We start from the raw sequence: 70,822 nt of genomic DNA on the forward strand, positions 1-70,822 counted from the left end.
CAAAAACTTGATTTTTTTTGGCCAGGGTTGATTTTTCTGCACTATTTATTTTTATTTATTTAAATTAATTTTTAGAAATTTGGTGATTTTCTTTTTAAGATAATTTTTCTGTTTTATTATTACGGGTATTTTTGCAATCTAAATTTCAAATATGGTTAGGAAATAAAAAAGGAAAGTAAAGTAAACTTAGGATTTATCGGAGACAAAAAGGGGTGGGGCCTTCTTTCTTTATTTTTATGGAAAGCTGAAGTCACTCAGTTCTGTTGAAAATAGAGGGAGAGCGTTGTGACACTATCAAATAGAGTGGTGAGTAGGTGACAATCCTCTCTGGTTCTTAGGGTTCCTGCTCTGCTTTTACCCTTCAAAATCTTTCAGGTATTTTTTAGAGCAAAACCCATGTTTCTCAGATGTCCACTGTTCTCATTTTTCTTTGTTTTAAGTGGATTCTTAACAAAGCAAGTGAGGAGTTATTTTTTTCCAGGTGGTCTTGTGGTTGACTCTTCGCAATGTTGCACTGTTTCGTTAAATATTTTGGGTTTCTTTTTTGTTCTGTGGGCGTGAACTTGTTCTTGAGCAGTTTATTGCTATTTTTTTTAAAGCCTAGTTTTCCATTTGTATAGAAAACCCATTTCTCCAGTGTTTGAGTGGGTTTTGGTTTTATTTTTGCAATTTTTTCTATATTTTTGGTTTATTTTTGAAGGGTTTATCTTATCTTCTGTTTCATCTTAAAAGGTTCAATCTTTGCAATGCTGCTCTGTTTCTTCTTTTATTATGTTTTTTTTTTTGTCACTTATTTTTTAATCATATCCGGTTCAAATTTTTCTTTCTTTTTGAGTTTGCTTTCATTCTTCTTTTATAAAGAAAAACACAACTTCTTGTTTTTATTCAAATCTCTTCAGGGTTTTATTTATTTATTATTTTTATGCTTATCTGTTCTATTTCTGTTTGCAGAATTTCATAGATTTGCCGAGTTTCTGTAATTGGAGGTAATATTTTCTCCAATAATGGACATTTATGCTTGTTATGATACATGCATGTAGGTTTTCTTGCATTTTCGATGATTTTTCTGTGTTTTCTCTAGTCATTTTGGTTTATTTTAGTGGTTTTGTGTTTCTTTGTGAAAATACTTCAATGAATTACCTTACTGTAAAGTTTAATTATTTTTTCTTTGTTTGATTTTAAGAAACAGTCTCCTTCTGTTTTAGTAATTTTAATCAAGTAATAAAGGGTTTCAAAGTGCCATTTTGACTTTTATCATATACTGCTAATGTTTTAATAAATATTTTTTTTCCTTATGTTTGTTGTCCGAGTTGGTTCTATTGTGTAACTACAATAATGTTTTAAATTAATTCTTTTCGTTAATTTTTCTTGGTATTTTTTAAAGTCTGAATTTTTCCTAGTATGCTAATCCTGGACTTTGGGGTGTTTTCTTTGGTGCTTGTGAATCTAAGCAGTAGTAATGCTTTAAATGGATGGCATTTTTCTTTCAATGACTTTGAGGGATTCTCCCTGATGTTCTGTAGTGCCATGGTTTCCTGTTTTGTGAGACTTATTAATACGCGCTGTGCTTTGTAATTGCTTTTAATTTTCTCCTTTTTTTTGGTATCGGGTTTATGTATGCTTTTCTGTTCCTATCACCACTAAGTTTTCTTCTTAAAATTTCATTGATAGCTGTCAAGTTGGACACAAGCAATTTCTCTGGAATGTAATAAGATTTGAATGCCCAGATTCTTCTTACACAAGTTTGGTTTGGGAGTCTACAACAATGCCCCTTGCATGATTTGTTCACCAAATTGTTTCCCTCAACTTGGATTCCTGCATCCTTACTTAGTGGTGTTTCCATGACAATGATCATGTTGTCTTAATCTCTTCAGGTTTATTGGTACATAGATTCATTATTCTTGTCATCAAGATTCTGTCTAGTTTCTAATGAAGCTAGCATCCAGTCAAACCAAATTTTAAGTTTCCAGTTCTATCATCCATTTGCTTTTAGTTGTTCTAACCTGCTTTTGTTTTGAACTTGTATCATCTCACTGTTGCATTTCAGCATGTAATGCCTGTTAATGCAATGGTCATTGTTGTGTGATGTCTGCTGGAACTTTGTTCTTGGGTTTGCTTTGTTGTTATGTTCCTATAAATTCAGAAATTGTTGACTAGAAATAACTTCTTGTACAGGCTATGATTCTTGTGCCTGCCCCTTTCCTGTATTGTTGCTGTTGCTGTCGCTGTCAGTCTTATTTTTATTAGTGGTTTCATCTTGTTTTCATTTCAGGATATGGAGTCAGCTGATGAACAAAATGGAAATGGGTCACAGGAAGCCCTCCCACCTCCCCCTCCTGATGTTCCACCAAATGTTGTTCCAGTTAAAGCTGAACCTGAGCCAGTCAAGAAAAAACCTCTGCGGGTTCCAATAGCCAGGCGTGGCCTTGGATCCAAAGGCCAAAAGATGCCTCTATTGACCAATCACTTTAAAGTCAATGTTACTAATACTGAGGGTTACTTCTTTCACTACTGTGTACGGGCCTATATTTCTGTCCTGTGTTTTTTAGATTTCATCTCAATCTTATTCTGCATATATTTCAACTTACCTGATGTTATACAATCAGGTTTCCCTTGCTTATGAAGATGGCCGCCCTGTTGATGGTAAGGGTGTTGGAAGAAAGGTGATTGATAGGGTGCATGAAACTTATGATACCGAGTTTGGAAAGGATTTTGCTTATGACGGTGAAAAGAGCTTGTTCACTGTTGGTCCCCTTCCTCGCAACAAGCTTGAGTTCACGGTTGTGCTTGAGGATGTAGTATCTAACAGGTTTGTATACATTCTTCTTATGTATTCAGGCTGCTGCTGCTGCTTTGTTTAACCTGGCCTGCTCCCTCCATTCTTTTTCTGTCAATTTAGCTCTATCACTTAATCAGTGCTTTCTTGTTTTGTTTACAGAAATAATGGAAATGCAAGCCCTGATGGTCATGGAAGTCCAAATGAGGGTGACCGAAAGAGGTTGCGCCGTCCCTATCACTCCAAGACATTCAAAGTGGAGATCAGTTTTGCTGCAAAAATCCCCATGCAAGCCATTGCAAATGCCTTGCGTGGTCAGGAATCAGAGAATTCCCAAGAAGCCTTTAGAGTGCTGGATATTATATTGCGACAGCATGCCGCCAAGCAGTAAGTGAAACACATTATTGTCATTTTTTCTTTTGATTTTGGTCCTATTTTATCCTTAAAATCTTTGATGCTGGCCTATGCAGGGGCTGCCTCCTTGTGCGCCAATCCTTCTTCCATAATGATCCAAAAAATTTTGTGGATTTGGGAGGCGGTGTTCTTGGCTGCAGAGGTTTCCACTCAAGTTTTAGAACATCTCAGGGAGGCTTGTCTCTTAATATTGGTAAAGAACATACAATTGTTGCTGTCTGAGTTTCTTGCTAAAATCATCTCCTTTTGTTGTTTTTCCTTACTTGTCATGTTACTCTTATCAGATGTGTCTACGACCATGATAATACAGCCAGGTCCTGTGGTAGATTTTCTAATTGCCAACCAAAATGTGAGAGATCCATTTTCACTTGACTGGGCGAAGGTAACCCATGTTTCTGCATGCTTCTTTCTCTGCTTTTCTTCTTTTTTGCACTTCTGAAGTTCTGTTGATTATTTCTGCCAACAGGCGAAACGAATGCTCAAAAATCTGAGGGTTAAGGCAAGTCCTTCCAATCAAGAGTACAAGATAACTGGGTTGAGTGAGAAGACTTGTAAAGAACAAATGTACGCTTTTCTGGTGCTGTTATATTATTAAAATTGTTCTTAGATACACCCTGTATATCCTTGATTTCCCCCTTGTTTCTATAGGTTTCAGTTGAAACAAAAAAATGGAGGGGATGGTGGGATCGAGGCTGTTGAAATAACTGTTTATGATTATTTTGTCAATCACCGCAAAATCGATTTACGATATTCTGGTGATCTGCCATGCATTAATGTTGGGAAGCCAAAGCGCCCTACTTATATTCCTCTTGAGGCGAGTTGATATTTTATTGATCTGTTTGAATGCATAAAGAACAAACTTTTGTTTATCATGCATTAATTTTATATTTCATTTTTCAGCTTTGTTCCCTGGTGTCCCTACAACGCTATACCAAAGCACTGTCCACACTTCAAAGGTCTTCACTGGTGGAGAAATCACGGCAGAAGCCGCAAGAAAGGATGACTGTTTTATCTAGTGTAGGTGTCATCCCTCATCTCATGGCTAGCACGGTTCTTGAATTTTTCACATGTGCTGTCTTTAAACCATTCTTCTTGCAGGCTCTGAAGAGCAGCAAGTATGATGCTGAACCTATGCTACGCTCGTGTGGCATTTCAATCAACCCTAGTTTCACACAAGTGGAAGGCCGTGTTCTGCCTGCTCCGAAGGTATATATATATATTTTTATTTCGATATTTCCAATTTGAAAGGGCAATGAATGTAGAACATGAAAAGACTTCCCCAGCACAGTAGCTTTAATTTTTTTTTTTAAATTGATGTATTCATAGGATATAATCATGATGGTGTTTGTTGCCATAATGTGGTGGAGCTCTATTAAAATATCCTTTTATTGTTTACAGCTGAAAGTTGGCAACGGGGAAGATTTCTTCCCAAGAAATGGACGTTGGAATTTCAATAACAAGGTGATTATTTGCTTTTCCTCCCAATTATGATTCTAAATTCTCTTTCTCACAAGATTACAAAATTCTTCTGAAGAAACTTGTGGAGCCATCTAGGATCGAGAAGTGGGCTGTCGTGAACTTCTCAGCTCGCTGTGATATACGCAACCTTGTACAAAATCTCACAAAATGTGCAGAGATGAAAGGAATTGTAAGTTCCATAATTTTGCATTAATTAATAACCTTCATAATTTTGCACTTCATTGGAAATCGTTTCTTTTTTCTCCGGATATGTAGCCCATAGAAGATCCTTTTGATGTATTTGAGGAGAATCCACAATCAAGACGTGCCCCACCAGTGGTTAGAGTGGAGAAAATGTTTGAGCAAATTCAGTCTAGACTTCCTGGGCAACCAAAGTTCTTACTGTGCTTGCTTCCTGAGAGAAAGAATTCTGATATATATGGTTTGTTATGAGATCAAGTCTTTGATTTGCAATGATGCTCTACTTAGTTCTTCTTGATTAATAGATGTCATTGATTTTCAAGGCCCATGGAAGCGCAAAAATCTTGCTGAATATGGAATTGTCACTCAGTGCATTGCGCCTCAAAGAGTTAACGACCAATATATTACCAATGTTCTCCTGAAGATCAATGCAAAGGTGAGCTAATACATTAATTTGTGTCTTCTCAAGACTTTGTGTGCCCTTGTCTTTCTTCTTGTTTTGATTGCTCTTTTGTTTAATTTTTAGTAACTTTTGAGGTATAACATGTAGTTAGTGTTTGGTAATCTGATGGTGCACCATATCTACTCACTTCCATGCAGCTTGGTGGGTTGAACTCTATGTTGGCTGTGGAACACGCCCCCTCATTACCTCTTGTGTCGAAGGTTCCCACGCTTATCCTTGGGATGGACGTGTCCCATGGCTCTCCTGGGCAGTCTGATGTCCCTTCAATTGCTGCGGTACTGCTTTTTTGCTTTTATTGGTTTCCTGCTGTGAATGAATATCATTTTTGCTGGTCATTGTAATTCTGTAAATTAAACGTATGCTATTAAAAAAACTGCTTCCACAATTTCATTTCAACTCGTTCTCCTGATCTTGGCATTCTTTGTTGGAATCCGTAGGTAGTCAGCTCCAGGCAGTGGCCTTTGATTTCTCGCTATCGGGCATGTGTGCGAACACAATCCCCAAAGCTTGAGATGATTGATTCATTATTTAAGCGAGTGTCTGAGACTGAGGATGAAGGAATAATTAGGTGGGCCTTTCTATTTAGAAGCTGTTTGATTGAAGTATATGGAGTTATGTATTATTTCAATGAGGTCAGAGGGATTTTAGGTGGTTTAACCACCTCAATAGCCTGTTGGAAGTAAAAAGGCTGAGCAATTCTCTAATGTCATTCACGTGAAATTAAAGATATTGAGTAATATATGTATTTCCTTTCCATTACAGGGAGCTTCTGTTAGACTTTTATGTGACTTCAGGAAAAAGGAAACCCGATCAGATCATCATATTTAGGTATACCTTATGCCACTTATCTAAACTTGGCTGTAATGAAGCATATCCGATGTGTTGTCTTTTCCTTTCATTGGTAAAACTAGTACTATTTTATTAGTTTAAGGTAAAATTCTGAGAGGAAAATATCATTGGAGACTGTGCTTTGGGTCTTTTGGTACCTATATATATGTTTTAGAACTTTGTGCATATGTTCTCTCTATGAATTCTATGTCTGACTTGTATTTGTATTTGCAGCTACATATGCTTTGCTTTTGAGCTAACTGGTCATAGTTGACACTCATTCCTATACTCATGTCAGCAAAAGTTAATCTTCATTTGGGAACTGTTGTTCAACAATTTGACATGTATTTGTTTGTTTTGGTGGAGATGAAGATGTGAAGTTGAGGTTGTTTGAATGTCCAAAGTCTTTTTCGAAAATGGCATTTGTTGGGAAATAATGTTTCGTACACATCTTGTCTCATTTGTTGTGTATTTCTTGTTTTTCATTTGCATGATATGCTGCCCGGTGAATTTTATGAGATTTATGGAAGTGTCATTCATTATAATTGTAGCTTTACGCTCCTGCAATGTTTGATTGAATCTTGGATGTAGATTTATTTTTTCATACATGTGAATAGGTCTCATGAAGATGTTTCATGTGGATGTGTTTAAGGTGGATTTTAGGTAGTTTTGTACATGCTTAAACACTCCTAATCAATGTGATTTTTTGTTTTAGAGACGGGGTCAGTGAATCACAATTCAATCAGGTCTTGAATATCGAATTGGATCAGATAATTGAGGTATAATCCATTGCTCTTCTATTTAATTCTATGCTTGACAACCTATATCCTCTGTGGATTGTGATTTATTTTGGGTATAAAAAATCTTGTCATGTTTTTCTTCAGGCGTGCAAGTTTCTTGATGAGAAGTGGTCCCCAACGTTTGTGGTAATTGTAGCTCAGAAAAACCACCACACTAAATTTTTCCAACCTGGATCTCCTGATAATGTACCACCTGGTAAACCTCGAAAATAATTCTGTACTGACTTTGATTTAGGCATAAGCCTAGATATTGACATAACCATGCATGTTTTTTTTTCAGGTACGATCATTGACAACAAAGTCTGCCATCCAAGAAACAATGACTTCTATCTCTGTGCTCATGCTGGGATGATTGTGAGTGTCAACATAAACCATTGGAAATTCTGTTTGAAACTTGCTTGAAATTTTTTGTTGTGCTGTCCTTCGATTTTGAGAGAGACATGTGAGTTTCTCCTTGTTTTCCATGTGCATGTAATTACTGACCTAGTTTGAGGCTGTTAGCAAGCCCTCCCACGTTTCATTGCATAAAATTATCCCTGAATGTTCTTTTTTCTCATGGAATTAATTAACAAAGAAGAAGAGTACCTTCACAATAATGTTTTCATTTTGTTTTCCTTTGTCTTTCAAATCTATCCCCAAATATCTTCTGCTTGTGGCATGGCATCTATCGCCACTGTTGCTGTGTGATATGCTTCAAATTTTCTTTCTATATTTGTTTCTATTTCCAAAACTCATTGGTTTTTGTCTATTTGAGTTGTAATTTAAAAAATTGTATCCGTGAAATGCCAAGCATCGGAAAATTTTTCTTGCAGTGATAGTGGTTATAAAAGTAGGAGAGATTTCAAAAACTCTTGATCATCCTGTGATGTCCTAGAATAGAAACGGTAATATTTGTATCATGGGTTTATTTCTGAGTAGGGAGGTCTTTGAAGAGCAATTCAAATTCAGGGATTCCCCGCCCTCTCTCAATGGGTCATGTATAGGAGTAAAAATTTCCAATACATTTATTTGTTTGAAGGGAGTTCTATTTTAGTTTTTAACTTTAAGTAGTTTGAAAGTTTTGCTCGTGTATTATGAAGTTCTCCTTTTGTTTCTATTTTTTAATTGGAAATTTAGGTTGCATACTTACGAGGCAATTCTTTTGACTGAATCATTGATGCTTTTCTATATTCAACTGTTTTCCATGCGTATGCCTGCAGTACTTATTGTTAATTGTTAATGCGTGTTTAAGTTCTGCTATTCTGGTCATCTTTTGTTGTTCAGGGGACTACAAGGCCTACTCACTACCATGTTTTGTTAGACGAGGTTGGTTTTTCAGCAGATGATCTGCAGGAACTTGTGCATTCCCTCTCATATGTGTAAGTAGAACTTTTAACTCTACTCTGGTTTAATGATATGATTTGACCTTTAGCAACTATTACCATACTTATCTTGTTTGTAATTGACACTGCAGATACCAAAGAAGCACGACTGCCATCTCTGTAGGTAAAACATACTTCTATCTTGGTGTGATGTATGGTAGGATCTGATGTTGGCTTGAGCAGATGTCCCCCTTGTAGCATTATTAGTTTGAACGAAGGCAACATTTGGCTTTGTGGTTTGTGTGCTTTTTTAATTGATTTTTGAAGTGCTTTGCATCAAATTGATGCCTTTTTAGGTGTTTTTTTACGAGGAAGTCAAAATCATGCCTTTCAGATGAAAAGTATTTTCTGTTTGCTGAGTGCTGATCTTAAATTTTTTGAATGGTGTTCATTTAAGTACGTGCTACCCTTTGGAGGTTGTTATTGGATCCAACATTGTTGCATTTAGTAGACTTGTACTGAGATTCAACAACCACTTAAGTTTGATCAGTAAGGGACACTTTTATAGTTTATCCAAATCTAATTGTTCTGTTATTTTGCAGTTGCACCAATCTGCTATGCCCACCTGGCAGCTACTCAAATGGGCCAGTTTATGAAGTTTGAAGATACTTCTGAGACTTCCTCAAGCCATGGTGGGGTGACCTCTGCAGGAGCTGTTCCTGTCCCACAGTTGCCGAGGTTGCAGGAGAAAGTTTGCAATTCCATGTTCTTTTGTTGAGCATGCTAGCCTTTTTACTCTCTATGTAAATAAAACTAGATAGACAGCAGGTGTTTGGGGTTTCTGAATTTGGTGCAGCCTTGCTGTGGTGGAGTTTAGTTGAACACCATGTGCTGGATCCAAGTCAGCAAATATGTGGTACTACACCTAGGCATGGTGATGCCATTTGACACGTTTTGGAATCTTGGATGCAGCCTCTAGGTATGGTCACTTGCTGATGGCTTGTCACAGCTTTGCATTTTGTTCAGTTCATGTTTCTGTACACAACGTCAGCAAGCAAAATCCGGTGCATGCACCATCCTGGGTTATATGGTATTTTGTAAGTGGATGATTTTGCTTTATGCATGCTTGAAATTTGTAATCTGAATGCTCCAGGAACGTCGTTTTCTCAAGTGACTGCTGGACTAGTCTTTACTTTTCACCGACACACTCTTGATTTGCAGAATTCAGAACGAAATTGCAAAAATCTTGTTCTGGTATCGAGTTATGAAAGTTTGAGGACGCATCCGAGGCGTCCTGAAGGCCACCATATACATACGTCATTTAGACACCCTAATTCTCTTCCACTCATCCCTTGCCCAATCTACCAAATTTAAGAAGTCAGGGGGGAGGACAGTGCCATATAATTTCAAGAGGACACTTAACTCAGACATCACATTTTATTCTCAAAGACTCACAGCTAGGATCTCCCAAGCCCTCTATTTCTTAAACTAGCACCAAAACCTACTGAACAAATCATCTTTAACAGGTAGAGGGAGGAGCTAGCCCATCACAGCATAGGAGGTGAACAGAGCAAGAAGCATGGCGAGGCCATGGCTAGCACTCTTCGACGGACAAACATTTCTGACGACTAATGGCGCAGGATCAGGTGGAGGATATTGAGCATGGACTGCAACTTTCATCCCTTTAAAGCAGTACCCACGACCACTAAGAAAGTAATATGGTCTTGCCTCTGTGAGATTGAACACATCCCGGCCACCTCTTGTAATGTTTGCTATGCAGTTTTTGTCATTGCAGTTGTTGTAGTTAATCTTGTTCACCTCCAGAACACTGTAGCGGGTTTTGTCGAATCCAAAGTCTTCAGAAAGCAGAAATCCAAGTAATTATGAAACATTGAAGAACATTAAGGGCTCGAAAGAAAATTGAAACTCAGGGAAACCACTTACAAAGCCAGTCTCCTACGTAGAATTCTTCATGCATAGCCCAAGCAGTGAAGTTCATATTCGGTGCCCATGTGTATTTTCCTCCCCCAACTCTATGGAGAACTGGCTCTCTGCATTCTGCAGTGCTCCCTAATATGTTCACCACAGTAATCAACCACAAAAGCATTTTCTTCAGACTAAAAACCTCCATTTTCGCCAATCTTTTTTCATTCTCACGAGTGCTGGAGCTTCGCGGAAGAGTTAAATGGTACCAGAACATGCAAATCTTGAAGCAGGTACCGGTTGGCAACAATCCATTTAGCATGAACAGGTTGTGATACAAGTAGCTTCATCACCAATATTTCATGGGCCAAAGTATTTTTCTTGAAACAGCAGTATTAATTAACAGGATTAAACTTCCTTGGCAGTTCCTTCTAATCCAATAATCACAAGTTCTAATGGCAGCTACTCATCAAAAGGATAAATTGTGACAATTCACTGTTGATTTTGCTTTTTATCAATGGAGAAAATTCAAAACAAAGAAGTTTTCATATGCCCTGAAGCTTAAAACAATGGCCACCATCAGGCACCAAAAACAAACACAAGCCATAACAATTCCTTTGTGGACAACCTTATACAACATAAAAATAATGTATATCAGCTCCTGGGGAGTTAAAGGATTGCCCAGGCCAAGAGAACATTAGCAAGCACAGCCATTAAGGTAACGACATGGCCACCAAATCTTGATGGAGAACCATTTTTGATACTTTTAACACCAGTTAATTGAGATGGGGAAGGGGCAGGCTGAGGATTTTCAACATTGACAGCAACTTTCATTCCTCCAAAGCAACTGCCACCACCATTAATGAAATAATATGTCTTGGCCTCATTCACTTGGAATACATCTCGACCTCCCCTTGTGATATTCTTTATGAAGCCCACGTCGTGGCAACCTTCATAGCCTGTCTTGTTCACCTCAAGAACATTATAAAGTTTCTTGTCGAATCCAAAATCTTAGAAAGAAAAAGAGAAAAATGTAAGAAGAAAATTAATATACACTAACACACACAAAATATTGAAATTAAATATGTAATTATATCATCAAAATCTTCATTAAGCATACAGTGCATCATTAGCATTTATACAAATGAAATTCTTAACATAACAACGGTTATAGATTAACCTAAAAAAGGAGCAATGGTTATGGATCTTTTCAATTTAAAGAAGAACCCTAGAAGTTGCATGCTAGTTTTTGATCTAAGAATTTGATTTACGTATCCCGATTGAAGGATAGGATAAAAATAAAAATAAAAATCAAGAAAGAACATCTACACGCAAATACACGGAAGGGTTTAGCAAAGCATGATAGTAGAAGAAAATAAAAAATGAAACTTACAGAGCCAGTCTCCCACATAGATGTTTTGACGTGCAGACCATTCAGAGAAGTTAACGTTAGATCTCCATGTTTCTTTCCCTCCTCCTACATAAACAAGTGAAGCATTCACCATACGCACTGTGACAACCATCGTCATCAGCACTACTAACATTTTCCTTAAACTTTCCATTTCCTTGCTTTGTTTTTATTTTTCTGTTTTAGGGTTTTGCAACTATGAAGTTGTAGATGACCTATTGTATCCCATGGATGTGTGTGTACGTGCATGTATCTATTTATGGAGAAATTAATTTGAAGAGGTAATTTGGGCAGAAATGTAGCACTAAAACAAAAGGAAAGTGACAAAAACTAAGGGAATTAAATCTTTGGGACGAGCTAATTAACCATTCGGGTCAAAGGAATCGTGAAAAATATTGATGATTAATGCTGTATCTTTATGGGTTTCCTAAGAAAATATTGATCACCATGACAGAGGTTTGAATCAATTAGTGGTGGTTTGATGCTAAGTTTTCTCTAAGCTACCATCTTGCTTGGCTAACTAATATTTATGGAATATTATTTCATTAAATCACATCAATTAATTAAGTTTTGACTCATGATTTAGATTCACCTATATATTTAGGCACAAAGATCGAAGATTTTCAATTTGATCCTTGATATGAATCTAGAATATTACCCGAGATAGATTAATATAGGCACACTAGTAGAGAAGAGGGATGTTAATTAGAATTGACATGGTCAAAGCACACAAGTGCAAGGACAAACAGAGAGTGGGCTACAAGGCCTCCCAAGAAAACCATAACCATGCATCACAAGAAGCTTTCTTGTTTTTTTTTTTTTTAAAAAGAAGCGTTCTTGTTTGAAGGGAATGGTCTAACAAATAAGAGGCTCAAACGCGAAAGAATATTTGTGAGAGGTGGGATAAGATTTCTTAGGATTAGTTACGGCTCAAATTCTATCTCACACAAATTTGCAGATATCACCCTTTCCATCCCTGCTGTCCATCAGCCAGAATTTTGCTTATATATGTTTCAACTGACATTCAAGGGGAGAAGCTTCGTGGGACATGGCACCCCACAAGTTTTGAAGATTTTCAATTTGATTATTGCGTCTGTGAATTTTTCATAATAGTTAAGCATTTGATCCTTCAAAAACATCACATTTTCTTCTTGATCATTTTTAAGTTTACTCCTTTTAAATCTCATCCTAATACCTGATACCCCTTTCAAGAAATCCCAGTTCCACCCTTGTTGACAGTCATGCATAAATGCCTGTGCAGGGCTTATTTGATTCACATCGAAGGATGTGAATCCGAGCTCCTCATCGTAAAGAAAGAAGGAAAGAAAAACAAAGAGAAACCAACTATACATGTTTATGTCAAAACAGATCAGAGATCATACAGAGCTTCATGTAATCGTGCGATTTATTTGAACCAGATCAACTCCTATTTCCAACTGTACAAATGATGTACTGGAAGCAACTCAGATTAAATTGGACAACAGGTCAGAAATTGCTACATATAGCTAAGAATCCTGTCAGCCATGGTAAAACAAAGCTCGTCAATGTGAAGTTTCACTTCGTTAGAGAAGCCGAATAGCCAAGGCAGTCAGTCCAGTCCACTGCGAGTCAGAAAAACAGCTAGCTGACATCTTCACCAAGGCACAATCCCAAAGGCAGATTTGAAGTTATTAGAGCAACTACTTAAAACTTGTTGCTAGGTATGCTCATCAGGCATATATATCATGTAATCTCTTGTCGATCAGCACATGTATGCGTTGTATGATTTTAAACTTATATCTTTCAGTAGAATATGGTAGGATAGGAAAGAAAGCTACTGAATGGAATTGTTATAATAATACATGTAAACAAAGCTGGCATGAAAATTAACTTGATTTAATGCGAGACCTTTAGAGGCTCATAGCCGATCAGTTTCTAGCTTACATGTTACACACGAAAGGGAGAATTGCCTACAATAAGGTCTTGATGGGTTGGTAAAGTTAAAGGGCAAACAGCAAGAGAGCCTGGTGTTAGACCCAACAGAACAGTAACAACCACAAGTAATTTAATAGACAAGATTAGCAACATGACAATAAGATGAGCATCGAATTCTCCTTATACTTCATGTTTTAACTGGCATTTTGCTGCTTCAAGTAATAGACTTGCTTGTCCATGCATATCATTATCAGGGCATCGCACCATCATTGCAGGCAAGGTGAGAACTAGCAAAAGAAACATCCAGAAATAGTGGATAGGTTGCTCGGGGAAGAATAACACAGCTTCGAGGACTTCCGAGCTGAGATGGTAGATGGAGATCCAGCACAGAAAATCCATAGTTATTCTTGCTGGATATGCATATTCTCAGTCAATGTTAGAGTTTGATATATAACTCATACAACCTTGTTGTGGCACATGCCTCCTCGAATAAAAACAAAAACTAATCCATTCTCTCGAATAATTGGAATAAAACACTCAAATTAACAAACTCTATTCCATTCTTCCATGGAAAGGAATGTTACACTGATAATAATTATAATTAATAATATTACCATCTAGAAAACTAGGCACCAAAATCTTGATAATAACTGGAATCTCCATAGCCATCTCAACTAACACAACTAATTAATTAATACTCTGTACCCATCCATAAGAGGCATTAATTTATGTCGATCGGTTCTGTCGACAAGTCCTTATCATCCGTGAGATTAATGATGCATTTGTACACTAAGAACACAAATACGATGAACACGAGCATAGCTACTACGGCCGCAATATAAAGCACAACGCCTCCCATCCTTCAATCTGCTTGCAAACTACTAAAAAACAAGAGACAGAGAGTTAGTTAGCTGAGCAGGTGATCGAGAGAGAGGAAATAATTCTGAATTGAAGAAAAACTTTTTTTTTCCTGGATGAAAATTAAATATTTAAAGAACCATAGGCCATAGTGATCAAATTGGGCATGCAAAAGAGATACTGATCCTGGATTGCATGTATTCAAGCTTTGCTAGATATTAAAAACAGGAGAGAAGAGCTGAGCCAAAATTATTACCAATGCAGTGGAGAAATCGACTTGATCAACGTAAAAAGTTTGCAAAAGAGTGTAACCCTTAATGCTATATTTATACTTAACCATAACCCACAGGCCTGCTGGTACCATATATATGAAATAGGTTAAAGAGTAATAAATGCAAGTAAACAGGAAAATTTTACTACGTATTATAAATGTATTAATTTTTTTTTCTTAAAAGAGAAAACCACCTCTTCCTGTATAAAAAGGTGGGATTTCCTGTTCTATTCAAATTCTAAGTAAAACTCCCTATTCTACTATATATGTATATGCATGGGCCTCCTGGAGAAATCTTTCCTATATATATATATTGTGGTGAGATTTCGTATATATTATTCATTAATTCTAGTACTTTTTCCTATAAAGAAGTACCGGCCCGGCCTATACATGGATTATGGTTAAGTATAGATATAGCATTGATCGAGGGTCACAATTTTTGGTAAGCTTTTCACGCTGATCAAGTCGATTTCTCTGCTGCATTGTTTAAGGGTAGGTTTTGTCAACTGTCTGCTAATAATTTTGGCTTAGCCCTTAAGGGTAGCTTCTCTCCTATTTTTAATATTTAGCACAACATGAATGTATGCAATCCAGGATTAATCTCTCTTTTGCATACCTATTTTTTGTTTTTGGTAGGCTGCAAGTAGAAGATTGAAGGATGGGAGGCATGGTACCTTATGTTTCAGCTGGAGTGGCTGTCTTCGTACGTGTTTATCATATTAGTTGTGTTCTTTGTGTACAAATGCATCATTAATCTCAAGGATAATTGAGGGCCTGTCGACATAACTTGCGTGGCAACATGAGATGACTATCGTGTCAATACACTCAGCCAAAAATCCAGAATCCAAGAGAGTTTTTCTTTTTGAAAAAGAACTGTAGTACCCGGCCCCTGCACTCCCCACAAATCTACCTATACATAAAAGGTTTTGCTATACAAGGATTCTAACTCATTCTCTTAAAATCAACATCTATTTATGATAAAATAATCTTGATAGCTAATATTAAGAGTCCTAAATTGTATACATTCGTAAGATTATATATGGTAACACCCCCTTTCAAATTGATACTGGTAAGTTAACCAGAAATTGATGCCGTTGTTGAGTCATAATTTTAGTGAAGACATCAGCTCAGTATGTGAGGAAGAGATATCACCTGATTTTCCAAGGTATTGTCATGGATAAAATAACAATCAACCTTAATATGTTTGGTATGTTAATGAAAAATAAAATTGGTGGCAATCTGAATAGCACTAGTGTTATCAGCATGAAGTGGGGTAGAGGTGATCTGAGGAAACCCAAGCTCCTCGAGAAGACCGCGCAGCCATACAATTTCAGAACAAGCAGACATATCATGATACTTGGCCTCAATGGAGGATTTAAAAACATGATCTTGTTTCTTACATTTCCAAGAAATTAAAGCATCACCTAAAAACATACACTAACCCGTAGTAGATTGACGTGTATCTGGACACCCAGCTCAATCAACATCACTATAGGTAACAAGTTGAAGAGAGGAGTCAGTAGGAAAGAACAACCCACGATTAGGTGAACCTCGAAGATAGCAGATGATGCGTCGAACTGCAGCAAGATGAAGATGCCGAGGAGAAGACATAAACTAACTGACCTGATGAACAACATATGATATATAAGGTCTAGTAGTGGTCAAGTAGATAAGACTTCCAACCAAGCTTCTATAGAGAGTAGGATCATGTAGCAGGTCCCCTTCATGATCTTTCATGTATTTGACATTTACTTCCATAGGAGTATCAACAGAAGAAGTGTCCTCCAAACCAACCAAAGTGATAAGATCTTGAATATACTTATACTGGTTCACGAAAATATCATTGGGTCGATGATGAACTTCTAATCCTAAGAAGTATGTGAGCTGGCCAAGTTCTCTCATATGAAAAGTTACATGTAATTGCCGTTGAAGTTCAGTAATCAAACCACAGTTAGTGCCAGCAATTATAATGTCATCCATATAAACCAAGAGAAGGACTATGCCTAATGCAGATGTGTGGAAGAAAAGAGAAGGATTATACTGACTTTATGTAAAACTAAAAGAAAAAAATGTACTGCGAAACTTCTTAAATCAAGCCTGGGGCACCTGCTTAAACGCCTTAGCTTACAAACATTATGAGGAGAAGAAGTAGTCATACTAGAGGGGAGCTTCATATAAATCTCTTCTTGGAGATCACCATGAAGAAAAAGCGTTCTTCACATCTATTTGATGTAGTTGCCATGACTGTGAAGCGACAATAGCTAAGATGGTTCGAACCGTGGTCATTTTGGTGACAAGAGAAAATGTCTACCCATAGTCAACCCCATATTACTGCTTGTTACCCAAAGCTATGAGGCGAGCTTTGTACCATTCTAAAGACCCATCAGAATGAAGTTTTACAGAGAAGATCCATTTACTCCCAATAGGTTTGACTGTAGGAGGACAAGAGACAATATCCCAAGTGTGATTCTCCTTAAGAGCCTGAAGTTCTGCTTGAATTGCATTTTGCCAACACTTATATTTCATGGTTTGTTTGTAGCAAGAGGGAATGGAAATAATGGATAAAGTAGTGACAAGAGAGATATGAGAGAAGAATCCATACCAATTAGAGGGTCAGGAAGGACGAGTAGACCGACGAAGAGTGGTGGAAGTAGGAGCAGGATCAGACACTAGGTCAAGATTGGAAGGGGGCACAAGGGAAATGGAATCAGACTCATGTTGACGGCGTCTTTCATACACAAAACCAGGTTTGAACCTTTCCATAATTGTTAGGGAATAAAAAAAACTAGGCAGAAGAGGTAAAGATGCAGATGGCAATTCAACATAAGATGGAAAGAAATATTGATTTTCAAAGAAAATCACATTCCTAAAAACCTATATACGACAAATATGAGGATCATAACAAACATAACCAAGAAAAACACACTTAACAGACCAGGCAATAAGTTTATGTCATTCATGAGTAGGGAGATGCACAAAACAAACACAACCAAATGTATGAAGATTAAAATATAAAGGAGAATGACCAAATAACTTAAAAAAAGGGGAAACATTATTTAACATAGCAGAAGGTAAGCTATTGATAAATGAACTGAAATAGAAAATGCTTTACACCAAAAACGGGGAGGAACAAATGATTCAATTAGTAAAAGAGTTCTTACTACATCAAGAAGATGATGATTTTTCTTCTCAGATACACCGTTTTGCTGTGGTGTTGAAGGACAAGAGCGCTAAAAGATGATCCTTTTGCTTTGAAGAAAGTCTTGAAACTCATTAGACATATATTCGCCGTCAGAATCAGAGCGCAAGACCTTGATGTTGGTAGAGAATTGAGTTTCAAGAAGTGTAAGGAATCGCTTAGGAACTAAAAAAACTTCAACCTTAGCCTAGAGGAAGTAAACCCAAGTAAAACGACTAAAGTCATTAATGAAAGTAACAAGGTATTTGTAATGAGTATGAGAAAAAACAGGTGCAATCCCCCAAATATCACTATGAATAATATCAAAACATTTGGAAGCACAAGATGTATGGTGAGGGAAAGGTAGAACTTTACTTTTGCCAAGTTTGCATGATGTACAATCAAAAGAAAGATCAAGAAAAGAACATGCTTTATTTCCCAATAATCCAGAATTAATCAATGTGCATCAGAGTTTGGATGACCTAGATATTTATGCCACCTTTTATTTCCAGAATCAATAAAATTACATGCAAAGAAAAGTAAAGGAAAACTAGGAATATTGGAGGAAGGAGAAACATGAAGAGAAAAAAGTTGTCCCACTTTAGACCCCTTTGCAATCATCTTCCCTGACCCTTGATCCTGTACAACACAACTAGATTGGGAGAAATGGACATCACAATTATTATCAACCAATTAACCAATAGAAATAAGATTTGTGGAGAGGTCAGGAGACACAAAAACATCAGTTAAGGAAGGAGAAAGATCACCAACAACATTAATTTTCAGATTTCCATCATAATTTTTAACATTGGAAAGAGGAACAACAGTATTGGTCATATGGTTAGAGGCACCGGAGTCCAAATACCATGGCTTAGAAGGAAATTTATGATTACCTGAGAACCCAAGAGCAGAAATAATAATATGTTGTACCATTTCAGGAGTGAGTGTATTCGGGTTTGCTAAGCCTCTAGAGTAAGAATAGGAACAACATGCAAAACAACAGAACTAGAGGCACCAATGGAGGCATAATAAGTAGTTCCCTACTTCCTTTCAGGTCAAATGGGACAAGTAAAGATGATATGACCATGTTTCTTGTAGTAGTTGCAGAACTTCTTGGGGCAATCCTGAGCAATATGACCAAAAGCTATACAACTAAAACATTGGATAACATGCATATCTCTTCCCTTATTTCTCCTCTCTTGCTTGTTTTGTGCACTGTTTGAACAACATAGAGAGCTGTAGCAGGAACATTAGCATAAACAATATCTGAATAATTAGCCCAAAGATTTTGAAAACCAGAAAAGTATTCCTCAATAGAGAGACTTCCCTGCGTGAAGTTAGTCGTCTCATACTCTAATTAGCCCAAAGATTTTGAAAACCAGAAAAGTATTCCTCAATGAAGAGACTTCCTTTATTTCTCCTCTCTTGCTTGTTTCGTGCACTACTTGAACAACAAAGAGTTGTAGCAGGAACATTAGCATAACCAATATCTGAATAATTAGCCCAAAGATTTTAAAAACCAGAAAAGTATTCCTCAATAGAGAGACTTCCCTGCGTGAAGGTAGCCATCTCATGCTCTAATTGAAAACGCCGAGTTGTGTTGTCCTGATTGTAAACCTTATTTAGATAATTCCACACAGTAGCAGCAGTTTTATAAGGCCTCGAATTGAGAATAAGGTGAGGTTCTACTGAGCTAAAGATCCAGGTCATAACCCAAGCATCCATGATTCCTATCTAAACAAAGCATCGGCATTTGTAGGTGCGGGATTATTGTCATTAATATGCCCCCATAGTTCTTTTCTTTTGATGAATAATTGAAATTGAAACTTCCAAATATGATAATTTTTCCCATTAAGATGAACATGGAACGAGTCTAGCTTATGGAAGACATTATAAAGCCGAAAAGAGAAATAGTCCAATGGAAGATTACCACCAAAGATCTGAAACAAGATTACGCACCAGAGAAGCAAGTTCTGAAACTGCCGAGAATAGCAATAGAAAAGCAAGATCTGAAACAGAGAAGAATGATTTTGAAACTATCGAGAATACCACTAAAGAAGCAAGATCTGAAACTGCCGAGAATAGCACCAGAAATGCAAGATCTGAAACAGAGAAGAATGATGATGAAACTGCCGAGAATACCACCAAAGAAGCAAAACAGATTATTAGCCAAGAAGCAAATCCAAACCAGAAATCAGATCTGAAAACATCGGAGTCCCTTCACTGTGAGCAGCCCCTCCTTCGGCTCCAAAAACAGTCCTGATAGAGAAGCAACATCTGAACCTGTTAAGTATGAAAATCAAACCATAAATAACAAAAAATTGTTGCAGGGAATCAGGATCCAACAACCTCAATAGAAGCCAAAGGGAAGTCAGGATAGAGGCAAGCAAGGATTCGGAATCAGCTCCGCTATCATGTCAATACACTCAGCCAAAAAACCAGAATCCAAGAAAGTTTTTCTTTTTGAAAAAGAATTGCAGTACCCGACCCCTGCACTCCCCACAAATCTACCTAAACACATAAGGTTTTGCTATACAAGAAATCTAACTCATTCCTTAAAAATCAGCATCTATATATATGATAAAATAATCTTTATAGCTAATATTAGAAGTCCTAAATTGTATACAAGATTATATATGGTAACATATGGAGCTTTTGTTTGTTAATTTGTCCCAAATTTTATCAAGATTTCGGTACCTGGATTTTCTAGTTACTAATATTATTATAACTATTATCTGTGTATCCTTCCTTTCCATGGAAGACTAAAATAAATTAGTTTGTTTGAGTGTTTTATTCCAATTATTATTTCGCAGTTTAATGTTGTCTTTGTTCGGGAAGGCATGTGCCACAACAAGGCTGTGTCTTGTATTAAACTCAAACATTGACTGAGAATATACATATCCAGTAAATATAACTATGGAGAGAATGGATATGCTGTGCTGGGTCTTCATCTATCATCTCAGCTCAAGATAGCCTTTTCTCAGTTCATAAATTTGCAAGGATGGATGTCTCCAGGGATGGCCATAATAATGGCAGGCTGATGACTGTCCTTCTTCATGGACTTTCTTTAGCTTGCAAAGTCCTCCAAGCTGTGTTATTCTTCCCCGAGTAACCTATCCATCTCTGGGTGTTTCTTCAGTTCCTTGTCACCTGCACTGCAATGCTGGTGGAGAACCCTAACATGCAAAGACAAGCGAGTAATTGTGTTTTCCTACCATAATTAAAAAAGGAGTTAATGACTGTACATTCTATTCACTGTCCTGAACATGCCATACAAGTGCATGCCTTAAAACAGGTTTGAAGCAGGCAGCCTAGAGCAAATCTTGGCAGAAGATGAAATAAACATTCAAAGAAAATGTGTCTTACGTAAGGTCTTCATCCCATAACCTGTTGCGAGGGACGTTGTCTATGGGACCAAGTGCTCGTTGATGTCATGCACCAATCATATGGCCACCAGAGTCTTTCACATCAGATTTTCAGTCTTAAATGTTTACAGAATAAGCTTCAGGATCCCCTCCTGGTGGAGGCCGAGCATAAACAGGTGGAACAAAAGGTTGCATATAGGACAAATGAGTTAAACAGCCGGAAAAGGTAGAGGGAAAGCTGGTGGCATGCGTGGTTACTGGTAAGGGAAGGGAGCAAATTGGGTAAAAATCATCTTGCATTTTCCTAATCTAATATTGAAATCATGGACTCATTTTACGTACAAGATTCAAATGGTCCTCATTAGCAGTCTTTGTCAGCCATCATTAAAGCAAGGATTTATCAGACTAAGCTCTAAAATGTGTTGAGACATGAAATTCTCCAGATAAAAGGCCCTATTCCCCACATATCCTGATCTCCAATTTTACAAGTTTTGATGAAACATGACTCACGAGGAATGCTTTTCAACCGGGGGCACTCAACCATGTTCAACTCTTCAAGGCAAGGTAATTCCACAACGACATCTCCTCCACCACATGTGCTTTCTCCTCCTCGAGGTACCATCCTTTTCAACTTGTGTCGAGGCATGTTGTATCCTAACTCCTACTACATCCACGACTGCAACACTCATTGCCTACACAACTAAGGCTATCTAATCCTTTAATCTCAAGAATTTCAATATGAGGAAGATGTCCTAGCTCTGGGAGTTGCTCGCATTTGTTGCACCAAACTACCAAGTCATAAAGAACCATGATGACTCACTGGAGCAATGTTTTTCAGCCGGGGACAATTTTCGATGTGCAACTCTTAAGGCAGGGAAACACCATACAGCTGCATCTCCTCCACCTCCTTCACTTGCTCCTCCCCGAGGTACCGTCCATTCAACTAGAGTCTCCATTCTCATGAGAGATAATCTTTATAATGCTTGAAACACTACTACTACCGGAATTGCCGTATCCCTATCACATTCACCACCGCTATAAAATTCACTGCCTGTATGATTCACACCATTCATTTCTTCTATCTCAAGAATTTTAAGATATGGAAGATGTCCAAGTGAAGAGAGCTGTTGGCAATTGTTGCACTTTTCCAATTTCAGCTCCACCAAATTATTGAGTACGGGCATCAAAAGCCATGATGGGAACTTTTTACCCATACAACACACAATCCATGAACTTTTTATGTCTGGGTGAGGCTGGAGGCCTTCCAACACATCCTCATCATTGGCGTTGCACTTTTTTTCCTCTTCGTGAACTCCATTTCAATCCCAATTCGCAAATGTTTGCCTTTCTGTCTAGCTTTGCTTTCTCAGCTTCTTCTTTTGTCTTTCACCTCCTCAAGATTGTGTACCTGCAACTCTCCTCTTAGTTCATTCAAGCATCCCAACTCATCAATTTTATAGCCCGTATCTGAACCACCAACAAAGAAGGGCTGCAATGTTCAAAGACTAGTTAAGCACCCAACATCAGCTGGCATATGGCCATCTTCCCTAAACTAAAGATGCCTTAAGCTCACCAAATTTCTCATTGTTCTAGGAAGCTTTTCAAGTAACATCCACTGAATCTTTTAAAGTTTGCAAATGGTAAGAGTTTTGTGATGGATTCTGGAAATGCTTGGACTCCAGTCCTTGAGACATCAAGACATCCACTGAATCTCAAAAGTTTCAGCTTCCCAATTGAAGCCGGTCACTCCGTGATGTCCGAACCCTACAAGTTCAGAGTTCGCAAGCCTTCGAGTTTCCAAGACTTGCTGAGGACATCAACCCTTGAGAATACCGCAGGCTGTTTTCTGGCACCAAAATCTAGAAATTCTGGTTCATCTCTGAAATAATAAATGAGATTTAGATGACGAATATACAGGCCGATTCGTCTTCAGCTGAACCAACATCCGAAGTCAAGACTCAAAAGTGTGATTTTGAAACCAATAATGCAAGATCAGGCATCTTGAAACCTGGTATATTCTCAAACTCATCCCTTTGGACATCTTGGAGTGCAAGAGAGTCATTAAAAAACAAATCACTTGCATCTTCCTTCCTTTCACAAAGTTCAGTTTTCCTGCAAGCTGAGGAAAACGGTTTTCCAAACCTGCGCACCAGCTGCAAGAGTCCCTTCCCCTTCCTCTAAATAACAAGGTAAGCTTCCTAGCTGCAACCTATACAACAAACGAGCTTGGGGTTTTAGGTTTGGTTTCCGGGATCGTCGTGGTAGGCTGGCCAACAGAAGGCAGCCCTTAGAGGCCAGAGGCTGGGAAAACAAAAGAACACTAGGCGTATCTTCTTCTTCCCGCCCTAGTAGTAGAGTAGCAGCACAAATTCCATATCATTTTTGAAAATCTTAAAGCAAAACATCGAGGTAGAGATGACGAAGGCAAACACAGAAACTTAATCTCAACCATGCCTTGGTAGCATCACTGTTTTCTACTGATAGCCATTTTCCCTTCTCCTTTAAAAAGCCACATTAAAAAAAAACTAAAACTGCTCAGTATTACTGTTCAAGTATATAGTGAAATGTTTTTTTTTTTTTATCTTTTTTTTTTGTTTTTATTTTTTTCCCATTTTTTTGTCTTCTTCTTTTTTTTTTCTTTATTTTGTTTTTATTTTTTTCCCATTTTTTTTTGTTTTTATTTTTTTTTGGTTTTTTATTGCCTTTATGGGTTTTGTTTTTTACTTTTTTCTTTGTGTATTTTTCTTTTAATGAATTTTTTGTGTTTCACTATGCAAGTCTATAGTGAAACGTTGAGCAGTCTTTTTTTTTTTTTTTTCTTTTTTTTTTGTTTTTTTTTTCTCATTTTTTTGTCTTCTTCTTTTTCTTTTTTTCTTTTTTTTTTATTTTTTTTTTATTTTTTTCCCATTTTTTTTTTGTTTTTATTTTTTATTTTTTATTTTTTATATTTTTTTTTGGTTTTCTATTGCCTTTATGGTTTTTTTTTTTGCCTTTTTCTGTGTATTTTTTTTAATGAATTTTTTTTATTTAATTTAGTTTGTTAATGTTAATTTTTTTATTTAGTTATCAAATTTTCATAACACGGATCCCGGGTTTGACGGGTTAACCTGATTTGACGAGTTTACCCGAATTTCTTTTTCTTTTCTTTTTAATTAATTGTAACATATACTAAAACAGATCAGTGTTTTACTGTGGATTGCACAGTGCAGTCCACAGTAAAACACTGATCCTTTTTTGTTTTTTTTTTAAGTTGTCTTATTTTTTTAGCTGTTTTTTATGCATTTCGGAATTTTTTTTTGCTTCTTTCTTTATTTTTTTTCTTCTAACAAAAGTTTTTTGTTTAATTTGGTTTATTAATGTTAAATTTTTTTTATTTAGTTATCAGACTTTCATGACACGTTTTCCGGATTTAACGGGTTAACCTGATTTGACAAGTTAACCCAGAAATATATTTTTTTTGCTTTTTTTCTTTTTAATTAATTTTTTTTCATTTAGTTTAGTTTGTTAATGTTAAATTTCTTTCTATTTAGTTATCAGACTTTCATGACACATATCTCGAGTTTCACGGGTTAACCTGGTTTCACGGGTGAACCCAGTTAATTCTGGGTTGACCCGTCAATTTTTTTTTGTTTTTTATTTTCATAATTTTTTTTATTAATTTAGTTTGTTAATGTTAAATTTTTTTTATTTAGTTATCAGACTTTCATAACACAGATCCTAGGTTTAACGGGTTAATATGGTTTGACGAGTTAACCCGAATTTTTTTTAATTTTTTTTGATTAATTTTTTTCGTTTAGTTTAGTTTGTTAATGTTCACTTTTTTTTATTTAGTTACCAGACTTTCATGACACGGATTCCGAGTTTGACAGGTTAACCTGGTTTGACGAGTCAGCCCAGTTAATTATGGGTTAACCCATTAGTTTGTTTTTTTTTCTTTTTAATTATCAAACTTTCACGATGCGAATTCAAGGTATGACGGGTTAACCTGGTTTGAAGGGTTAACCAGTTAATTCATATTTTTTTTCTTTTTCTTCATTAGTTTTTATTTTCCTATTGGTTTTTTTTCTTTGTTTTTTTCTTTTTAACTATTCTATTTAATTATCACACATTTATAACACGACCTTGCAGCTAGACCCACGTCCAATGCTTTTGGATCTGGTATTGCAGTCAAACCCACTTAAATTTAGGTCATGCAAGTTTAATGTTATTATTAATATTATAAATATTACTCTTGGATTAGGCATTGCAACTAAACTTAAGACTCTTGGGTATAACTTTGCAAAAAACCTAATACTTTTAGATCTTAGCTTTTTATGAAATGCAAAAAATAATTGACCCGCGATATTACCACCTAAAACCAAGGATATCTTGGTTTATTTGGGCAGTGATAGATACCTAGCAAGCAACACATCAGATCAGGACAACGACATCTCACTGTTACGGGTTTCAATGGCACAAGAACTCATTGGAAACCATCATTCTAGTACCAAAAAACTACAGGCAATCACAAAAACTGACAGCATAAACTTCTACTAATCACTTGCAAGACAAGATATAAATTTCCAATATCTTATTATTCTTCAATTTTCACAAGGTCACTAAAGCAATTTCTACTGTTTTTTTTTTTTTTTCAGTTTTCTTATGTACAAGTTACAACATTGGGGGAATATGAAGCGATAGAGAAAAAGCTCAAGCACCTCCTAAACTTGCAGACAACACCAAAAAGGATATACCCGGGAGCCAGAACCTCAAAAAAGAAAAAATAAAAATAAAACCTCAGCAGTCAGCAGCCCTGAGAGGTGCAGATGATTCCCCCAGTATACAATATACAAAAACCATATTCCCCCAGCAAGCAAACCAAACTCCTGCAGCTAACTTCAATATCCATCTTGTGACTGTCAAAATTGCGAGGATGTTACCAGGAAATGTTCATTGCAGCAGGCTAATGGCCGTCCTTCTTCATGGACCTCTCTCTGGCATGGAAGTCCTCCAAGCTACGGTATTCTTCTCTCAGTAACCTGTCCAATTCTGGATGTTTCTTTGGTTCTTTGTCACCTAGACCACAATAATGGTGGAAGGCCCTAATAGCAGAAAAGCAAGTCTATTAAAGCAAATACTTGTAGCAGCAAAATATACCAGTGGAAATACAAGCATCAAACTCAGAAGAGAATGCAATGCACAAGCTGTTTTTCTGTAATTGCGTTTTCCTTCCACAAGACTTGGAAGAGATGAGAATAGCATACAGCTATACATTCTGCCAATTGTCCTATATTCTACAAATCCAGGCAACTTTAATAAATAAATAGAGCATAAATAAGTTAAAAAAACCCATGTTTGTCACTTGGTAATCTTTTATCCCATAGAAGTTTCTATGTCTTGAAAAGTAGTCCAACCCATGCCCACCTCCAAATCCTCATCTCAGGAGTTAATTGCGGTTGTTATTGCTCTATTGGGTCAAACATCAGGTTATGTTACAGCTTTGCGCTTAACTTTACCATCACAACAAGATTGTATTTTAGGCAATTTTCCCATTAATCTGTAATCATGTAAGCATCACGTGATCATTTTTAAGCCCATAAAGATCCAGCATGAAATTAAATTAATTTTCAGATAATATTTGTTTCTTGCTTTCCTACATTAGCATATTCTACCAAGAGGTTAAGTTTAATCACAATCAGTGTATTTGTGAGATCCACAAAAAATAACATGATGTACAAGATATTCATGCCTTGTGAAGCAGGCAACCTAAAGCACATGCTGTCAGTCAGTTGAAAAGAAAATTCAAATGGTATTACCAATATTTTTCGAGGCCATAAATGTTGCCTTTGCAATAGAAGTCAAGGGTGAGTTCTTCAAAGTCCTTGTACAGGTCATCTCTGAACTCCTTCTCCAAACCATAGCTGAAAATGAGAAACACAATTGAGAGTAGCAAACAATTAAATATAGAATCCACGCCAGAACAAGCACAATTAGTACCTATTACTTTCCCTAAAGTAGGGAAAAGATATATTTGAAGAATGGTAATGGTTGAAAAGAGAAACAAATCTCAGATAGAAGCTCCAGTATTCGAAAATAACAAAAGTATAATTTACCAACAATACCTATAGAACCTGAAAAGGCACTCCATCCCATAATAGTAATTAGCAGAAGCATCTTCCAGAGCAAATTTTCGGAACTCATTGTACATAGAAGGGACAAACATGTTTCTAAGGAAGTACGACCAAAACCTATACAGTGTGTTCATTTCCTGCATGGAAAATGATTTTAAAAAAAATCACAATAATCAAATTACATACTGTTAAGCACACCATTCAAAAATTGGAAACAGGACAAGTAATCCAATTAGGAAAATTAAAAAAAGAAAAAGAAAATTGACTTCAAGACATGCCAAGATGGCTATGTTAGTGATTAAAAAAAATCCCTTGGCTTGCCCAAAAGATCCATAACCTTTAATATAAGAATTAACATAATTAACATTAACCAAATAGATCAACACCATGCAATCTAGTGCTTAGAGTATGTTCAACCTGGAAGTATAACTACTTAAAGAATAGACAACAAAAATTGGCTAGTGGAATAAGAATGGATGAGATTTAGAAAAAGAAGGATAGGAAGGATCCAACTCCAGCACATCGCATAGTTCTCAAACTAATCTAGAATTATATTTCTCCTCTAGTCAATAAACATGTATAGGAGAAATTTAAGAAACACACCTCACTGCAACCTATTCCCATCTTCTTTCTATCATTTAAGCACCGTTTACGATACTTCAGGTACCTAAAAGGGAAGAGAAACAGGTCAGCAACCTTTTGCTATGAATGCACATATCCCCCCTCCCAAAAATAAAAGACACGTACTTCTGCTGTTTAAAGCCATTTTCTTCTAAGAGTTGATGGCTGGGATGCTGAAATGGTGGAAATGAATTTGGCATGGAACCCACTGGTGGACTGCTGCCTGAGAGCATGCCATGTGGTGAAACACTCAGCTTTGAAGACCTGGGTCTGTGAAGTTAGGATTTAGATGGAAAATATTTAGTCAGGTGAAATGGATGTTTGCTTAGAATATTGCAAATAGCATCCCAACTCATGAAATTAGTGATCAATGCCATATTATTCTCTCATCAGAACCTAAAGAAAAATTCTAGAATAGTGCCACCATATATTAATAATGTAGCAAAAATAAATAAATAAATAAATAAACAACAAGAATAAAAAAATATGACAAAAGAAATAAGAGGCTTAGGCAAGGGCCAGAGTCACTTGGACTGACCCGTGATTTTCAGGAGGTGTAGAACTAAAGAAAAATCCAACTGAATTACTTGGTGGACTTTCTGATATGATTCCAAAATTATTACGACCAGTGCCATGATTCCTAAAGTTGCTGGAGAAGAATCGTTGCGTATGAGATGACTGCTGCTTGGGAAAACCTTTGTTTTGTTTCCTTGTGTGGTTGGAGCTTCCTGACTCTTCATGGACACAGCTTGCAGCGGAAATTTCACCAGCCTTTGAATAGCTAGAACTATTCTTTCTACGATTAGATCGCTTTGTTTTTAGCTCCTGCCAGTAAAGAGTCACATTTAAGAATTTTTAGACAAACATTGAGGATTTCCAAAGAAAATGAAAGTGATGTATTGCAACTTAATTAATTAGAAAATGAGTATAACAGAAGCCTCAACCTGTTCATAGAAGTATAAACCATCATTTATTGCTGAAGCAAGCTCAATTGAAATAGATTTTGATTTATCCCCAGATTTAATAGATTCTTCTCCTGGTCTACTATTCTGCACAGAAAAAGCCCACAAGTTATAAAAATGTTACCAAATTTATGGTCCGACTCATGCTCATACATGCCTACATAATATATGCCGCTCACATGAATACATACATGAAGGCTTAACTATAGCAAAAACCATCATGCAACTAATTGATAACTGAGAACGGAGAAAAAGTAAAAACTATCACTAAAATAAACCTAATTGACCAATATACATCATCATTTCAATTCAGTAATTCAGTTTGACCAAAATGATGCACATGAAGTGAAAAAGGTTGCTGATTGCAAGGAGTTGAGATGCGGCTTTCAAACAACTACAACCTGTAAGAATCAAAACTGTGACAATATAATCCATAATTGATGAAAGAACAAAAAGGCATATGCATGACATATAAAACTCTAAGACAGCAATCAGCTTCCTTTAAAAGAAAAAACACTCAGAAAAACCTCTAAGATGCAACAGAGCGCTACAAAAATGCCCAAATTCTCACGTTATCACATCCATATAACTACACAGATATGTCTATAAGTCGCTATGGTCTATGCAGATATTGAACAGTAATAATAATAAATAAATAAAACAAGGAGCATAGATTGCTAAGTACATATAATTATTCTTTCCTAAGAACAAAAACTTGCCAGCAAACAGCTTTACCTGGGTGACAATTACAAGTCTTTGAACATCCTGATCATTGACCACCATCTCATCCTCTTCGTCATCCACCCTGGAAAAAAGAAAGGCATGGTTTCAAATCATGTGATGTTTGAGGGATTTTGTTTCCTACTAGGAATTCTTGGTGCCTGCAATATAGTGCCTTATTGCATGTATCAACAGATGTTTGATGAAAAAAAAAACCTTTCCTACCTATCCTTTCTCTTCATACATTATCCTTTTATCCAACAATTGAAACTACCACGTTGATTTTTACTTGCATCTATAAATAAGGTCTGTGAGAGCTAAAAGAATGAAAGTTATTAACAGAACATTATTGTTCTAGTATGACCAAAGGAGTTTTCTTCAAAGTTCAAGACCGCCTCTGCATATATGCTCAAAGTAATACAGGCCACATGACTGCCTGGAGAATCTCTTTATTGATACGTGGGAATCTGAGAATAGGTCACTTGACAGTCCAAGAACACATACTGACAGCTCAATTGGTACTCATCTTTAGTTTTTCTACCTCTTATATGGTATGAGAGGTCTGAGGTTCAAACAGTGAGGGAGGCATTGTCAAACAGAGGTGGGAGAAGACCGTGAGGGCCACAGAGGTGGGCCCAGAGGGGACAATGTCTAATATGTTCCAGGGGACTCCACAGACAGGGTCCTTGGAGCTGCGCCACCTCAGATAAAAGGTGGACCCATGCACATGGAGCTACATATAGTTTTTTTCAAATGGAAGTTGAGTAAGATAGTTTAGCCTTGGTGCTTTGCAGTGAGACTAAGATGTGATACTAATTGGATTGTGAAATGCATCCCTCTTAGGTGCAATACGTCAAGACTCCTAGCAAGGCAATCCTAAACTCATAGGAGTGGAACTGTGTGCTAGGTCTATTCTAGTTTCTTATGGGTGGTTGTAAGTTTTGTGCCTCTTGTCCGCTTTTAACCACTAGTTCCTCATCTAGCCAATCAAGATCCAGGAACCAGCAATACAAATCCTCAAATTCGTGAACTTTCAATTTCCATACTTGATCAACACATTCATCAAATTTCACATGACATGTTTAGCAGTGTCAGTTCTTCCCATTATTTCCTCTACTCTGTTTTCAACTACGTAAAAAAATTGTTCCAGGTGTCTTGAGAAATAGGCAAATTTAGAATCAACATGGCAAGCCCCCAATCCTTATCCTACTTCAACGAAACTAGAAAATGGCTTTGAAAACTTATATTAACTTCACCAACGGTAGTCCATGATCTCAATTTCGAGTACCTAAATCCCAAAAAGCATATCAGACAATTAGCTAAGCGACTAGATAGCAGGTCGAGAAACCATGTTGAACCCCATCAATCATGTCTGCCTGAAGAAACTTACTATGAGTGAACTAATGGACACCAAATGCATCCAACTTATGCAGCACCTGAAATTGCAAGGATAAGGTGGCGTTTACTTTTAGAAACTAAATTTCCATTTCTTCTTTTCATCTTTCTATATTATTTCTCAAGAAAACATGTTTACCAACAATTAATTTTTCAAAATAGAAAACAAGGATTGCATTTGGATTGTTTCAAAAATAAGGAATGATAGAGAGATTAAATGGCTGCTGAACCATATATGGCCCTTGTTTTCTAAAGTGGAGAATTAGGAGAACAACATTTAGTAGTTTTCCAGTTTTCTAAGAAAACAGTAACTGCCAAACATCTATCCACAGTTTTCTATTGTCTCGACAAGAATTTTTTAGAAAGCTGGAAAATTCTCCACATGTAAACATGACCTGAATTTTTTACTAGAGCCCAAATTGACATCCACAAAGCTGCCTGAAATAAAATATATGCATGTGAATGTAGCCTTAGGCCTTTAAATATCATAAAGAATATGTTGTATAGAGACCAGTAACTAGTCAACAATTCTTGTAAAACCAAACTTAGCAAGAAAACAGTGATATAAACCAAAGATGGAGAGAACCAAACAAATATAAGACCATGCAGTACCTTCTAACTGGAGAACAGCCTTCATTCTTGAGTGATTTCTGCTCCAGCTCTAGCTCTTCATCAAGCATAAATGTGTTGGCAAAATCATTAGAAAAATCAGCAAGATTCTGTGCATCTTCCATGCCTTCAGTCACATGATAATTGAGTGCCAAAGGCCTAAATCCTTGTGTATTGTCTGGATAGGGAGTGGTATAACAAGCACCAAGATCAGAATCCCCATCAAATCCAGGTTTTCCAGCTTTAAACAAGACAGACTTCTCATCACCTTCCAGTTTACCAATATCTCCATTTGACAATTTCTTTGCTTCCTTGACTGTAGTGCAAGGAGAAAATTCAGCACTTTCTTTGGAGAGACCGCTTGTGCTATCTTCCTCAGCATTCTTTCCAGGTTGGCCCTCGGAAGTCTGAGCTTTCAGTGACATTGCTTGCTGAGAAGAAGCAGGAATCCACTTTGACCAGTAATCACGTTTCCGAATCTTTTCACCCTGTTAATACAATGCCGACCACAATAGGAAGACTATTAGAGCAAAGAAACTAAGCATGAGACTTCATAAGTTGTCAATCCATCCCACAACTCTAGTTAAGCTGTCATAATTATAGATGGCCATAACATTACGCACTTGAAACTTGTTCATTTACTATCAGACTCAAGCATCTTAGGCTCCCAAGTTCAAGGTTATCAATGTGGCTCCACTCAATGCTAAGCTATAATTAAAGAAATACCACACAACATGTGCTCATTCACATAAACAGCTTTCATAACATTTGCCAAAACCCCATCACAAATTTGACTGAAACTGACACAACTAGGAAAAACTTTTGGATACAGTTCAAAAGGGCTAAAACCAGATCCCAGGAAAACAGTAAAGAAACCTTTAGAAGGCCACGGAAGTCGAATTGATTAATCATGTAGTCAACATTTTTGGACCATCCAAAGATATCCATCCTTTGAACAATTTAAACAGCTTTTGTCTGGTATGTCAATAAAAAATTAACAGGGAAGAAAATATTCATTTATACGAAATATGAAACACAATCTTGATTGATATACTACAGATCTTATCGCAAAATTCCAGATCCATCCCATCCAGCATGAAACATAAAGTCAATTGGTGAAGAGTATTCAGACCTGCACTTCTATTGAGCCAGAACTCTGCAGCGCATCAAGGATCAATGATATGTCTGTCGTCATTTTCTTAACCTGTGATGCAAAATATCACATGCATGAATAAAATAAATTTTCCTTCAACTCTAGATACAAAGGAAGTGGATATGTTGAGTAATATAGCATAATACTTTACATGCAATATTGAATGAAATAAGATTCCCATTTCACACAGTGCTGCACATATAAATACCATATAGAATTAAAAAAATACCCTTTTAAATTCAGCAATCGTGGATATGGGAACCCATCCTTGGTCATCCATCAAGGATATTAGATAATGGTCATTCAGCAGATTTTCATCACTGCATAAAGATGTGAAACAGTCAACAAATAATCAAGTTATTGCATGCACAACACAAATTGACCAACTTTTTGTAGCCACTATAAGAAGTTCCAAGGGCATATTTTGGTGTTTTCATAGAAAGGCTCGGTTACTATTGCTCAGCATACAAGTGTATGGAAGGACATACAACATTGGCATCCAATGATAATGGTAATAATTATTAAGCCGTAAAAGGACATAATTTTAGGAGTAATTTGTGGTAAGTTGGACTCATATATCCCATATGAACATATCTTTGACGGTCCAATTTAGGCTAAAGCATCTCTATTTAACAAGCAGATCCGCATTCCTTCATAATTGTGTGCACAACAGACAAAATTAATGATGCTGATGCTTCAATAATAAGAAAAGTAGGATGAAGGTCAGTTTCAGCCTCAGAATCCAATTGTGGCAATTTTAACCAGTTAAGTATGTCTGGAGTGAGAGAATCCAGAAGTAAGTCACTTTTTAACATTGCTTACCTGAAATAATACTCTATTTGTCTTATTATGCTAGCCCTCAAAGTTTGTATCTCTTGAGGAAGCATAGGAGCCCCTGGATTGATTGGATATGGAACAAAACGGGGAGGATGAGGTCCCCTAAGAGAGCCTGGAGATGCAACAGGAATGTAGCATATAGGAGGTCCTGTATCACACATAGAGATCATCTTAGACAGCACATAATTTGACAACAAAAGAGTTAAAAACCCACGGTGAAAAAATGAACTGTACAAGAACAAGCTATATCATCTATGCAGAACAGAAAAGCATGTATTACATAAATGAAAGTGAATGTCAAGGTGCGAAAAAACATTTAGCACTAAAATCTAGAGTAAAAGCACTTGCATTAAATTAAAACAATTACCAGGGTATGTTGGACCAACCATGAACCCTGGAGGTGAAGCAAAAAAAGGAGGCCTTATCAAATGCCTTGGTCCCATACCCTGTTGCAACACGATGTTATCTCTGGGCCCAAATGCCCGTTGATGATGCCATAATTGATTCAAATGGCCACCGGATTCTTGCCCATTCAGCCTTCGATTTGGAAAGTTAACAGCATAAGCATTGGGATCCCCTCTTGGTGGAGGCTGGACATTAACAGGTGGAACAAAAGGTTGCATAGGGGATGCATCTGATCCAGACTTTACCAAATGATTTTCAACAGGGGGAAAAGGTGGCGGCCCAGGTTGATATGCAAAACCAGAAACAGCAATGTGTGGTGGAGGTACTATAGCAGGGTAAACTGGAGGAATGTGTGGTTGCTGATAAGGGAATGGTGCAGGGAAAGGTGGTGCCCCATTAGGATTGCGCTTAGATCCTGATTTTTGATGTCTTGATGGTGAATGCTTATTTGAAGAAATTGTGTTTCCAGATCCATGTGATCTCTGCTGCCCAGACAACCCCTGGACAAACCATAAATAAGGCAAAATGATATTTCACACCCAAATTAAGCACACTAAATAATGTGTTCCCAGAAAGAGAACAATTGACATAAGATGTGAAATAAAATAAACTTCACAAACAAGATGGAGGAAGTGAAAGGATTGATCTTTGAAACTCCATTTTGGTAACAACCATAAAACTTGATGCATTCATGTGTTTGATCCCAAGGCATAGCCAGCTTTCTAACTGTGCTTTTGCAAGCATAACAAGATTCCATGGGAACATCAGAAACCCTGTTTCTGGTCTTTTGGAATCATAAAGATATCTGACTATATATTAGATTTATGGAGCTCTAGCTCTACTAATTACTTCATAACACCAAACATAATGCATCTTACAGCCAGAAAATAGAGGCAAAACACGTGATAATTTTCCAATTTGTTATGTCCCAGCACCAAGCATAAAACTGCAGTTCACATAATTTAGATGGCATTTCATCTCTAAAATGAGCTACTTAGTTTTTTTCTCGAGACGCCAGGTTTTCGAATCCAAATTCTGCAAAACTGAACTTTCTCTTGTTCTCCATTTTTCTTTCTGATGTCAGGATAGAGAAAAGATGGTTTCCAACATTTGTTTCTCTCAATACATATGCTTGTCAATTTCTTTTAATTCCAGCAAATCACGTTCCACTTCAGCAAGTAAACACATGATCTTCTCTCACGAAGAAATATATTGGAAAATGGTGGTAAAAATGCAAAATGAACATCATAACCTTCTTTCCACCAAATCAAATTACTATACACCAAAACAAAATACCTCAACAGTGACAGCATCAAGGATGCCACTTTGTAAAGTACTCATCAATAGTCCATTCTCAGCACACTGCCACTATTTAATATAGAGATAGCATACATTAATATACAATGCTTTCCTGAAACATTTTGATTACCAATGTTAAATTTACTTCTTTTTAAAGCATGATGCGATATATTTATTTATGGACAAAAGTGACATCAAATACACATGCATGCACAAATAAATTAAAAACACACCGAAAATCAATGACCCCTCATGGGTTTTCGTTATTTGATCATATCTCTCTCAATCCTAAATAAAAAAAATCCAATTAGAATCCACACCAAAAACCAAAAACATATTTATATCTTTATTCAAACTACTAATAGTTCGAAAGTTCACACTTTTCTCTTAACCTACAGATCTCAATATCATTGATTGATGTCATCTCATGAGATTCTCTTATCCTAAAGCATTTCTACACAAGCTTAACTTATCTCCATAATTTAAAATCCTATTTTTCACTATAAATTTGCAAAATTGACACGAATATCATACATGAGTTTAAGAGCTTCTTTATTTAATATTAATTTATCAATCCACAGCAAGCTTAAAAGCATTTTAGCACATAATTATAACTTCATTTTCACTCAATTAAAAAAAAATCAACACTCTTAATAACTTTTCTTCCAATACTTTATTTCTTTCTCTGAAATCAATAAATTAACATTAAATTCACTCATATATTTAACATAATAAATAAATAAATAAACTACAAATACCCGAGGCGAAGCTTCCGGTGGCGCAGCCGTATCACCACCAGAAGCCACCGTTACTGTCGGCGGCGGCGGCGGCTTAGAAGCAGAATCAGTGAGTTTCGACCGTTGTTGTTGTTGCTGTTGTTGTTGAGCATCAGACAAAGCAGGCCAAGATTCGGCGGTGCCCATCACCGGAGCATCAGCGACCACCGGAGTCTTCCACGGCGACTTCGGTCCAACCATACTACTACCCTTTTGATCATCTCCCCTCTCATTCTCCGCCATCACCGTAACACTACTCTCTCTCGCGCGCGCGCGCGCGATCACAGTGATTAAAATCCCTAATTAAAGAGCGGAATGCACAGTGGCAAAATTATAATTGTTGAGAGAATGAGGGGTGAAAAGGGAAGGGGAGGAGGAAAGCGAGGGAGTGGAAAGGGAAAAGGGAGAGGGTGGAGAAGACAGCAGCTGTGGGCGTGTGCTGTGTTGTGATTGTATTTTTTATACAGTGGAGTGGAGAGAGTAAGAAAGAGGAGGCCTTTTATGGCTGTTTCCAGGGTTTTTTGGGGGCGTGTGTTGGAGTGGAGGGAGAGAATGGAGCGTGTGGATAGCAATAATTTGGGGTTCGTTGTCTTTTTGCTAAAACGGAACTGTTTGTCGAGTGGCAAGGGAAAGAAAGGGACAGTTTATTGTGTAAAACCCTAATGTAAACAGTTGGAAATGGGCTGAGGTGCTGGGCTGGGCTGAGATTATCTAGGTTTTAGGGTCCTCTATTGCAAGCATAAATGGGCTCTGTAAGCCTGCCAATACACTATGAAGTCCAATTAACATGCACACACATTGTAGGAATGTAAATAGGATTTTTATTTTTTTTTGGTTAATTTCATTTTACCTCCCCAATTGTTGGGTTTATCAATTTCAACAAAAAAAAAAAAAATATTATCTATCAATTACCTTATTAACATTGCATCAATTTTATAAATTTTTGCAATAAGTAAAATGTAATTTAATAAGATATGAAAAATTTCTAGATAAAATTTATCATATGCGTATCTTTCATAAAAATCATATCCATTAGAAAAATAAAATAAAACAAAACCTATAAAAGATCAAAAGAATACTAATGTTAGCTTTGTCTCAAAAAGAGAGAGAAAAAACATAGCAATCCTTGTATTTTTTGCCAGAAAATAAGCTATCGGCATTTTAAACCTTTATTTACTTTTAAAATGTTGATATTAATTGATTTATTTTTTTGCAATATTTTGGAATTCAATTTCCATGTCTCCAAACTCATGTTGTGGTGTGTGAGAGAGAGACACAATCCATCAAGCTACAAGAGTGGTAATTTTCATGAATTAAGACTATATTCTTCATACAAAATTGCTAAAATATTACTAAGTTTTTAATAATATTCAAACTAATGTATTTACAAGTAATATGTGTGTGTAATAATAAAAAAAAAGATAAACAAGTTATTGGTGTTGTTACACCTAAAAACGATCTTAAGATCTACTCATAGGTTTCCAGTCGATATATTTAATTTAAAAATAGAATATAAAACACATGGCATATAAATTTCTGATGTGAATGAAGAGGCAAGTCTAAAAATGATAGAATTCTCTATCAAACACAGAGCATATTTAAGTTTATATAAATTTAAACAGAATTTAAATAGAAGATATATTGAAGGTAAGATTTAAAGGAACCTTACTTAAAATTTGTATTAAAATAATATAAGAGATATTGGTAAAAAGAGGTTCGAATCCAAGAAGTATGGATCTCCTTATAGTATAAGATATGATTATAATAAGGTTATAGAGAATATTTGAATATATCACAAGAGGATAAATAGTTGATGTCTTCTGCTGAGAAACTTTTCTATCAAGTTCTGCCTTCAAAAGCCTAGGAGGAGTCTCTTTATATAGGGCAAAACGAGATTGTCTTATTTGAGAATTTTGTAAAGCATATGATTTGCTTTTTTGAAAGTTGAAAAAGTTATCTGCAAATTAGAAAGTTGTTTGTCATTTATAAAAGTGGGGGATTAGCTTTTTGAAATGTTGAAATGATAGCTAGCTGTTTTAACCATTTGTGCCGATATGAGAAGATAAGCCTGATGGTTTGGAGGATTTCAACTTATAAAATGGGTCAAAATATTTTTGGACCTTTTTAATTTTTTTTTATAGAGACAATGACTACCTGAGATTTTTGTATAGGAGGAAGGATACCATAACAATCATTTTCATTGTCATATGCTAGGCCGATTATAGATCCTAAAGATGATAAAGATGGATATGAATCATTGTCTTTGGTGCTTTGCCGGAGTTGCTTCATGATTTTGAATACTCTTCCCCATACTGTGCTGAGGTAAGAAGAGCAGAAGCATGAGATTTACATGCCGGGAATTTGGACTGAGGATTTGAGTATGAAACTAGAGCATTTTGGTGTTGTTGTAACCATTCCATGACAGCAAGTTTGAAACTTTTAGTTTCTACTGCAAAGGAGCCCCACCATTTCACTTTGTATCTTTTGATAAGGATATGATACCCATATTAAGTGTTGTAGTTAAAATGCCAGGAACAGACCCAATGGACAAAGAAATTGGAATAGAAAAGAGAAATAGTGAGAATTTTTTCTCAATTTATGAGGGTATGAATTTTTTTTAAAGTAAATGTAATCGTTTTTAACTAAAGCGTGAGGTTTCATTACTTCATAAGTACAACCAAAATAATCCTACCATTGAAGAAACCAGATGGGTAAATTTGAAGTCTTGATGAAATTATTAAAATAGAATAACCAGGAGTGGCTACCCTTGGAATTTTGAAGGAAAAAGGTGTTTGACCATGCTTATTGATAATCCCAATAAGAATAAGAACGAGCAATGAAATTACTAAGTTTGACATGGTAACTGATTGGAAATTGGATTGCTTGGTGAATGGGTTGTTTCCAATCAGAAGAATGAATGATATTTTGAATAACACATGTAGAATAGGCATATTGAGAATGATTTTGTTGTAGTTTAAAATGTTTGAATTTGGTGTAAGTTGTGATATCAAATATTGTCATATAGTAGGACTAGCATTTGGGTAAATCCCAAAGTTTTAAATACTAGTTTGGAGGGAAGACTTTTGTAACTACAATGAAAGGTCAAAGTGGAAAAATTCATTTTCAATAGTTAAAATCATAGCTTTGAAACCCAACCCGGTGGTCGACCCGGTCTAATGATCGGGTTACGGGTCAGATGGGTTGACCCGGGTCAACCAAAAAAAAAAACAATTATCATACTTTAAGTGACCGTAAAATCTATTGCCTTGTCACTCTCTGCTTCGAAGTTATCTTCTTGTCAACAACCATCAAGCCCCCACTTCAATTTCTTCATTATCTCTCAAAACCCAGCACCAAAAACTCAAAAAAACTTGAACTTTGAAACAAGAACCTCCAGAATTAGTGAGAATTTAAGAGTTTTGGAAGAGATCTGTGAGAAAGAGAGCAATGGTTGTGGGATGGATCTGACTTCTGAAGGGAAGAGAACAAGAGAGAAACAAAGGGAGATTCAAAGGGGTGCTGCAGTGATTGTTTAAATAATAAAGAGAAAATTAATTTGTCTTGTTAGTTTAAAGTTACGAGCGAGGAGAACTTGGTTAAGGAATTTGAAATTCTAGAGGTGTGTTTTCAGGTGAGGTAAGGGATACTGTTTTCTTCTTCTTTTTTTTGGATTTCACTTTCTTTTGGCATGGAAATAAATCTATCATTTTTCTCATTTGTGACTAGATCCCATCAGTTTGGCCCGTAATCTAGGGCTTCAGTTCTTATTTTCCCAAATTAGTTTAGTGGGGAGAAGCTTTTGATCATATATGAGAAGTTTCTGCTGGAGGATTTTGGAGAATATTTGAAAACTTTTGCAGGATTTTTGTTGAGATATTGAAGTACAGATTGGAGATATCTAACTGTTGAAGAAGGGTTGTCTTCTTGTTTTCAGGTGAGGTAGGGGATACTTGTTTTGATATAAAAAAAAAGGAAGGTAGTCGGGTTTACCCGGGTCAACCGGGTTTTGGGTCGACCGGGTTTTGCCAGGCTAACTCCCCGGCGGGTTTTTACTTAGACCCGGACCGGTCCCAAGCCCGGGTCGGCCGGGTCCTGGATCGACCCGTCGGGCCGGTCCGGGTTTCAAAACTATGGTTAAAATATTTTGAAATTTTGGTTTTTCAATGTAATCAAATTTTTCTTTTGAAAGCTTTTGAAATAGTTCAAATGAAGAATTTGGATTAAAATAAAATAAGGGTTTTTATGAGGAAGAACCTGCTTCTGTTTTGGAAATTGGTTCGAGAGTTTCACCTACCTGAGAAAGTTTTTTTTTTCCAGTGATGATTTATGACTTATAATTTGTAAGGTTAAAAGCAATTCTAGCGAATTGGATATGGATTCTACCCAATTTTGTACATGTAAAGAGCGTTATGCTTCCTCATCTTTAATTACTGCTTCATACTAGGATTTAATTGGTTTTGCAGAAGAAATGGTTACGAAAAGGGGTTTTATAGGGTTTTGTGATTTTTGAGATTTTGAAGATTTAGACTTTATCTCTGGATTTGGATTTGGGAGACATTAGGACCTGTTTTGGATGAATTATCTGGTTAGGAAATCAGAAATGAAATTTATATCTCCTTTTATATATTTTATGTCAAAATAAAAAATACTTAATATAGCTTGTCATCGGGAAAAAAATATGTTTTGAAGCAATATTTTGACCATCTTTATGTAAAATTTCTTTAGTAGATTTGCAATCGATATGTAAAAGGAATTTTTTATTTAATAAATCATTTTGAGATTTTGTAATGCATAACACAATGGAAAGAAATTCTTTTTTTATATAGTAGAATAGTTCTTTTGAAAATCATTATAATGTGCATATGTAAATTGAAGAATTTCTTCTTTGTTCTTTTGTACTTGTTTAAGAATACTCTTGTACCTTAATTCAGAAACATCTGTCTCAACTATTTTAGGAGCTAAGAGATTGACAATATGTAAACAAAGAATTTCTTAGACCTGTTTTTTAATTTGTCGAACAATTCTAGTATATTCATCAGACCATGGAATAAGGTTCTTTCTCAACCTATCATGAAAGAGTTTTTCTATTCTACTCACATTAGGATAAAAGTCTAGAACATAATTAAGATTTCCTAAAAACCTTTGTAATTGGGTTTTTTTCTAGAATTTTGTTAGGAAATTTAGTAGCAAATGTAAGGAATCTCTCAATAGGTGTAATTGTTCATTAGAAGACATAATGACCAAGAAAACAAATACTAGTTTGGAAAAGAGAAAAAAAAATTTAAACAACTAAACCATTTTTCTTTTCAACATAGAAGAATGTCTGTAAATATTTGAAATGTTGTTCTATTGAATTTGAAAAGATAAGAATATCATTAATGCATATTATGCAGAATTTTGAATATGCAATGAAAATATCATTCATGATTTTTTTGATATTCAAAGGGAGCATTTTTTTAATCCAAATGGCATGACATTCCACTCATATTGATCAAATAGGATTGTAAATGCAGTTTTGTAATGATCTTTTGGATGAATTTGAATTTGCTAAAATTCTAATTTTATATAAAACTTTGAAAATATGAATGCAGAATGTAATTTTTATAAAAAAAATATTTTTTTATTTGGGGTTGAATATCTAATTCATTTTAAAGCTTTGTTCAAATATTTATAATTTATAACAAGCCAAGGTTTTTAATTCAAAGGTTCAATTTCAGAATTTTTGTTAACATAAAAAGCTACACACGACCAAAGTGAACTTGATTTTTATATAAGACCTTTAGACTCTAAATATTTGATTTCGAGTTGACAATGTTGTTCTAACTCAACATTCACTTGAATAGGTCTTGCTTTTGTAGGAATTGTTTTTTCCATTAAAATTATCATCATAAGGAAGATCAAGAACATGCGTTCTTTTTCAAAAGGCATTTGGTAAATCAGAACAAATCTTTTTTTCTATCTTGCTTTGAAATTCTAAAATTCTTTTTTGTAAAATAAGATTTTGTAACTGCTGCTCATTTTTTTTGTAAAAAGTCATATTGTCTAAAATACACGAGATGATATTGCTTTTCTCTAATCAATGTATTCATGTGATGAGTATGAATAAAACATGCCTTGTTTAGATTTAAATTCCTAGTCTTTGGCTTTTCTAAGAAAGGAAAAACAAGTTTCAAACCATTGATTTTTGAAATAATACTTTCATGATTAGTTTTGTAAGGACTAATCATGTTAATAAAAGGAGTGCTAAGAATAACAATGTGATTAATATCATTAGTACCAATAAAAAAAAAAGATAAAACTCATCATTAAAAACTTATGCTTGAGTTTTGTATTCAATAACTAATTTAGTATTATTTGTTATATAATTTTTTTAAAAAAAGTGCTTTGTAAAAATCGTTTTGGAACTATTCCTTCTTTAATGCAATTCAAATCTTCATATGTATCAAACAATGCAATAATATCTATTTTAAAATCATTTGAAAAGATTACTGTAATTTTTATAATATGTTTTTTAAAGTAATTTGAGTTAAAACATGTAGAAAATCTTCAGGAACGTGCTTAATATTTGACAATGCATGATCCAATATATAATTCTCTAAGGTTTGGTCTTCTGATTCTGGTTCAGAATCAGAGTGGCTTTCTAACTTAGTAAGAAAGTGTTGTAAACTAGCATAGTCTTTTTGTTGGGCTTGTTTGGGGTTTTGTAGTTCAGTGTTAAGGGTTTTAATTTCAGATTATAGATATGAGATAGTAGCAACATGTTTAGATTTTTTTTATTGAGAATTTTGGTAAGGTCGTAGTTATTTGTACTGGTTGATGACAATAATGACTATCTTTGAACAAATTGTAGTGTCTTTAACTTACCAAAAGAACTTATAAGTTTGTCCATATAGGTTTTTTGCAATTAAAGATTATTAAGTCTTTTGACAGCTTCAAGAATAAATTCTTCATCTTGGTTTAAGACATTTATTTGTTTTGAAGTGTTATGGTTTGATGTGTCTAGATCAAAACTGGATATTGCTAACTCATTTATTTGGAAGGGTTCTTCAGAAATGTCTGACAGGCTGGATTTAGTCTCATATGTTTCAACCAAAATATTTTGGATATAATGGATGACTTATTCTTTTAATTGTAGTTTATGTAACTTTGTATTGATTCGATAAAATTTAGAGGTATGACTTTTCTTGCTTTATTCGTAACAAGTAATGCTTTTAAGGTCAAATTTAGGCTTGAGTTTTTGTTTTGACTGAAAAGGTTTTTATGGGTTTTGTAATGGTCTTTTTGTAATAGGACTAAGATTTAGTATAAAAACATTTTTTGTGTTTATGAAATGATTCTCTATTAGGTGGTTTGTTGGGCTTTGAGGTGGTAGATTTGGAGCATGAACCACTACAAGTTGGCTTTGGTAGGGATAGGTCAAATTGTTGACAAAAACTTCCCAGTTCCAGTCTAGCTCTTCTCATTTCCCACTTCAGGTGTTTCTGAAGTTTAAAGTTAAGATATTTTTTTTAGGTAAAATCGACAAACTCACCATATGTTACCTGGTCATAAGGGATTGTTTTGAAGACAAAAATGTCTTTGATTTTATCCCTGACTCTTTCTTCTAGGAGCGTCGGCAAACCAATAAGGAATTTTTCTTTCTAGAAGGGTTGGTTTGAATCTTCTTGGAGCAGGACATAAGTAAGAAAAGTCTTTATATATCATTGGAAGTCAGTGAGTTTTTCGTATCTAATATGGAAAAAAGTTTAATATTTTTTGTCTTTAAGATGGGAAGGATCTCCTACAAAATATAGGAAAATAGTTAAAATAAGGGTTGAAACTGCATCTTGGATGGTGTTTCCATCAGAGGTAAGGATATGTATTTGGTCTTCAGTCATTTGGATGGAGTTAAGGATTTCAAGGTGTTGGGTTTCAGTGAGATGATAATCTCATTATCCTTTTTACCGACCAGAAAAACCAGTTATAAAGAGTTCGACTATAGCTTTATTTGAAGTTCCAGTTTGGGTTTTGTAGGCATTGACAACTATGGTCATTTGTTGTAAGGTGTTTAGGATATTGTATCTGGACATTCCGTTTATGTTCCATTCATAGAGGGAAGATGTATTGAATCTGTGTTGGTTTATAACAACTAGTTCATTATTGAGGGATATATTAGGAGCAATGGTTGTTTTAGGAGTAAGATTTCTCTAAACAAGTTTATTAATTTCAGGAGTTTCTTCCTAAAAGGCTTCTTTATTAATGGTTTGAGTTTGATAATTCTGAATAACGTTTATGTGGCTTGTGGAGATTTAGGGATTATTACTGACTTGTGAGGGAGTCAAGAGCCATCAGCTGGAGGGCGAAACTTCAAGGTGGTTAAGGTGATCTTTAATGGCTTTAAAAAAGTCATTTTTGTTGTTTTGGAATTAAGTTTGGCTAGTTCTTGTAATTTGGTATGGTTTGATACTGAGTTTTTTTAACTTCTGGTCTAAAGGTTTTGTAGTTTCAACTGGAGAAACAATAGTCTTTTGGATTTGTTTCTCTGTTTTGGGCAGTTGTTTTCATATGGTATTGAGGTTGTTATTGGTAAAGTTGTTTTGTTGGATAACGTGTTTGGTGTTTGTAGTGATGTCTTCACTTGGGTTTTTGCAAGGGGCAACATCTACAATCTAACTATTATAAAGGATTTTAAGGTTTCTAAAGGGTAGATGTTCAAACTCAATAAAAGTACCACTAGTAAGTTTTGAAACATGGGTTTTGTTTCTACATGTTAAAAGACATGCATGCTTTAAAAATGAATATGTAATATGGTATTCAAATACATAAAATGATTTGAACCAATTAAAGAACATAATTTGGATTTTATGTAATGCAACAAAATTATAAAAATATTTTTATATTTCATGTCTTTCTTTCATGAAATTTTTAAAGAACTAAGATCTCTTTTTAGAGTTATAGATACTATAAAAATCATCAATAAAATAGTTTTTGTTTATAATAAAATCTATTTCAAGAACAATCAATTCATTCTAGATGTTTTTGGTTACATATAAGAATGTTAGAGAGGTTGGTGGAGAAAGTTGGTTAGTATTTGTATATAATAGTTTGAGAATATTTGTGGTATAATCAATATTTTGGAAATTTGTGCTACGAATATCAAATGTTGATTTTTTAGATGAGTTTGTATGATAAGATATATTTATTACCGAGGAAATTTTAGAAATTCTCCCAAAATTTAATGTACTGGATATAAAAGATTTATCTAAGAATCTAGAATTGGTTGAAAGTCTATGGAATGATAGTTTAACTTTACCATCACTGTTATGGGTTATTTATTTGAGTTACACACACACACACACACACACACACACACGAACAAATTTACCTACCATTGGTTCACTAGTCATCTACCATTAGGTCTAAATTTGTAAAATATCAGTAAGTTTTAGACACCGTTTGGCATTGCGTTTGTAACTGCGTTTCATCAAATTTTGAAATTTTTTTTTGCTAAAATTGAGTGCGGTTTGTATTTTTTGGATCGTTTTGATGTGCTGATGTCAAAAATAATTTTTAAAAATAAAAAAACATCATTGGCATGTATTTCGGCACGAAAAGCTATTTGAAAAGCACCCGCAACCACACTGCCAAACACACTCTTAATGTGTGAGTGTATTATCATTGTAAAAAGAGAAGGAAAAAAATTATGTTAATTATTATAAACAAACATATTAAACTTAGCTCGACTTCACGAGTTAACTCAGGATCCAACTAACTTGATCTCTAACCTGGGCATGATGTAAATAAAGTCAATCTAGAATTGATCTAATAGACTTAATGAGTCAACCAATATCTTTGATAAGAACATAGTTTAAGATTTAAATTTTTTATAAAATGATTTCATTTTAAAAAAATTAGAACATATTAATTAGGTGACTTGTAGGATGACAATCAATACTCAATGGTTGGATTTTTTAATATTTATACCATATCCATTATTTATTGGATAAAAAATTTAGATATTTATAAACTATTCATTGAGTTTTGAGTATTCATATGAGTATTTATTATTTATTATTTAATAAAAAATAAAATATTTAATTTATTTATTTGAAATATGTATATGTATATTAAATGATAGAATGATAATATTATATAATGAGATATGTATATTATAATATATTAAAAATATTTAAATGTTCTATAAATATATTTATTTAATATAAATATATATTTCAGGGTTTTAATAGATTTTAAATCAAGTTTGATAATACATGTACCTACCTCTTATTTATTTAGTGAAATAACTATAAAGAAAATTCTTATATATTATCTGGATATCCATTAAATTCCAATTAAATTATTGATTTGGATAACTTTAGCCGGATTTAATATCTTTAATTATAAATAGAAGAAACAAAAATTAATGAGTATTATCGGAAAGAAAACAGTAAAGAAGCGCTTGCAAATACACTACTCGGCACTCTGCGTAAAGATAATTTATAGATAGAGTGGAAAGATAGAAGAAGAAGAAGAGCCGAGCAAGTACCCAGCTGGCTTGGCATTAAATATTTTTGCATAGAAGAAATGGCCCCAGCCCTATCTCTTAGGCCCTGTATCTCTGCTTCTTCTAGTAATTGGAGGTCTGTTCTCCTTCTCCCTCTCTCCCTACCTCAATTTTGTGTCCTTCTAGTCTTATCTTTAGCAAGAAAGAAAGAAATGTTTTGTTTTTGTTTTGAAACTGACCCTTTTGGATTTAACGCAGAAAGAAAGTGCTCGTTCAATTTTCAGGTGGTTTATAAAGAAATGAGTGAAAAGTTTGAATTTTTTGAATTCTTAGCTTGTGAGTGTTTCTTTCCACTGAAAATAAAGAAAGTTTTACCTCAAAAGTAGCATTTTTTGAAGTGGGAATCAGATTATTCTGCATCTTATCACATGCCATATCGTGGTCCGGTCATGTGATGATTTGTGTGTTTGTCATTGCAAATGGTGTCTCCTTATATGCTATTGGGTTGCTTCTTGTTAGTTGTATCAACGAATTCTATTGCTTAAAATAATTTCTGAGCTGAGTGGTGCTTCTTTGTTTGTTATTTCTAAAGAAACTGGGCTACAGCAATTTTTTTTTTTCAAACATGAAAAGCACCATATTGGGTCCATTTTTTCGAGGTTTGTTTTGTAGTAGAGAGATAACAGTGCTTGTATATTGCTTTATGTTTCAGCCAGCCAAAAATGCATGCTAATCCTTTCATCGCAAACATTAAAATCCATCGAAGATTGGAAGTAGTGTCTATGGGTATGTTGTCTCCTAGAAAGTTTTTGCAAAAGAGAAGGAAAGTGGAAGTATTTAAAGATGCGTCTGATGAAGCTGATCAGAAGAATTGGAGGAGACTGATGAAGCAAATCGAGGATACAGGTTCTGCAGTTTCTGTGCTTAGAAGGGAGAGAATCAAGAAAGATGGTCTTCCTAGAGACCTGGTTTTGGGCACATTAGTTAGGTTTAAGCAGCTAAAGAAATGGGATCTTGTTAGTGAGGTATGCAATAAAGGAGCTAGTGCTTTTTGTGTAAATTGTTGCGATAATTATTAGCAGTATAAACTCAAGAGAGGAAAAGTTAAAAGATTTTGATCATTTATAGAGTGAAGTTCAGATTATGAATCTAAGCACAAGTAGTTGTGACTGAGTTACAGTACCTTTCAGGGTTTAGTGCTCAATCACTTCCTGAGGATAATAGATTGTATTCATATCATATGATGGATTGAAAAATCTCTCTCATAAAGATTGGGATGTATGAGAACCACTGGTTCTTAAAGGCATCGCCTATGTATTGTTTCAATTGATCATCTCGACTGTTCTATTATTTCAGAAGGAAAAATATGGTTATGCTTGTTTATCAAACCTAGGGTGTCAGCATTTTGGTTTTAAGGAAACTTGTGTCTATTAGGTAGCATTTTTTTCTTTTAGGAACAGGGATATATAAGAGGTGGCTCATTGATTTAATTTGTCCTTTTCTATGACAAAAAAATTAAGTAGCTGTCCCGAACTCATTCCTGCTAGTGTTCTATGATTTGGATGTTTAGACTGTGTGTTTTGCATGCTAATCTACTTTATCTGCTAGATTTTAGAATGGCTTCAGTCACAGCATTGGTGGGACTTCAACGAAATGGATTTCCTTATGCTTATCACTGCTTATGGAAAGCTAGGGGATTTCAATGGGGCTGAAATGGTTTTGAGATCTATGAATGGGAATGGTTATGTGCCAAATGTTGTATCACACACTGCACTTATGGAGGCATATGGAAGAGGAGGCCGATATAACAATGCTGAAGCCATCTTTCGGAGGATGCAGACCTCAGGCCCTGAGCCCTCTGCTTTGACGTATCAAATAATACTAAAAACATTTGTTGAGGTAGCGTACCTTTCTAAAAACACCTCATCTTTGTTTGCATTTGTGTTTTTACTTGACTTATTTGTGAGTTTGATTTCAAACTCAGATTTTGTGATCCATATTCTAATGAACTCATTAAAATACTAAGCTATGTACCTATCTTATGAGACAATGACAAAGGAAATTGCAATGTCCCTAGAAATTTGGGCTAGGTTGACAGCTGAAGTATTTAATTTCTCCCTGGCATGGTTGGAACCTTTGAATCATGAAATAGGCGCAGAACTAAGTTTGACCATCACCATTTGACATTTTAGAAGTCTCAAAAACTTGCATTTATTGTTTCACATTTGCTATTAAAATTTAGTCTGCAGCTTAAAGTAGGATTAAAATGTGATAGTTATGTTTTGCTTATGGGTGTACTGTGTGAATGAGTGTCTATATCACTATGTTTCAGAGGTTCCATGTCATCACATTCACATCAAATTCAAGGAAAAGACAAGTTTTATGCGCGTGTGAATGAGTGCATGCTTGATTTATGTATCTGTTTCAGAGGTTTCCATGTGTTGTGATCTGAAGCAAATATATGAAAAACTCATTCAAATGGACCCTTACTGAAATACTATGAATTCTACATGGATATCGACTGTGACTGTGTGTCTATGCATGTAGAACCAGCTGGAGGTTTTCTGCATCGCTTTTCATGATTGTAAATGTGGGATTTTATATGGATTTATATGTAATTCAATGAAAGCACTTTTCTTGGAGTAATTGTTTTTTTTACATCTCGTCAGATTATTACCCATTTAAGGTAGAGTACCTTCAGATTTTTTGGTTAAGGCATATGGGATGCAAATGACTTGACATGCTACTATCCGTAATTGTTTTCCTTGGGTTATCCTTTTCATGGGCCTTAAATCACAAAGTGATGCTTTTGTTTGATACATCTTTCAGTTTAGTGATTTTCTATGGGATTTTACTCCAGGGAAACAAATTTAAGGAAGCTGAAGAAGTTTTTGAGACTCTTCTCAATAAAGAAAATTCACCTTTGGAACCAGATCAAAAAATGTTCCATATGATGATATATATGCAGAAAAAGGCTGGGAATTATGAAAAGGCTCGTAAAGTATTTGCGCTGATGGCTGAGCGAGGAGTTCCACAATCCACTGTTACTTATAACAGTCTAATGTCATTTGAAACTAATTATAAGGAGGTTTCGAAGATCTATGACCAGGTAATATTCGAGAAATTATCTAATCTATATTTCATATTCTTGGATTCAGAAAAAAGAGACATATTTTGACCATGCAAGTCAATATTCAATTACATCCAATGATACCAATACTCTTGAGACACTGTTCAGTAGCGAGAGGGTGAACAATCTTTTAGTATGCTAGTATAGAAGTAAACAGGAAAAAAAGGGGGGGTTTCTTTAGACTTCATATGTAATATGCATGCTTGCTAGTGGCCTTCTTCCTGAGGCCAAGACAGTTGGTCATTTTCAATCGGTCTGAGGGAATTTTTCTGGGATGCAGAACTTTGGAAGTGCTAATTGTTTTTTTTTATTTTTAATATCAGGATGTAATAAGATATGTGGTACATATGTGGTAGGGAATGGATGAAAATTGTTTCTGCATCATACATCAAGATGGTTGTGATGAATATTTTACCATGCAATTTGAGTGCAGAACTTAATTGGTTGTGCATGGATACTACTACCCACCTTTTTAGACATGCCCAGATAGTCTTATAAGGTTTCTGTGGTGATTAAGGGTTTGATTTATCTATTATTCAGTATTTCCATTTTGTCTTTCCTTTTATTATCCTGTTGTAATAAACTTACCAGATTTTGAAGTAAATTGCATAATTCTAGATGCAAAGATCTGGCCTTCGACCTGATGTTGTGAGCTACGCATTGCTCATTAAAGCTTATGGGAGAGCTCGAAGGGAAGAAGAAGCTTTAGCTGTTTTTGAAGAGATGCTGGATGCTGGTGTCAGGTGAATAGAAACTACAAGTCAAGTTTTATTTTCTGTAATGATGTTAGACAGTTAGCGCATGGTTTGAGTTCTATCATGATAATTGTGTTAATCCCCCCCATCTCCTGCCAAAATGTATGCACAATTGCATGTACATAATTATCAAAAATAAATTGAAGAAACTCAAGTCCTCGAAAAAGACTTCTCATTATTAGTCAAGTTTTCAACATGATTCATAGAAGTTTTCAAGTACTTATGGTTTACACAGGTTGAAGATGTGTTGCATTAGGGTGAAACTTTCCCTTAAACATTAGATATGAGCCAATCTAACACAAGCATTAACTATCATCTAGTGAACTCCGACCAGGAAGAAAAACTGATGAAAAGACCTTCCATTAGTCCAATACATCTTGTTGTATGCAGGATAAACCTTTTGTCAGCATCATGTTTTAGATTGAAGTTTTTTTAAGTTTTCATATTTCTGTTTCAGATTTTTCTGCTTACTGCGACAAGACAAGTCTGGAGCTCATTGTTCATCAGCTAGATAATGCTGTAAATTTAATAGCATATTGTTAATTGTGGGAGTTACCATACTGTTGTGCTATCTTGTAGGCCAAGCCACAAAGCTTATAACATCTTGCTCGATGCATTTGCTATCTCCGGAATGGTGGAGCAAGCTCGGGTGGTGTTCAAGAGCATGAGAAGAGACAGGTAATGTTTCCCAATCTGAAACAAACATAGTTCATTTCTCAATATCATGTTACTGATGGAGTTCTGTTTAAGCAATCTACGTGTATGTTTGTTTATAAACAAACAGGGCCTACATAACATATCAATTGATCTTGGGGTGGCATACCATATCTTCTCTTTTCTTTTATGTATCCCATATGTCCACAATTTGAGTATTTTGAAATACAGCCACAAATTGCAAGGTTACATTCATATATTTTGGTCCATAAGGATACCACTCTACAAGTTTAATCACTGTAATAGACCAATCACATGCATATACAAACAGATTATAGAAAGTGAGTCCAGCCACTCGCATTGCAAGTACTTCTGTTTGTGCAAGTTGTATGTTAGTCAAACTTTTTATTGAAGATGGCATACTTCTGTCTATATGTAATGCAGATGCACCCCAGATCTTTGCTCTTATACAACGATGTTATCAGCATATGTGAATGCTTCTGATATGGAGGGTGCTGAAAATTTCTTCAAAAGACTGAGACAAGATGGTCTTAAACCCAACGTCGTCACTTATGGGGCACTGATCAAAGGGCATGCCAAGGTAAATAATCTTGAAAAGATGATGGAAATATATGAAGAAATGCAGTTAAACAGTATCAAAGCAAACCAGACAATTCTCACTACAATAATGGACGCATATGGTAAGAACAAGGATTTTGGCAGTGCTGTTATTTGGTACAAGGAAATGGAGCATCATGGGGTCCCTCCTGACCAGAAGGCACAGAACATTCTTCTATCTCTGGCCAAGACACAGGATGAACAAAAGGAAGCCAGTCAACTTGTAGGATATCCAGATGATTGTGGTATACAAAGCATTAACGGGGCTTCTAGGTTTGCAGATGACGATGGCAGTGATGATGAAACAGATGATGAGGATGACTATGATGAAGCTGACAAGAATGATGACGAGGATGATTGTGATGGAGTGGATGATACAGCAAAGACAGTTTCATACAGTAAAGAGTGCGAAGACTTGATATTTCTTGATGGGGATAATCAACATAACTTGGAAGCACTACATGCTCTTACTGTCATTGATTTGTAATTCGTGGACAGTTTTCGGCTGTGAAATATGTTTAGGTAACATAATCAGCTAGAGTTGCTTCATGGCAAATCAATTTTTTTGTGTATTTTATTCTTATGAAATCTTTTTCTTTTTTATTACAAATATATATAATAGTGTATGAGAGAACTTCAACCGTGTAGGGTGGGAAGGGAAATCTTTCTGATAGAGCCCAAAATACTTGGAAGTTTCCTTCAACACTTGAATTTGCTGTTTTTATTCTTGTTAATGGAACCATGACGTCCCATCTCTCTACAGGTTAGTTTGCGTTTAGGATACCAGTTGTCAAAACCTTACAATGGGTTGCAAGTTGAAGAATATGTTACAGAAACTCTTGAAGCTGCTGTGGATGAGCTGAGGGAGGCACAAAGTTGATATTTTTACTGGGTACTAGTCTGGTGACCGCACAGCACCATGTAACACCATGCCATCAAACAAATCTTTTGTTAAAATAATCAGTGATTTGAAGATTTTCTATCAATAAAAGAACAGCATTTGAATTACACAAAAAGACGGCCATATTCCATGTTTACTGATTTATTTATTTTTATGAATAAAAAGTAATTAGATATTGATTTAAAGTAAAAGTTAAATTTCCTATCTCCTCCTTTATGGTTTATATGAATTGTGAAGGAGGTGGGTGTTTTTTTTTTTTTTTTCATTCTCCCTCTCGTTTTTTTCTTTTTGTTTCGTCATTATTTTTTTAATTTTATCATTTAATATTTTCTTGATTTAAAGTTTATCTTTATAATTTTTTTTAATTTATTTTTTTATAAGGTTATTGTAGTCTCAAAATAAAAGTTCAAACATTTAGTTTGTACTTGATTTTGAGAATGTTTTTTTTATTATCGTATAATTAAGTAAAAATATATTTTTTAAAAAAATTATTAAACCTGGTGGAGTCTCCAAACCGTGAATTTGATGAGTTAATCCACGAAACTCAGGTCAATCTAATATGTTGACGTCTCAATATTAAAAAAAAGTCATATTGACTCTTTTTTTTAAAAAAATCCAAACCATGTTTTTTACCGATTATCCATTGTCCGTGTTACTTTTGGATCTACTAAACCAGCTGAGTCATATTAAAGCAACTTCTACACAATTTAATTTTAAACTCCAGTTAGGTAAAGAGTCGGGATGAGAGGTTTTAAGGTTGATATACTGGATTGAGTTTAATAATAATATCAAATAGTTTTAATGATTTAAATATATTTTTTACATTAAAAAAAAACTTGATTCTATTTGCATTGTAATGAGACCTTCTCTGAACTAGTTTAACATAAATAATTTAATTTAAAATTTAATAAATATAATTTCTTTGGTAGAATTATAAAGAAAATAAAAGAGGAAGCACAATTCCTATAGCAAATTTACCGTGGATCTAGACTTGTTGACAATGTAGATTAGAAAAATAAAATTTTGATTTGTCCCTTCTCAGTAAAAACAATTGGCTTGACTATTAGAGGTAACATGGTACTTTCATTTTCTTTTAGACAATTAGATGACTAACTTATCTTTTAAAGCAAAAAATATCAATTTGGCATTTAGGGTTGTTTCAACTTTTTCTTTAAAACAATACAGTAAAATAACTAAATTAATTTTTCTAATTGGTGTCCAAAGTCTTTTTTATATTTTCATTATAGTTTTTTTTATATATATAATCAAGTTGATTGGGGAATATTTTGGAATCTTAATAAATATAAAATATTAATTTCAAATGAAAAGTTGTCGGCTCGTGGGATAGCCTACGCTCTTCGGATGAAGGTTACAGTGTTAGCCGATGGATAAGCGCTAGCTTTCGCGATGGTTTTTGATTTTGGGTGTGCATATGTACTCAACAAATCTTCGGTTTAACGTTAGCAACCTTTTCTTTTTTCTTTTTCTTCTTTTCGTTTTCCTCATTTTTCGCACCTTACCCTCTAAATTTTTACAACTTTTTAATTTTTTTCTTTTAGATTTGGTCTTTATTCCTTTTATTACCATTTATTTTATTTAAAACAATTTATAAAAGTGAAATGTTTTTTCAATTTCAGCATCCAATTTTTCATCTGTCAAATTTGGTCTCTAATTTTTTTAATTGTTATTTACTTTTTTTTAATCATTTTCATTAATGAATTTATTTTTTAGTTTCATCCCTTAACATTTTATTTCATTTTATTTTTATGTCAATTTTGATCCTTATTGCTTTGAATCTTTTTTTTATTGAAACTTTGTTTTTCAATTTCATCCTTTAATAATTTGTTGATCGAGGATTTGACTTCATGATTTTTCCAGGTTTGCTTTCTATGGAGTAATTCCGATCTCAAAACCTAGGTCATGAGTTTGAAAGGTTAGCGCGTGATAACTTATGACTTTTTTTAAATTCTTTTTACAATTGAGTTTTTTCTTTTAATTTTATATTTCAATATTAGATTTGTTGGAAATTTAGGCTTCATTATTTTTTTTTTTTTTCTATTGAGTTATCCTGATTTTATGTGTCGAGTTGCAGGGTTGAGAAGCTAACCCAAATTAACTCCTGTCAATTTTGTTTTGAATGATTTATTTGTTATTATTATCTATTTTTTATTATATTATTAAATTTATTAAATAGAATCAAGATAATAACTCAACTCTCATATTTCTTTTACTTATTTAAAGATATTATCATTATCTGAAAGAATATTTTTTATATTAAAAGTTATTTGATCTGACACATGTCGTTAAGTCCCAATCCCATAATCGCCTGAAAAGAAACAAATTTTTTAAAAAATCATTTTTCTTAACCGACTTATAATTCATCAATTCCTAGGAAGACACGGATGCTGAATGTCTCCTCCTATATAAATACGCAAGATCAGACCAAATCTCCAAACTCAAGCATCCCTCTCTCCCTCTTCTCTTCTCCGACGACAAAATACGATGGTTAAATTTCCAGTGTCATGCAAAGATAGAAGAACTCAGAATATGATCATGAGCTTCTCAGAGCTAGAAATAGACTCGGCTTGGCTACTAGTACAGATGAGCAACAGGGATGACAAGCTGATCAAGGTCGAAAACAGCAAGAAAGAAGAAGCAGAACAAAGATCATATCAGGGTGATGCAAGCAATCACCATTCACTTTTTTATACGATCTCCGAAGAAGAAGACGAAGAAGAGATTTATCCCAAGAGAAAGAACAAGAGGTTCAGGTCAATAGATCATATCTACAAGGTCACAGGACCAGTGCTGCAGGATTTCGTCTACAGCAAGAAGAAGAGACTTTCCTGTTGATTATGGTAGATTGCTTCTCCTAATTTCTTGTGTCAATGTTCTAAATAGAACCTTAAATTCTGTGGGTTCTAGCTAGATCCTCGCATGGAGTTCGAAGATTAAGCAATGAAACAGATTTTAGATTTGACAATTGACAATGTTTCCTTTTTCAGAAGACTAAATCAAGAAAGTTTTGGTTCTACACTGGAAAATGGCCTTGCGTGTTCCTGTAGGCTGTAGGTCCGCTTTCAATACCTTTTTTTTTTAATCTACTTTTATGATAATTAAAGTAAATATTAGTTAAAAATCCGATACTTTAAATTTAAAAGGCAAAAAAAATATTAATATGATTGAAGATTTTAATAAAAAAAATGGTTCTAATTTCATTTTGACGAAAATTTTAATAAAATTCATTTTTTTATTGGGGATTGTGAAATTGATTTTTATTTTTAAAATCAAGAAAAATATTTCTAGGCTTTTTTTTTTATTTCTCTATTGCATAATTTTTTTATATTAAACAAGTAATTTGATTTGTTAAAATCAATAAAATTATTATAGGAGAATATCTCATTTTGGATCCATAGCATGTTGCACAAGCTTTTTTATTAAATAAATGTTTATGTTATATTCACCTTTTCAGCATTTGTTACAACAAATATTTCGAAATTCATCAGTAATTGTAAGGATACACAATTACACATCATACTTGTGTATGGAGAACCTCTCTCTCTTGGGGAGCACTTTACCTCTATGTACCCGGTATGAGCGTGGATTAGTCTGGACCAGCGTCTAGGACACCGCGTGGTTTATACCAAAAAAAAAATTACACATCATACAAAATACATTAAAAATATTTTATTTTTTTTCATGAAAATAAGAATTAATTTTGGAGGATTAAAAAAAAACAAATACAAATTTAAAAAATTAAAAACACAAAAAATAAAATAAAAATAAAAATTGGGTCAGGCCACTGCCCACTTGTCTGCGCCTAGGCCAGTGAAGCTTAGTCTAGGTGTCTCAAAATTATTAACTTTCTTTTTTAAAAATAGAAAGAAAGTGCATACTACGTTTTGCCTGTCGCTCCCGAGCAACACATCGCTCGCTACAACACTTCTGGCCATAGTTTGTAGATCCGGCTTGGTGGTAGGTGTATTGGATTTTAGGTTTTGATCGTGTTATTGAATTATTTGAATTAATTTTTTTTAAAAAAACAAAATGATATTATTTTAGTTAAAATAAAAATCAATGGATTACAACCGGGTTTTTGACCAGGTTATCCGGGTTGCCGGGTCAACTTGTCAGGTCAGTGGGGTCACATTTGAGTTTTTCCTTCTCCTATTTTTTTTTCAACTTGTCCCGATTCCAGCCCCAAGTCTACCAGATCCTGGATCGACCTGCCAGACCGGACCGGGTTTTAAAATTATCCTTCTAGCAACTCTATCTACATCGAAAAATCAAGGCCATTATGTTCTGGCCTTCAAAACCCAATTTTGCACAAGTTTTACCAAAATGCATTAAAATCATTAGCTTCTAAAAATTCATTTTCAACTTAAAATAAATAATCTTAATCAACCAAAATAATTAACAAAAATAATGAATTGAAATCGAAAACCCGTTCTCTAGTCTACTTTTTAACTATATTAGAACTGATAACAAGAATTGAAGTATAGTAACCAAGTAAATAATTTAAAATATAAGAAACTGATTTAAAATGAATTGTTTGAATACAGTAAAACACAATTTTATTTTAACATATTAATTAATAATTCATCATTCTTTCTTTGAAAAAGTTACTTGATTAGTATAGGTTATGATCTGTGTTTATCGTCATAATTATTTATTTAGTATCAAAATATAGAATCCTTAATTAATATATATAACTTGGAAGGCGAGCCTCATGGTTAAGGGTATATACTCTATTCTTAATTAGTTATTCATTTTCAAAGCTATGAAAAATAATTTTTTTATGAATCTTTCAGTCCCAACTTTGATATTTTATTTTGAAGAGGTTGATTTATTATCTTAATGCATGAAAGCTAATACATCGATTGCATTCTTAAAATTATATATATATATATATATATATATATATATATATATATAGAGAGAGAGAGAGAGAGAGAGAGAGAGAGAAAATTTGGTTTGATTTAAAGTAAATTAATTTATAAATTGGTTCCAAAATATTAGAAGAAAGGAAGAAGAAGAGGAGGAGAAGAAGAGGGGGAGGAGCTAACACTACCATGTTCTCTTTGTAAAACCAATTTGGTAGGATGAGATATTGCGCGAGGTGTGTCTTTTTTGTTTGGAAATATATCAAAATAATATATATTTTTTATTTTTTAAAATTTATTTTTAATATCAGCAAATCAAAACAATCTAAAAAATCAAAAATATAAATTAATTGAAGCATAAAATAATTCAATTTTTTAAAAGCGTTTTTACACTGCAAAAACAAACAGTGCCTAAGATTTCGTTTGTTTACATGGTTTAATAACATTGTTTAACTTGAAAAAACATGATAATAATAATATTTTTTGAAGTTAAATACAATTTAAAACGTTGCATTATTACAGTGTAGAGTAGATAATAAGGTACTTAGATCCTATTTATTTTTGCGTTTTAAAAACGCTTTTAAAAAAATAATTTATTTTTATTTTTTCTTAACTTTAAATTTTTTTTGTGATTTTAAATTGTTTTTATATATTAATGTTAAAAATAAATTTAAAAATTTTAAAAATATATTATTTTAATATATTTTCAAATTAAAAATACTTAAAAAAATAATATAGATATAAATGAAAGCTATGAGTTTGAAGAGAAAGAAAACTTTGGAGAGCAGAAAAGGCGCGTGAAGGGCGTGCAATGTCAATTTCTTAGAAGGAGACGAAACCTAAATATTCGCCTTCAAGTGCAAGCAACTGGTCTCTATATGTGAGCTTAAATGAACACCAAATTAACTTGTCACGCGCCCCAAATTGGCTGCCCGCCCTTGAGAGGGGAAGCCCTAGATAGGATTTCCAAAGCCTAGACATGACTTTGGAAAGCTAGGCAGGTAGAAGTGAGAACAATAATTAAAAAATCGAGAAAAATAAAAAAAATTAATTGAAAAACTGAACTGTAAAAAAAACTAATTAAACTGATTAAAATTTTAAAAAAACTGACCGATTTGGTTCGGTTTCGGTTTTATAAGTCTAAAACTGAAAAAACCGAACCGAACCCAAACCGAAAAAAACTAGAAAAAACCGAGCCAAACCAATTTGAACCGGTTTTTGTCCTAAAAAACTGAACATAACCGAAACCGGTCGGTTTGAACCGGTTTCGGTTTTTTTCTTTAAAAAAAATAATTTTTTTTTTATTTATAAAAACCGAATTGAACTGAAAATATTCAGCGTTAGCTCTGAGGCTAGCATGATCAACTCCCTCCCCAATCTTTAAGCCCAAACTTGATTACACATAATTTGAATATCCAAAAGAGTAATATTAAATGTTAAAAAAATATGATAAGCATTATATATATATATATATATATATATATATATATATATATATATATATATAAATTAAAACATTTCTTATTATCCTCTTAATGCTTAGTATTTACTCATTCAAATTAGTGTTATTAAATCCAATTTGATATATTCAATTTGGCATGTATTTTTTTAAAATTAAATAAGGTGGTAAAAATTGACATGGTGTGACTCCAACAATCTAATTATAATTTAATTTAATTATTATTTTAAAATAATATCATTTTATTTTTTAAAATAATCTTAAAACAATTATTATTTTGAATTTATTCAACTCAGATTAATTTGGTTAAATGTATATAACTTGTGATCTAAGTTTTGTTATTCAAATTTAATAACTTTGAAACAAAGAAAGATTAGAGAGTTGGTTAATTGTCATCAGCAAGTGAAGTCCAAGTCCACATTCTCTCAATCTCTTGATCAAGGTCTTGAATTTTCTAGAATAAAAACGTTTTCTTTTTCTCTTGTTTGCTAACTACTAAAAAGATCACTCCTTGCTCTCTGCAGATTCCCTTGAAAAATCTCTCTTTCTCTCAAAAACCATAGCATTGAATCTCTTGTTTCTCATTTGAAAAACTAGCAAGTTCTTTTTCTTCTCTTCCATTCCCTTTGATGAAGTTGGAAAATCTCTCTTCCTGATCTTTAGAGAGATCAAAGATCAAGATTACAATGCAAGACTCAAATGATCCAGCCAGGAGGTACGGGCTTGTTCAACGCCAAATGCCAACTGGGTGCAGATTTGCTCCCTCCGATGAAGTACTGGTCATTCATTATCTCTCCAAGAAAGGCAAGAACGAGCCACTGCCATGTCCATATGCAGTACGGGAATGTGATCTTTATGGCAGAGAACCTGAGGAGATATGGAAGGAATTTGGCGGAGACAGATTGAAGAGAAAAATAGACCAAGACCTTGGTCTCTTTTTCTTTACAAGATTGAAGAAGAAGAGTGGCACTGATCATGGAAGCTCAAGAATTGATAGGTCAGTTGGTAATAATATTGGTACCTGGCATGAAGAATGTGCTCTTCGTAGCATTACATGTAGTGAGACAAAAAAGAACATTGGGTCAAAGAAAAGATTTGTTTACAAGAGTAACAAGAGCCATAATAGAGGTAGAGTAAGTTGGCATATGCTTGAGATTAGTCTTCCTGATAATACTAGCGATCATGTAGTGTGTCAGTTGAAAAGGAAAGAGAGAAATTCAATAAAATCTGGAAGAGGAGATGCAGGAGTACTGGAGAATGGTAATGGTGAGGGTGCTCAAAAACGTCAGAGGACAGTTTCTTGGACAAATCAAGAAGCAGGGCCTAGTTTCTTTAACAGCAACAAAACCCTAGAATCTTATGATGAGGCAAAGAGAAATTCTAGTGGAAGTGGCAAGGAAATGTTAGCGAGTAATTCAATAGAATCTGGAAGAGGAGATGCAGGAGTGGAGAACGGCAATGATCAAGGTGCTCAAAAACGTCAGAGGACAGTTTCTTGGACAAATCAAGAAGCAGGGCCTAGTTTCTTTAACAGCAATAAAACCCCAGAATCTTATGAGGCAAAGAGAAATTCTACTGTGTGTGGCAAGGAGATGGGAGCCTCAATTGATGGTGGTCATTCTTTTGATCTGAATATAGAGTGGACTAATCCGGATGAAGATGACACATATACATCTCATAAAGAGCGGCAGCCGCACTTCAGCTCCGGGAAGAAGATGACCGAGATAGCTTCTTCAAGTCTAGCATCATTAGAAACTGGTAAAAGCACTAATCATGTGAAGAACGCCAAAAAAACGCTGCGCTTTGACGTTAACATTATCACATTTTTCCACCCCACAACCACCCCTTGAAATCAATTCCTCTTGATCCACCGATCGAGACTCGTTCACCGACGTCTGATACTTCAGATAGTGATGCCAAAGATGATCTGCTGAAGGGTGGAAACGGTTTGCTGAGGGTACTCAAGCTAAGAGTTACTGAAGCCACAGGCTATCCGTGTGAGATCATCTTGTTTGCCAGCCAGGTTTCAAAATGAAAGCCAAGTGACTGCTAGTTGGAAAAAATCCCGGACATGTTCACTTTCTTTTGTGTTCAAGATGCTTCAACTCACTGTCCGATGATTTTTCAAGTTCCGATGGTGCTTGTAAAATTTGTTCTTCTGCTTATTTTCTTACCAAAACATGGCGATTCCAGGTTCTAGACATTGATAACGTTGGCACATTAATGTGTGGCTGAAAAATTATTGAAACTGGTGTAATTTCTCATCTTGGTAACTCCTAATTAGCGGTTCCTTTTCCCTGACTGGTTAATCATCCAGGACAATGAATCCACCAGTCTCTTGTTTATATATATATATATATATATTTGTGTGTGTTTCGGAGACTGCTGCTTCAACTCCAAATCATGGTCAAGCAGATGAATGATGAAGTAGGTTGGCAAATCCATTTGACGAAACGTGCAGTTATATATGATCAGAGATGGAAACTGTAAGCTAATAATTAATTATTTGGTTAGAATTGAGATTAAAAGATTCGAAAATGATTTTAAAGGACTGTTGATTTAGCCCTTTCTTCCCATTCTACTGAGCAATCGAACGTCAAATAAGCTTCCTTTTTATTTAATTATGTTCCACCTCGCAATTTGATCCTATGGATAAAACACGCTTTATTCTCCAAAAAAAAAAAAAAAAAAAACTAAAAACCCATGAACAAGGCTACTCCAAAAAAAACTAAAAATCCACGAAACTCTACCCATGAAATGCTTCGTAGCGTTAACAAACTTGATCCACTTTGCTTGCCAAAGCCATCATTTGAGACGATTCTTCCTGTAGTTTTTGGGGTATTTGATAGTGTGATTGTGGTTATTTTTTAAAGTATTTTTTATTTAAAAATACATCAAAATAATATATATTTTTATTTTTAAAAAATTATTTTTAATATTAATATATTAAAATAATTTAAAATATTAAAAAAATATTAATTTAAAATAAATTTCCATACTACGAGGCTTCATCTAACTAGAGATAGATTATTCTAATTATGCCCCTAAAAGTTCCAAACGTAGAAACAATGTTGATATCCAATTGAGTTTTAATGAGTTTAAGAGAATATTTCTTTTATTTACTTTATACCTTTTCAACATGTTTTTTACTAGGATTGATATTATTATTAAATTATACCTCCTCTTGTATACGTTATTAAACTTAGCATGAATCATCACCTAGTTCAAAACTCAGCTTATAAATTGGATGAATTAAATTAAATTGACCTAAATCATTTCAAATTATCGTTTTTTCAGTGTTTCTCTAAAAAAATATTAAAATGATATTTTTTTAAAAAAAACATCAAACTAATTTTAAAATAGATTGCTCAAGTCATGTGTTAACTTATTGAGTTATTTATATCAAATCACGTCAGCTTTAACTTTATTATTTTGAAAACTTGACCTAAGCTAGAGACAAGGTCTGCGGATCAGTAGGTAGCCCTACCGGACCAGGCCTAATTTAATAATATTATTGAAAATAATATTTCTAATTAAATTAAGAAAATGAATATGAGTTTTCAATAATGTCACATGGAAATAGTTTGATAAATTATTATTTTTAAAAACATTTCCTTCAACATCTTGTAGTTTAGTTTAAATTGTGATTATCTATTATAATTTAAAATACATATTTTATATTCTAAACTTTATACGAGCGCTAATACTTAACATCTTTCTAAAAAAATTAATAAAAAAAAAAATCTGAGTATTTACATGATTATTACTATAATCCGTTTAATTACTAAAGGCTATTATGTTAAATTTTACAAATTTAACTCATGCTATATTGCCTACCAAGTCATTTTTTTATAACCTTATAAAAAATGTAAAAATGCTAGGAAGTCAAAAGTTCAATGTATAATGGATGAAGGATTTTTAAAATATTGAGATGATGGCACTCTAGATGATATTTGTTTTTTTTTTTTTAAATGAGGCGTTAATACATTAGGTCAACTAGCACTACAAGATTTAACAGTTTTACCGACGGAAATATTTCGTCGGTATGTGATTAAGATTTCATCGGTAATTTATTTACCGACGTCATCACCGACAGAATACGACCGTCAGCTTTTCTTTCATCGGTAATACCATAGTCCGTCGCTATATCGATCGGAAAAATAAAAACAAAATTGCCGATGGTTTTATAGACGGAAATTGCGCGCCAAAAAAAATATTTCCCGCTTGAAATATACTGACGGATTTTAGCCCGTCGGTGATAGTGTGACATACCGACGGTTTAAAACCGTCGGTAAAATTGTCGGTGAATGTTTGGAATACCGACCGAAGATCTCCGTCTGTAAATTCATCGGTCGTTGTGGCAGGCACTGTAAAATACCGACGGATTAAGTCCATCGGTAAAGTTGTCGGTGAGTCTCTAATGCCGACCGAATATATCCGTCTGTAAATTCATCGGTGACTGTGGCAGCTACTGTCAAATGCCGACGGATATATTCTGTCGGTAAAACCCTCTGTGATTATTTTTAAATATGTTTTTAAAAAATTATTTACAATACATAATATAAAATTATATAAATTAATGGTAATAAAAAACCAATTATACAAATAAAATTTTTATTAAACATCAAAAACAAAAGAAATAAAATTAAATAATATTCATTACAAACTGAATGTGTTTAAAAAAAATATTAAATTAACTATTAAAGTTAAATTATATTCATTACAAATTAACATAATGGTGGAGCTGGAGGAGGAGAAGGCTGGTTGTTATACGGCCAAAAAGAAGTAGGCGCACATGTATCACCACTCTGTGATTCCATGTTCATGACAAATTCGCGAAGCTGGTCATGCTCCGCTTTTTGTTGTGCATAATGTTGTGCATGCTCCGCTTTGAGTTGTACATACCGTTGTGCATCCTCCGCTTTTTGTTGTGCATGCTCCGCTTTGAGTTGTGTATGCTCCGCTGATAGGTGGTCGTATTTTTCGGTGAGTTGAGCCGTGTGTTGCTGCAAGGCCACAAACTCTTTAGATTGGGTGCTCAATACTGATTGGGAGCTTCCAACGGTTGAAACATTACGGGCTGCCCGCAAGTTCTCAGCCGTAGTGTTGGAGAGCCCGTAAAGCCGATTTTTATCGGGTCCACCAGACGATCCAACCTCCATCCACAAATCCGGATCGAATTCCAGAAGGGTCAAAGGATCGTCCCCATATCTCTCCCTCAACCGGCTATTATAGGTCTCCTGAAAATAAAAAAAGTAATCATTATATTCAATTCAATAAAAATAATAACTTACAAAATAAAATGGTTGAACAAACATACCACGATGTGTTGAGCACGGTTATCAACGAACTGTTGCGCCCTCTTTTGGCGGTCTTGACTCCGCACGTGCGTCTCCACAAACAGCTCCATCGGGCTCGGCTCACGTCCAAGAGACGTAGCCGATAATGAAAAAAAGATTAATTAACAACAAATTAATCTAACGATATATTTCTTTTAAATTAATCTTACCATCCGTTTCGCATGTGCAGCAAACGGAATGGAGCCGCCGGTGTGCGTTGTCACCGAGCCATGAATTGGCCGATTCTGATTACCAGCACCGGACTGTGAGCGTCGTGTGAACCGCTCAGACATCACGTGCTCAAGATAGTACGGCCATATATCTTCCGGGATGTATATCGGTTTGAAATCCCTCCAAACCGCCACGTCGTTCTAACCTTGAAGACCTCTATCTCTTGCGGTTTTTTTAGCCTTTTTTTTGTGATTCATACCAAAAATCACGCAACCTACTTCCATAGCGAGAAATTAGAAGTTGAAACATAAATGTTTTTTCTAAAAAAATCTTGTATTGTTTTCGATGTTACCTAATTGCCGCGTGATTTTCCCACACCCTCCTCACAACTTTGTCATGCGCCCTGTCCCAGGCAAATTTATGCTGTGTATAAATAATTAGATAAATAAAAATAATAATTTAGTTACAATTATATTAATAAATTATTAGATATAAGCTGGAAATTAGAAATTAACACCAACCTCAAATCTGCTAAACCATGCATCAATTTGAGTTATCCATTCAGGATGTCTGGATAACTGACTTCATTGAAATAATGGAATCTCTATCGATGATTTAAACGCCGATGATATTACTCGGGCGGCCTCAATGTTTGTGAACCTGAAAATAAATTAAATTCATGAAATATTGATTAGTTGTTCATAAATTATTTTATAATTTAAAAGAAAAAACTAAAACCTTAACAAACTTACATTGAAAGGTCGTCCTTCCACTCTGCCTCGTACTTGCGGGTGAACTGATTCCGCTGCGAAGGCACGCCACTTCTACGCTGTGAACCCGCGCTGGAAGAGGCAGCATCGGTTGACGGTGCAGGTGGCGTAGGTGCCCTAAGGATACATCATCCTCGCTGCTAGAAGAACTAGCTGCGACCATACGTGAGCGACCAACTCTGGTTTTCGTTCTACGCATCTACACAATTGTATACGAATAATTATATAATTAACTTCGAATGTTAAAAAAAAATCGACAGCACCTCCCCTATACTGGATACTACCCAAATCCACAAACCTGCAAATATTGACAAAAGCCACAACCAATTGACTCCATCTATACTAATATTGTATATAACATAACATCTATACATATAACATTCATACTAATTACAAGGTAAATTCAACATTAACAACATATTCAATCATTATATAAATACAAAAATTAAAAAATATTCAATAAATTCAAAATAAACTCTAGACTAACAATTAAAATTAATGCAAATAATTAAACACAAATCATGCAATAATGTAGTAAAATTACTAATTATTCCAACATATTCAATTACTTATTCTAAGGTAAATTCAACATTAACAATTACAATTCAACAAATTATTCAATCATTATATAAATACAAACAATAAAAAATATTCAATAAATTCAACAAAAACTCTAGACTAACAATTAAAATTAATGCAAATAATTAAACACAAATCATGCAATAATGTAGTAAAATTACTAATTATTCCAACATATTCAATTACTTATTCTAAGGTAAATTCAATATTAACAATTACAATTCAACAAATTATTCAATAATTATACCAATACAACAATAAAATATATTCAAAAAATTCAAAAAAAAAACTATAGAATTTAGGAATGAAACATGCATACCTTAATAATGTATTGATTTCAAGACTTTATCTACATTATAAAAATACACCAAAACAAAAAACAAAAAAAAATTAAAAATAGCTAAAACAAAAAAAACCCTTAAAGTAAAATGAAATAGAGGAAACACATACCTTTTAATTTGATGAAGATTCACAAGAACACTTGCTAGAGATTGTAGGTGAAAGCCTTGGAGAAATGAGAGGAAAAAAATTGAAATTGAAGGTGAAGAACGAAAGAGATGAAAAAATGAACTGAAGGGGCGGACGCTGTGATTTATAAGGCAGTTTTACCAACGGATTCACCGACGGATATATAAAAAAATATTATTTTAATTTAGTCCGTCGGTGACGTTTCAAAATTCCGTCGGTAATTTTTGAATTTCGCACCAACATTTTTAATTGCCCTCCATATTTTTCGTTGTCCGTCAAGAATTCCCCTACCAGTTCTGGATTTATAACGAGCCCGCATGTCATGCACTCGGTCATCTCAGCATTTTCAAGGTAGTATAACATGCAGAAGTTAGGGCACGTGTCAATTTTCTGGTATCCTAAACCGAGGGGTTTCATCATGGACTTCGCAGCATAGAAGTTCTCTTTCAGCCTATTCCTTTCAGGTAAAGTGCTTCTCGCCCATTCAATAATCTTGTCATACCCGGCCTCACTCAACCCGTGATCTGACTTGATGGTGAACACCTGTGCTACAGCCGATAATTTACTGTGGTTCGTGCAGCCATCCCATAATGGTTCGTCAAAATCTTTCAACAAATCAATAAACCTAGCTGCATCTGCATTAGGTTCTTCTTCTATAATTGGACATTGACTGACATTACCTTGATTCATTCTCATTGCATCCATAACCATATTCCTGTAAGGATTAGTGTTGTTATTTGCTGCTTCATACACGTTGCTAGCACTAGAAATTGACCCAACCACCATTTCTTCCATTCTCCTCTTACTAACAAATACTTCTCCGTGTGCATTGTCACACCCGGACATCGCGGCGACCAAAAACAAATATATCTCGATATAGAAAAAGAACAGATATCTGGCATCTTATTCTTTTAGGGGAAAAGGTCTTGTTCAAGGAGTCGCCACCTAGTATTATGGTCACTAGGAACCCTAACTGGTCAACAGAGATTCTATGGTACGGGACTGGTTACACAAAAGGGAAGATGTTATCACCCCTTAAGCGTCCTGCCTAAGGCAGACTGCATTGCTGGTTTTGTCTAAAATTGCTAAGAATTTGTTCTTCCTTTTTCCCTTTTTTATTCTTCCTTTCATGTTCCTGACTCTGGCGTCAGTGAACAATTCCTGCGAATATTTCCAACTCTAGCGTTGGTAAATATCGCACAAATCCAAAAATACGATACTCCTGACTCTGGTGTCAGTGAATATTTTCGCAAAAAATGAATTTGAAGAAGAAATTTTCTATGTCATTTTTCTTGTTTATCCTTCATTATTATTTGTCCCTTTTTAGATGGAAGTAAAAAAAAAACATTGCACGATATATTTGCATTTAACAGTAATAATCCACAGATTGAGCACATCTACAAAAAAATACAAACACAAAGCAAAAAAATAAAACAAAGTGCGAGGGGCCCACAAATAAATCAACGAAGGCCCTAAATATTTTTGGAATTTTTTGTTATCGAAAAGGGGTTCGTTTGGTCAAATATCAAATTAGAAAGGAAGGAAACTTACCTAGGCATGCGGCTGCTGGAGGCGAAGTTGCGGGAGACTGGGTTAAAAAAAAAAGGGTTGAGGGGGGGGCGGCGGCTAGTACAGGGTTCGCTGCCCTCTTCTTTTTTATTTATTTTATTTTCTCTCCTTTAGGGTTTTTGGTAATGGCCTCCTTTTGGGGTCTCTTCTTTTAGGGTTTCTCTCTAATCGTCCTCTCCTCCTTTTTTTCATACCCTGAGATCTGTATTTATAGTGCTAGAGTCCCTTCGCGTGTGAGAAACCAAGTTTCAATCAAACTCATTCTCTTCTTTGAAGTTTGAATTTGATTAAGAATCAAATTTGAAAGCGGATAACTATCATTATCTTAAAGACCAGGATTATCTCGAAGATAAAGATTATCTTGAAGATATGGATTATCTTGAAGATAAAGATAGAATAACAAAAGCACATTGTAGTCCTTAACTTTCACGGAAGTTGACAAATCACACTTTTCATCGAAATAAATCTCTGATCTTTTAATTTTTCATTTTAAACCCTGTAAAAATTAAATTAAAAGCCAAAGGGCCAAAATTGGGTTATGACAGTTGCCCCCTCTTTATAATATTTACGATGCAAAGATATTGAAAAATTTCATTTTCTTTAGCTTTGTGTAGTAAATTTATAAAGAAAAGTAGATACGGAAAGAATTTTTTTTTTTTAGAGTCTTGAAAACTTCGAAAACATTAGATTGACATATGACTTTTACAGAGAGAACAAGTTATTTGGAAGACGACCCATTTTTTTTTGTTTTTTTTTTTTTGAAATGGATTAAATTGTTTTGGGCAACCTGCCCAATGATAAAAGAAATGCAAAGAATTTCGTGAGTGGTCTAATTGTTCCAGGCGACCTACCCAATGATTGAAAAATACGAGATTTTTTTTTGTGATGGTATATTGTAATGGGTTACCGGCCCAGATGGTCACATTGTAATGGGTTACCTGCCCAGTTGGTCACATTGTAATGGGTTACCTGCCTAGTGGAAAAATACGAGGATTTTTCAGGATGGTACATTGTAATGGGTTAGCGGCCCAGATGGTCACATTGTAATGGGTTACCTGCCCAGATGGTCACATTGTAATGGGTTACCTGCCTAGTGGAAAAATACGAGGATTTTTTTTAATAAGACATGATAGGGCTTGAAGGCGCATTATTCAATAGATGGAAGCTCGAAGGAAATGAGGGCTTGAAGGCGCACTCAAAAGAAGGTAGGATAGGAAATGCACTACCTTTGATGGTCGAGGGCTCGAAGACGCGCTCGAAAAGAAATAAGATGAGGGCTCGAAGGCGCGCTCGAATTGAGGTAGGATAGGAAATGCACTAGCTTTGATGGTCGAGGACTCGAAGGCGCGCTCGAATGGAGATAAGACGAGGGCTCGAAGGCGCGCTCGAATGGAGGTAGGATAGGAAATGCACTACCTATGATGGTCGAAGGCTCGAAGGCGCGCTCGAAAATAAATAAGGTGAGGGCTCGAAGGTGCGCTCGAATGGAGGTAGGATAGGAAATGCACTACCTTTGATGGTCGAGGGCTCAAAGGCGCGCTCGAAAAGAAATAAGACGAGGGCTCGAAGGCGCGCTCGAATAGAGATAAGACGAGGGCTCGAAGGCGCGCTCGAATGGAGGTAGGATAGGAAATGCACTATCTTTGATGGTCGAGGGCTCGAAGGCGCGCTCGAAAAGAAATAAGACGAGGGCTCGAAGGCGCGCTCGAATGGAGGTAGGATAGGAAATGCACTACCTATGATGGTCGAGGGCTCGAAGGCGCGCTCGAAAAGAACTCAAAAGGAGGTAGGATAGGAAATGCACTACCTCAGGAGTGGAAACTGAAAGGTGGTGGAAAAATAGAGAGATTTTTCAGGTGGCCTAATTGTCATGGGTGGCCTGCCCAGGTTGAAAAATTCTCAAAAGTGAATTTTTCAAAAGCAATTTCAATGTTCGCCATTTCAAGTTGGCCTTCCACTTGATGGATTCCGTTAGAATTTTCTCTAATAAAATTTGCAAAACTCATTGTCCAATGTCTCAAAGTTTAAATGATATGCATGCATCTTTACCTGATTTGAAATATAGGCCCCCAATTTCTTCTTAGTATTCTCGTTGCTTGGTTGGTGAGATCTTGCTATCTGATTTGAGTCATCTTTGTCGTTTGGCTTTCTAGCCCACTCGAGTTAGCCCATATAAGACTTTTTCTAGATTTGTTTGCACAACTCAGCCTTTGTGGTACCCATCGTGACCCACATGCTTGCTAAAGATTTTCGGACTCGTCAAATAATTTGAGAGGATCATTCATTACCCCTCATCTCACTGCTAAAAACATTCGGTGTCACTAGCTGAAATGATCAAACTGTCTTTTGTAAACCAAAATGCCAACTTGTCTTGTTGTAAGGGATGATAGATTTTCCTTAAACACAATGTTGCTTGTACTGGTCATTGCCCCCAAGTGTGCTATGTCACTGACTTAGATGAATAATGGTTTTAAGAGGCCATTCTCTCATTTGGTGAAGGAATATGGGTCTAGAATGAATCTTGAAATCTTGATCTTGCCTTTTGACAACAAAAATTGTTTTGATATGAATTTAAAACAATTTGCTTTTGAAATCTTGCAACTCCATGGTTATTATCTTTCTTGGAAAAGAGATTATTTGCTCTTGTGTTTGGCAATGAGGTCTTTGATAAAAATACATCATGAGATGACCTTTTGTTTCAAAGTGAAGGGCTTGAGCAAAAGCTCGAGGTTTGGTACGAGAAAAAACTTGTCTCTCTTTTTTTTTTTTGAACATTTATTTTTATCAACATGAATAATAATGAGTAGTTCATTCTTGATGTCATGAATCTTATGAAAAAAAATATTCTTTGCATTTTGAGAGCATTGTTTATTGTTCTAGGTTTCTTGCTTGCTTGATTAGAAAGGACTTCTATAGGCACGTAACGTAGCTGTGGTTTTTGGCTATGAAAGAAAAGGATTCATAAGGCTCAAAGAGTGTTTCAGGGTTTCAAAAACTG

General features: G+C 34.9%; 6 protein-coding genes across 11 annotated transcripts; 3 read left to right on the forward strand and 3 right to left on the reverse strand.

Moving 5' to 3' along the window:
- The first annotated feature begins 222 nt into the window (after positions 1–222).
- On the forward strand, positions 223–9,411 carry LOC18094926 (protein argonaute 4). 3 transcript variants are annotated; one of them, XM_006369328.3, is made up of 24 exons: positions 236–375; positions 952–986; positions 2,273–2,515; positions 2,607–2,809; positions 2,939–3,163; positions 3,247–3,383; positions 3,475–3,572; positions 3,657–3,754; positions 3,839–4,004; positions 4,091–4,207; positions 4,289–4,396; positions 4,589–4,651; positions 4,725–4,838; positions 4,925–5,090; positions 5,173–5,285; positions 5,450–5,587; positions 5,750–5,880; positions 6,075–6,140; positions 6,856–6,919; positions 7,025–7,136; positions 7,221–7,294; positions 8,204–8,298; positions 8,394–8,425; positions 8,844–9,411. In XM_006369328.3, exons 3-24 carry the CDS (start codon positions 2,276–2,278, stop codon positions 9,017–9,019), a joined length of 2,736 nt encoding a protein of 911 aa, XP_006369390.1. In that variant the 5' UTR covers positions 236–375; positions 952–986; positions 2,273–2,275; the 3' UTR covers positions 9,020–9,411. The 3 variants fall into 3 exon arrangements, with proteins under 3 accessions (XP_024444426.1, XP_006369390.1, XP_052312657.1); XM_052456697.1 differs by lacking the exon at positions 236–375 and adding an exon at positions 480–732; XM_024588658.2 differs by lacking the exon at positions 952–986 and having other exon boundaries at positions 223–375.
- Positions 9,412–9,780: 369 nt separating this feature from the next.
- LOC7467965 (lamin-like protein) lies at positions 9,781–10,372 on the reverse strand. Its single transcript, XM_002299748.1, has 2 exons — positions 10,186–10,372; positions 9,781–10,097 (listed from the first exon to the last, which is right to left on the reverse strand). The coding sequence occupies exons 1-2, from the start codon at positions 10,370–10,372 to the stop codon at positions 9,781–9,783; spliced, it is 504 nt and encodes a 167-aa protein (XP_002299784.1).
- A 274-nt stretch (positions 10,373–10,646) lies between these two features.
- Positions 10,647–11,818, reverse strand: LOC18094927 (lamin-like protein). Its single transcript, XM_006369329.3, has 2 exons — positions 11,558–11,818; positions 10,647–11,174 (listed from the first exon to the last, which is right to left on the reverse strand). The coding sequence occupies exons 1-2, from the start codon at positions 11,724–11,726 to the stop codon at positions 10,834–10,836; spliced, it is 510 nt and encodes a 169-aa protein (XP_006369391.1). The 5' UTR covers positions 11,727–11,818; the 3' UTR covers positions 10,647–10,833.
- A 13,880-nt stretch (positions 11,819–25,698) lies between these two features.
- Positions 25,699–36,493, reverse strand: LOC7467966 (la-related protein 1A). Of its 3 annotated transcripts, XM_024585242.2 has the most exons (16): positions 36,028–36,493; positions 35,267–35,338; positions 33,933–34,470; positions 33,551–33,713; positions 32,958–33,048; positions 32,708–32,779; positions 31,844–32,063; positions 31,579–31,753; positions 29,587–29,656; positions 28,834–28,938; positions 28,428–28,714; positions 28,016–28,159; positions 27,872–27,935; positions 27,260–27,405; positions 26,954–27,058; positions 25,699–26,239 (listed from the first exon to the last, which is right to left on the reverse strand). In XM_024585242.2, the coding sequence occupies exons 1-16, from the start codon at positions 36,286–36,288 to the stop codon at positions 26,101–26,103; spliced, it is 2,652 nt and encodes an 883-aa protein (XP_024441010.2). In that variant the 5' UTR covers positions 36,289–36,493; the 3' UTR covers positions 25,699–26,100. The 3 variants fall into 3 exon arrangements, with proteins under 3 accessions (XP_024441010.2, XP_024440996.2, XP_002299785.3); XM_024585228.2 differs by having other exon boundaries at positions 31,579–32,063; positions 36,028–36,492; XM_002299749.4 differs by lacking the exon at positions 35,267–35,338 and having other exon boundaries at positions 31,579–32,063; positions 36,028–36,490.
- A 9,966-nt stretch (positions 36,494–46,459) lies between these two features.
- Positions 46,460–52,690, forward strand: LOC7478507 (pentatricopeptide repeat-containing protein At3g59040). Of its 2 annotated transcripts, XM_024593839.2 has the most exons (8): positions 46,460–46,664; positions 47,241–47,553; positions 48,137–48,427; positions 49,389–49,637; positions 50,277–50,401; positions 50,993–51,091; positions 51,512–52,207; positions 52,449–52,690. In XM_024593839.2, the coding sequence occupies exons 1-7, from the start codon at positions 46,609–46,611 to the stop codon at positions 52,170–52,172; spliced, it is 1,794 nt and encodes a 597-aa protein (XP_024449607.1). In that variant the 5' UTR covers positions 46,460–46,608; the 3' UTR covers positions 52,173–52,207; positions 52,449–52,690. The 2 variants fall into 2 exon arrangements, with proteins under 2 accessions (XP_024449607.1, XP_024449560.1); XM_024593792.2 differs by lacking the exon at positions 52,449–52,690 and having other exon boundaries at positions 46,461–46,664; positions 51,512–52,443.
- Positions 52,691–59,614: 6,924 nt separating this feature from the next.
- On the forward strand, positions 59,615–60,778 carry LOC7467968 (NAC domain-containing protein 83). Its single transcript, XM_024608766.1, has one exon. The coding sequence runs from the start codon at positions 59,615–59,617 to the stop codon at positions 60,776–60,778; it is 1,164 nt and encodes a 387-aa protein (XP_024464534.1).
- Positions 60,779–70,822: the final 10,044 nt, after the last annotated feature.

The sequence above is a fragment of the Populus trichocarpa genome, chromosome 1 (genome assembly GCF_000002775.5).
Source record: "Populus trichocarpa isolate Nisqually-1 chromosome 1, P.trichocarpa_v4.1, whole genome shotgun sequence".
NCBI classification, from domain to species: domain Eukaryota; kingdom Viridiplantae; phylum Streptophyta; class Magnoliopsida; order Malpighiales; family Salicaceae; genus Populus; species Populus trichocarpa.

Coding starts and splice junctions, on each gene's coding strand:
- LOC18094926 (XM_024588658.2), top strand. CDS start 2,276: ATGGAGTCAGCTGATGAACAAAATGGAAATGGGTCACAGGAAGCCCTC. Junction 2,516..2,606: donor GTTACTTCTTTCACTACTGT/GTACGGGCCTAT, acceptor TTATACAATCAG/GTTTCCCTTGCTTATGAAGA. Junction 5,286..5,449: donor TCCTGAAGATCAATGCAAAG/GTGAGCTAATAC, acceptor ACTTCCATGCAG/CTTGGTGGGTTGAACTCTAT.
- LOC7467965 (XM_002299748.1), bottom strand. CDS start 10,372: ATGGAGGTTTTTAGTCTGAAGAAAATGCTTTTGTGGTTGATTACTGTG. Junction 10,098..10,185: donor CTACGTAGGAGACTGGCTTT/GTAAGTGGTTTC, acceptor TGCTTTCTGAAG/ACTTTGGATTCGACAAAACC.
- LOC18094927 (XM_006369329.3), bottom strand. CDS start 11,726: ATGGAAAGTTTAAGGAAAATGTTAGTAGTGCTGATGACGATGGTTGTC. Junction 11,175..11,557: donor CTATGTGGGAGACTGGCTCT/GTAAGTTTCATT, acceptor TTTCTTTCTAAG/ATTTTGGATTCGACAAGAAA.
- LOC7467966 (XM_024585228.2), bottom strand. CDS start 36,288: ATGGCGGAGAATGAGAGGGGAGATGATCAAAAGGGTAGTAGTATGGTT. Junction 27,936..28,015: donor AATGGCTTTAAACAGCAGAA/GTACGTGTCTTT, acceptor CTTCCCTTTTAG/GTACCTGAAGTATCGTAAAC. Junction 27,059..27,259: donor TGCCTTTTCAGGTTCTATAG/GTATTGTTGGTA, acceptor TCTCATTTTCAG/CTATGGTTTGGAGAAGGAGT.
- LOC7478507 (XM_024593839.2), top strand. CDS start 46,609: ATGGCCCCAGCCCTATCTCTTAGGCCCTGTATCTCTGCTTCTTCTAGT. Junction 46,665..47,240: donor GCTTCTTCTAGTAATTGGAG/GTCTGTTCTCCT, acceptor TTTATGTTTCAG/CCAGCCAAAAATGCATGCTA. Junction 49,638..50,276: donor TTTCGAAGATCTATGACCAG/GTAATATTCGAG, acceptor GCATAATTCTAG/ATGCAAAGATCTGGCCTTCG.
- LOC7467968 (XM_024608766.1), top strand. CDS start 59,615: ATGCAAGACTCAAATGATCCAGCCAGGAGGTACGGGCTTGTTCAACGC.